Source organism: Triticum urartu, chromosome 7 (genome assembly GCF_003073215.2).
Source record: "Triticum urartu cultivar G1812 chromosome 7, Tu2.1, whole genome shotgun sequence".
NCBI lineage: Eukaryota > Viridiplantae > Streptophyta > Magnoliopsida > Poales > Poaceae > Triticum > Triticum urartu.
Window position 1 is genome coordinate 224502967 of NC_053028.1, and position 72089 is coordinate 224575055.

The 72089-nt window shown below is 46.9% G+C and overlaps 2 protein-coding genes across 2 annotated transcripts; both read right to left on the reverse strand.

The window, feature by feature from the left end:
- Nucleotides 1-8676: 8676 nt before the first annotated feature.
- Nucleotides 8677-11614, reverse strand: LOC125519844 (pre-mRNA-splicing factor CWC25 homolog). Its single transcript, XM_048684620.1, has 4 exons — nt 11228-11614; nt 10715-10862; nt 10211-10372; nt 8677-10083 (listed from the first exon to the last, which is right to left on the reverse strand). The coding sequence occupies exons 1-4, from the start codon at nt 11413-11415 to the stop codon at nt 8851-8853; spliced, it is 1731 nt and encodes a 576-aa protein (XP_048540577.1). The 5' UTR covers nt 11416-11614; the 3' UTR covers nt 8677-8850.
- Nucleotides 11615-13586: 1972 nt separating this feature from the next.
- Nucleotides 13587-18021, reverse strand: LOC125519858 (probable protein phosphatase 2C 66). The gene is made up of 5 exons (XM_048684635.1): nt 17582-18021; nt 15364-15744; nt 15124-15241; nt 14701-14924; nt 13587-14562 (listed from the first exon to the last, which is right to left on the reverse strand). The coding sequence occupies exons 1-5, from the start codon at nt 18017-18019 to the stop codon at nt 13999-14001; spliced, it is 1725 nt and encodes a 574-aa protein (XP_048540592.1). The 5' UTR covers nt 18020-18021; the 3' UTR covers nt 13587-13998.
- Between the last annotated feature and the right edge of the window lie 54068 nt (nt 18022-72089).

Sequence of the window (72089 nt, forward strand, 5' to 3'; positions counted from 1 at the left end):
GGCTATCAATAGATTTAATACACACTCTGCAGAGGTTAGCACACTATACCCACACCACGGAACCCATGGCCTCGCACTCCCATTCGGGTGGACCAACGGCGTTCCGACAAAACCGTCCTACTACCATGACACTCTCCCGGCCACTCCGACCAACTCCCCTTTTGGGCTAAGTCATGGGTGGCCCCGTGCCTACCAAAGACACCAACGGCCACCGTCGTGGCAAAACATAAACGGTCCCAAACGCGGACAAGGATCCATACAACAACGACGAGCACACAAGGCTTATGCCCGCCTACCTGATCAGGGTAGCGCGCGCCCATAACCTTCCCTCGTTGGAGGCACCGGCGAGAGGCATGACAATAGACCCAGTTAGGACCTTCCCGTTAGGTAAGCGTGGTTGCACTGGTCAGCTCGATATGGTGGCACCATGACTCGGCCAACGTTGTTCAAGTTCAATTTAATCCGTTTAACTTGAATGCAAATATGCTGAGCCATGATAAGATAACATGATGCAATTACAATGCATGAGCATGATATCAACACAACTATCATCCTTATCCACAATGAATCATATCCAACTGAGCATGGCATAATGATGAGCATGAATATTACAAGTGCAATGCTACTCATAGCATAACATGATCATTATCATCAGCAATAAGTACCATACAAGAACACATCAATAACATAACCCTGTAAACACTTAACCAGCTAACAGCAAGGAATAAAACATATTAACGGTATTCGATAACTGACGCTAGTCATGCACCGAAGAACATGACCAACCCAACATGTATTACTACCAAGCATGGCCAACATGAAAGTAATACTAGCAGGTAGAACGTGATAACATAGTGCAAGAAACGAAGCATGACGGTAATCAGCGATCCACAAGCATAGCCGAAATAACGACAGCAGTAGCAAAACAAACATACAGTTATTAAAGATACAAGTTGAAAACCAATTCTACTACGTGGCTATCATGCAAATGGTGGTTGTGGCTTGCCTAGGAATGAAGAATGCACCGGGGAGAAGTGCGGAACGATCGTGGAACAAATCGCCGAAAAAGTTCTCTCTCAAAGGGGGCTGATTAAGCGTAAGGGAAAAATGGTCATTTTCAGAATGTTACAACATAATGAAAATGGTTCCAACAGAACGGGCTCAACGAGACGAAGACGTGAGCTTTGGAATCACCTCATTTGGAGTTCGAAGCAAAAAGATATAGCCCGACGAAGTCCAGGGACCAATCTATAAAAATAATCTCTACAAACAGGCCCCTGGCTGGAAAAACAGAAAGCGCAATACTTAAAATACGTTTACTTAGAGAGAAAACGTACTTTCGGCCAAAGAAGGAAGGAAAGGCGCTTCCTAACCTGGAAAACGTATACAGGAGAATACATTTCCACTTATCCCAGTCAGCAGCGGCGGGGCCGGCCTTGTGCGACTGACGGGCGGGACCCATACGGCGGTGGGACCCGCCACTTATCCACGCTGGCAACGGGGTCAACGCCCGTGTCACTGCCAGCGGGGCCCACCGGATCTCTCTCTCCTCATCGCTCCTTCCCTTCTTCCTCCCGACGTCGGCTCCAGAACAGAGGAGGGAGAGGTTGCGCGACGCCGGCGCCGGCCTGGCCAACTCCGGCCGCCTCCGGCGCGGGCGCGGGTACCGACGTGCTCGGCAAGGAGCGTCGCACCCACCTGACGTAGCAGCAGCACCGGGGAGGGGCGGGGTGACGAGACCCTTGCGATGACAGAGAAACAGGTAGGCGGTGGCTGGACTAGGGGACGACGGCCACAGGGGCTCCGTCAACAAGGTGAGGGGGTGGGGAGGAGCGTTGGGGTCCGGGTGGTCCACTAGTGAGGTCAGGAGGGGGGGGGGCTCGGTTGGCATGATTTCGAGAGGAGACCCGAGGTGGCCATGGCGGCCATATGAGACGAGGAGTAGCTCTCGAGCTCGAATGAGAGGCTGGGGAGGGATAGTGGAGTGTGGTGAGGGCGATGGTGAGCTTGAGGGGTCTCGGGGCTGGCTATATATAGCCGGGGCGAGGGCACGGCCTCGGGTGCCGCCGTTCGCTTCTGGCCGAAGCTTTGGCGAGGCTCAGCGATCACGGGGAGGCGCAGGAAGGCGGCGAGGGAGGTGCGGACGAGCTACAAAGGTGCACAAGGACGAGCAGAGCTCGGGGACAAGAGGAGGAAGAAGCCATGGCGTGAACAGAGGCGGTCGGCTACAGATTTCTCGTGGACGCGCGGCGCCGAGCGTTGACGGAGGGGCTTACGGAGGGGGAGATGGCTCCAGGAGGACGGCGACGATGCGGTAAAACTGTTAGACATGCTCATGAGCACGAAGACGATGAGAGGGGGAGGGGCCGGAGCTAGAAGGCGCCCTAGACGCGGCCAACGCCAGTAGAGCGCGCACATTGCATGCCAAAGCTCGTCATCACCGCATGCACTGGTGCACACAGTGCCACACAGCCAGCCAAACGATGTCTGGGGGTTTGTCCTTCATGGGGAGGTTGTAACTGCGGTGGTAGTTCGATAAAAAGCTCTGTGGTTAAATGGTAATCTACCTCTGAAGTTTACTGCAGTAAACTTGAACATGCACTGGTGATTTACAAGGACTTGGTTGGGTCCAAAAAGTTTGCCTGGGGTGATCAGATTAGGAATGACTATAATCCTGGTAAGTTTGAGAAGAATTAGACCAAGGATTAATACACTTGCTATGCAACTGATCCAAATGGTCCAGAAACTAGATCAAGATGGTTCACTCACATGGAGAAGCCACTTGAGCTGAAATTTGGCAAGGCTTAGGGATTTGGACATAGTAAGATGCTGTAAAAATTTCATACCAATTGGATTCACCAAAATGGTACTTAATAGCTATTCTCTTTGTCCAGAAACTTGCAAAAATTCCAGAGGAATATTTGCTCGATGAATTGGTCCCAAATTTGGTGGAGAGAGATTTTATGGTCATGAGAATGCTCTGGCAAATTTTTAAGCAAAATTAAGCAATATAAAATGTACTTTTTCACAATCTGAAAATATTGCCAGAATCAAAGATTTGGTCCTGTGCTCACATAGATGATTGGATAAGGCTGAAAATTGGAGGAGGGCAATGATATGAGCACATTAAGGAGTTTGCAATTTTTCAACTCATTTGCATAACCTAGCTAGCACTTCCTTCACAAAGGCTTCCCTTAGACAGGAACTTTGAAAAATCACTGAGAAAGTTTGGCTACGCAAATAAAGTTGAATTTTTGCACAGGGAAATTATTTGGACAGGAAAAGATGTCCAAAAAGTTTGGGGTCAAATGGGCAAAGATAAATAGCACTTGCTTCACAATGTGCCATTTAGGACAGAATAGGAAATGAATTTATTGAGCATGCTAAGAAACATGGCCAATGAAATATTTTTTCATATTTGAGGAAGATATGACCCAAAAAAATTATGAGAATTATTTGGGAATTTTTGGATGGACAGAAATATAGGTTGCTTCACAACCAAGGGCAGATAGGGTTATTCCTTTAATAGAAAAAGGAATTTTCCTGAGAAAAAGAAATTAGGTTTGGTCATGCAGTTAAGTGGCATGATCTTGGCAAGGTTTTAAGAATGAGGAGCCACTTGGGAGGTGGAAAGAGGAGGATTTCCCAGGTGGCAAGGCCAGAGAACCACTCCAAAAAGAAAAACAGAGCAAAAACCAAATAAATCAAAAGAAAAAGAAAAGGGCCAAAATCCAGGCTGTTACATCTGCGTGTGCAAAACTAGCTTGCACCCGTTGTATGTGAACGTAGAGCTTATCACACCCGATCATCACGTGGTGTCTCGGCACGATGAACTGTAGCAACGGTGCATACTCAGGGAGAACACTTATACCTTGAAATTTAGTGAGAGATCATCTTATAATGCTACCGTCGAACTAAGCAAAATAAGATGCATAAAGGATAAACATCACATGCAATCAATATAAGTGATATGATATGGCCATCATCATCTTGTGCCTTTGATCTCCATATCCAAAGCACCATCATGATCACCATCATCACCGGCTTGACACCTTGATCTCCATCGAAGCATCGTTGTCGTCTCACCAACTATTGCTTCTACGACTATCGCTACCGCTTAGTGATAAAGTAAAGTAATTACATGGCGATTACATTTCATACAATAAAACGACATCCATATGGCTCCTGCCAGTTGCCGATAACTGTGTTACAAAACATGATCATCTCATACAATAAAATTTAGCATCATGTCTTGACCATATCACATCACAACATGCCCTGAAAAAACAAGTTAGACATCCTCTACTTTGTTGTTGCAAGTTTTACGTGGCTGCTACGGGCTGAGCAAGAACCATTCTTACCTACGCATGAAAAACCACAAGCGGTATAGTGATTGCTTTTTGATCTTCGGAAAGAACCATGTTCATTGAATCCGATTCAACTAAAGTTGGAGAAACTGACATCCACCAGCCACCTGTGTGCGAAGCACATCGGTAGAACGAGTCTCGCGTAAGCGTACGCGTAATGTCGGCCTAGGCCGCTTCATCCAACAATACTGCTGAATCAAGAATCAACTAGTGACGGCAAGTAATATGTATATACCCACGCCCACAACTCTTTTGTGTTCTACTCATGCATATAACATCTACGCATAGACCTAGCTCGGATGCCACTGTTGGGGAACGCAGTAATTTCAAAAAAAATCCTACGCACACGCAAGATCTATCATGGTGATGCATAGCAACGAGAAGGGAAGAGTGTTGTCCACGTAACCTCGTAGACCGTAAGTGGAAGCGTTATGACAACGCGGTTGATGTAGTCATATGTCTTTACGATCCGTCTGATCCTAGTACCGAAAGTATGGCACCTCCACGATCTGCACACGTTCAGCTCGGTGACGTCCCACGAACTCTCGATCCATCTGAGTGTCGAGGGAGAGCTTTGTTAGCACGACGGCGTGATGACAGTGATGATGAAGATACCGGCATAGGGCTTCGCCTAAGCACTACGACGATATGACCGAGGTGGGTTATGGTGGAGGGGGGCACCGCACACGGCTAAGGGATCAATGATCAACTTGTGTGTCCTAGGGTGCCCCCCTGCCCCCGTATATAAAGGAGCAAGGGGGGCGGCCGGCCCTTGGGGTGCGCCAAGGAGGGGAGGAGTCCTCCTCCTAGTAGGAGTAGGACTCCCCCTTTCCTAGTCCAACTAGGAGGAGGAAGGGGGAGGAAGGAGAGGGAGGGAAAGAGGGGGTGCCACCCCCCCCCCCTCCTTGTCCAATTCGGACTCCTCAAGGGGGGCGGCCAACCCTAAGGCCCCCTCCTCTCTCTCACAAGGCTCATGTTGGCCCATTAGATCCCTCGGGGGTTTTGATAACCCCCCGGCACTCCTATAATTATCCGGTGACCCCTGGAACTCATCCGGTGTCCGAATATAGTCATCCAATGTATCAATCTTTGTGTCCCGACCATTTCGAGACTCCTCGTCATGTCCGTGATCACATCCAGGACCCCGAACTATCTTCGGTATATCAAAACACATAAACTCATAATACCAAATGTTAAGCATGTGGACCCTACGGGTTCGAGAACTATGTAGACATGACCGAGACACGTCTCCGTCAATAACCAATAGCGGAACCTGGATGTTCATATTGGCTCCCACATATTCTACGATGATCTTTATCGGTCAAACCGTATAACGATATACGTTGTTCCCTTTGTCATCGGTATGTTACTTGCTCGAGATTCGATCGTCGGTATCTCAATACCTAGTTCAATCTTGTTACCGGCAAGTCTCTTTACTCGTTCCGTAATGCATCATCCCACAACTAACTCATTAGTCACATTGCTTGTAAGGCTAATAGTGATGTGCATTACCAAGAGGGCCCAGAGATACCTCTCCGATACTCGGAGTGACAAATCCTAATCTCGGTCTATGCCAACTCAACAAACACCATCGGAGACACCTGTAGAGTATCTTTATAGTCACCCGGTTACGTTGTGACGTTTGATAGCACACTAAGTGTTCCTCCGGTATTCGGGAGTTGCATGATCTCATAGTCATAGGAACATGTATAAGTTATGGAGAAAGCAATAGCAACAAACTAAACGATCATCGTGCTAAGCTAACGAATGGGTCAAGTCAATCACATCATTCTCTAATGATGTGGTCTCGTTAATCAAATGACAACTCATGTCTATGGTTAGGAAACATGACCATCATTGATTCAACGAGCTAGTCAAGTAGAGGCATACTAGTGACATACTGTTTGTCTATGTATTCACACATGTACTAAGTTTTCGGTTAATATACTTCTAGCATGAATAATAAACATTCATCATGATATAAGGAAATATAAATAACAACTTTATTATTGCCTCTAGGGCATATTTCCTTCACGTGCGCCTGGTGCAGATCACCTCACAGGAGCGCGAGCATCTCTCCGGACAGGTTGCCCGATGCCGAGCCCTTCTGCGTGAAGCTGGGATGACTGCACTGTCAGGAAGGCGCTGCACCTTGGCCTTGTCAATCTTCCGGGCGTCCGGCAGGACACGCCTCCTGCCATCGTCGTAGCGGCCGCGAGAGTCGTGGTCATCTTGTCGCCGGTCATCGTGCGAGCCTCCTACCCGCTCATCGTCGCGGCGAGGGGCCCTAGAGCGGCTCCGAAAGAGACCACGCCAGGAGGAAGTCTTGCGGTCGTCGCGCTTGTCGTGGTCGTCGTCCCTGTCACGGTCGTCTTCGCGTCAGTCACGGCCGTCGCGGTCCCCTCGCTGAGCACCCGCCTCACGTGAACGGGCCTCGCCGTCCACGACACCATAGCGCCAGTCGAAGGGGGGTGCGGGCGCGGCCGTCGAGGGACTCTGCCTTCCGAGTCTGGGAGGGAATCTTCGATTCGGTCCAGATGGACCAGGACACGGCGCCGTAGTCCTCGGCGCCCGATGGTGGGGGGCGGGGTGTTGCCTGCCGGCGGCTGATTGCAGGTGAAAGTGACATTCTGCACCTTGGGGATTTTGCTGGGGTCGGACGACCAAGCCCACAGGTTGAGCGTGGCTGCGTCCTCGCACTGCACAGAGGCGATGTCGAAATAGTACAGGAAAGTGTCCGGACCAAGCACCTGCGCGGCGAGGGAGTCATTCCAAGCATTGAGTGGCACATTTTCGATGCAGAGATGGACGTGGTAGTCAGCTTGGATGGCGTCGGCGTGCGCATTGAGGCGCCACCTGGCTATGTGGATGTCGAGGTTGCCGAAGTCGGAGCTGAAGTGGGAGAACCGGCCTAGGCCGGCCGTTGCTAAGTCATAGTGATGCTGAAAGTCGAATCTGACGAGAAAGTCTTCGGGGTAGAAAGGCACCACCTTCAGCAGGGAGCGGTCGACGCCCACATGCAAGGCCACAGCCTCCCTGATGACAGAGGTGCTGACTGTAGTTGTGTCAATGCCTGCTTATGCTATAGGATCCCGGACAAACAATCAATAGTCATCTTTGTTATTACCTTTGCATAGACATGTGCTTAGCTAGTGTTGTATGTTTCTCATATGTTCAGACCCACTTTGATGCCTCTACCAGTTCGCTTCTAGTGATTTTCAAAACTGCAGTATATGAACCAAAATATCTATGAGGACGTGATGCTCTTGGTTCATGATACTAGATCCGAATTTTGTTGATTTGGTCTGCGCTTTTGATTCATTTTCCCATGGAATCAGGATGTTGTTCGGTTCCTGAGAATTTCAGCGGGCTCTTGATGGGTTTCGGATCCTGACCTTGTTTTTCGCTTTCCAGATACAACTTTCCCTCATCACAAATGGTGTACATATTCTAGCCGTATCTCTCTCCTATGTTATGTGTCATTATTTTCATTGTTACTAGCAATGTCCTTGTGCGTTGCAACGGATCTAAAGTAAAATAATACTTGTTCACAGACTTGAAAGAAAACACTTCAGTTTTGTGATATAAATATATCACTAAAAATATATTATGTTTCATTCAAAATATATTCCTCTGACTGTTTTGATGAGGTGAGGGAGTAATGTGGTTGGCTTCAAGATACTAAGGGGTTTCTGTAAATTGGAGCAGAGAAGTCGGCTATTGTTGCAAAAAGGCCACAACTTACCTCGTGGTCGTTAGATGCAGATCTAATGGTCAGAAATGACGGATGACAGACACACCATCACCAACTGAGTTTTTTAGTCTTTTATTATCAAGATGCCCATGTGTTGCACGGAACAACAAAATGCATTTGTATGAGTAGTTTATTTTGTAAGAGAAAAAGATGAACGTGAGAAGGCCGTATCTGCAATGTGGAAAGGAGTGCGGGTAAATTGTCATAGTTTTCTTCCTATCCGTTAGATATAGATCAAACGGCCTATATTGCAAGATGGTAAGCATACCATCATCACCAACTCTGCTTTTTATGAGTAGAGATTCTGAATATTTGGGTCCTTGTGGTCTCAGGACGGAGCCTACATACATTACAAGATGTCTTTTAGTATCTTATCATAATGTACAATCATTTTTGTTCTCTTGAAAATAATGCATGGCCAATTTTAGCATTCTAGATTGAAGAAAATATGAGAGGGAAATGGGGAGGGAGGGAGAGTGAAAGGGTGTGAACGAGGATCCAAACGATTGATGTTGGACCACTGAAGTATGTATGCCCCTCGCAACGCACGGGCAATTAACTAGTTTCAATACAAATTTCTGGATTCAAATAACGAGGACCATGTATTTTGTACACGACATTAAAATTCCTTCAAATATCGTACATCATACAAACATGAGACTGGAAAAGGAAGACCAGAGACAAAGATGCAAACAGAAATATATGAAGCCTGAGCAGCTCCAGGGATTTTCACCGCCTGAACGCATTGGCCTCATGGGCATCACCGCCACCCTGAGAATAATAGGCGCGGCGGCGGATGCTCTCTTCGATGGTGGCGCTGCCGCCCTTTTCAGCACCAAATATACTCTTCTTTTCGTCCTCCAAGAAATTCTTCCCTCTGAACTGGTTTGCAGCCACCGTGGACGCCTCTTTGGCATCATCATCTGCAGCCTTCTTGATCCTCTTCCACCTCTGCTCTTCGTGGACCTCGGCGTCTGCCTGCATTTGCCGTAGACGAGCTTCCCTCTCCTCTTCCGACATATGGTGCACGCCCCCTCGACGGCGGTTAGTTGTGGGCCCATTGTTCCTGCCCTGCTGGCCTTCTTGTCTTCCACGGTCTTCTGAACCTAGTTCCCTGCCCTGCCGGCTCTCCTGTCTTCGTTGATCTCCTGAAGCGACTTCAGCATGGGAGCGGTGTTCAGAAGTGGAATTGCCATTGTTCCGGCCATTTCCAATACTTCTCTGCTTCGAGTCTGAGCTGTCATGCTTTGGATAAGCATGGTGGCGGTCTGAACCCGAATTGTGTCTCCTCCTATCATCAGCATCTGGCCGATCCCGGCGTGGATGCTCATCATGCTTAGACATTTCTGGCCGTCTTCTCCTTGGTTCATCATCTTCTGGCATATCCCGTCGCCTTCTCATTGGTTCATCATCCTCTGGCATATCCCGCCGTCTTCTCCTTGGTTCATCATCTTCTGGTGTATCTCGCCGTCTTCTCCTTGGTTCATCATCTTCCGGCATATCTCGCCGTCTTCTCCTTGGTTCATCATCTTCTGGTGTATCCCGTCGTCTTCTCCTTGGTTCATCATCTTCTGGCGTATCCTGCCGTCTTCTCCTTGGTTCATCATCCTGTGACATCTCCCGCCGTCTTCTCCGTTCAGCATCTTCTGACTTGTCTTGTCGTCTTCTCTTTGGTTGATCATCTTCTGAAATCTCCTGCCTTCTTTTCCTTGGTTCATCATCTTCTGTATCCGAGGATTCTTGTCTACTTTCTTTCTTCTGATGCCTTGACCTTTTCACTTCCCTCTTGTGCTCTGGAGCAGAAGGAACTTTCTTTCTCCCTTCGTCCTTGCCATCACTTACGTCATCCGAATCAGAATTTTCAGCTGAGTGATGCCTCTTACTCTTTGACTTATGATGATGATGTTTTTTGTGCTTTCTCTCCTCTTTCTTTTCTTCCTTCTGCATTTTTTCTGCTTCCATCTACAGAAATAAGATTGTATCAGAGAGTGTAGTTCAGATGAAATCATTGGAAACCATCAATAGGCTGCTATGTGTGGATGAGTTCACAAGCTAGTTCTAATTCAGAGAATCAATTCTGAGAACTTACTGATTTCTTTATCTCGGCCATCTTGATTGGATTATTTTTAATCCTTGCAATAGCATCCTGCTCACGCTGCCTTATTAGGAGTAGAGGATCAGAGTGAAGTTTTCTCCATGTGTCATTTGCAGATTGAGGCTTCTCCTCAAATAGAGCTCCCAGGGAAGTATCCTGAAACATCGAGACAGAACAAAATAAGCGCTGCAACTGCAAAATCAATCAAGCTGTATATAGTGATGCGATGATAGATGATAGGTATCTTGATAAACCCTTAAAAACAAGGTTTGTCTTTTCTATAAACCAAACTACCGTATTTATTATCAGTTCAACTATTAATAAGAGAACCTATAGTATAATTCAATATGAAACCACCAAACAGGTATCTGATCTCTATTCAAAAGTAGAGAAGAAAACATACAGTTTACATAAGTAACATCGATATTTCTTTGACAATTGTATACGCCCAATTACGTGCAAATCTGAAATCCACGAAGAAAGGAACAACTGAGATACCTTGGAAGAGCCAGCAGCCGTTGGAGCAGAAGAGGAGGCGGCAGCGGCCGCCGCTGGGCCAGGTTGCTGCAGTGCTTGGAATCCATCCGAGCTCCCCTTGCCAACACCCAGCCCTGACTCATAGAGGAATTCCAACCTCTCCTGCCTCCTGCAAACAATGAAACCACATATACATAAGCAAGTGACAGCAAAATTCCCCCAAAAAAAGAAAAGTAATTCAGGATTTCCCAGCAGTTTGCGTGACAAATCGAAATGAACAGATCCTACGAAAAACTTAGCCCGTGAAACAGATATCCTCTACCAGTAATCCTACACAAAACCAAACAGGAATTTACTTCAGATCCTGCGAATTTGCGCCTAAATCCCATGTGACTCGACTGCCAAATCAAAGCAGCCTCTTCTAAACCACCAAATCGAATTGAATCTCACGAGCGCGTCAATTAATCTCTCCGCACCCGAAACCCTAGCTAGCTAAAAGAGCGGACAGATTGGGACGGGATGCGGGATGCTTACGGCTTGAATCCGGCCTGCTCCTGGATGGCGCGGAACTCGGCCTTCTCCCGCTCCTCCTTGAGCTGCTTCTTGTACTCCTCGATCTTGTGCTGCTCCTCCTTCTCCTTCTGCTCCGCCACCCACACCTTCTCCACGTTGCGGAGGCTCCCCGTGTGCCACCCCTTCTTGTTCAGAAATTTCATCCCCATGGCGGGCAACCTCCTCCTCCTGCTCCTCCCCCTCCCTCTCCCTTGCCTGAGGGGCTAGACCTGGACCTGGCAGCGGCGCAGCCTGCCTGCCGGCTTCTCCGCCTCCTCGCGACTTGGCCTCCTCCGCGTCGGCTTCGAAACGAAACGAGATGGGGGAGAGAGAGAGAGAGAGAGAGAGAGATCGGGAGGTAGCCAAAGCGCAATCCGCCGCCTCAGCCACCAGCGACTAAACGGTAATCAATTAGCCCCCGTTTTCCGCACGGGAAAGCGTATTTTGTGTGGAAACGAGACCGGGCCCGTTGTGCCCAACGAGATTATATTATTTGGGCCGAGCCGCGGAGCCGGCAAGTCGGGCCTAATATCCCGTGAACATTGTCCACAACTTCTCAATTGATTCTGTGGAAAAAAATTGATTTTGTGGAATATCCTAAACAAATTGATTTTGTGGAATATCCTTAACAATTGATTTTGTGGAAAACTTATACTAGTGTGAATAGCAACTATCTTGATCGATCTTCCTCCGCGGTACTCCAACAGCTTTGAGAGCATCGTACCCAGCTGCCACTAGGGTTTCTTCTGTCTCCCGTCGGCGCCGATGTCGGTCTGCATCGTCTCTTGTGGCCTTAGGGCCGTGGAGGCGTGATAGATCCTGACCTTTGCCGATAATAGGGCTTCATTTTTTGAATGCTTTTATGAGTTTTCTTAGGGTTTGTGTCCTGCTCAAAGAGACGAGGCGGCGGCGGCTCTCTGAAGATGGAATAAGGTTCTTCCTGTCCCGATAGTGCTTCTGCCGCCATTGGAGGGCGTGTGGAGATTTTTCTCCGGCTGATCTCGCTGGATTCGGTCCGCGTTTGTCTTCGGTGGATCCATGAGGATCCAATATTTGTTCGTTTGTGTTCGTATGTCTACAGGTTGATACTTCTGATCTAAACTTCTCTTCAACAATGGTGGTTGATGTTCTGATGCGTTGGTTTTATAGGGCTCTAGCAGCACGATTTCCCGGTTGTCTACTACAACAAGTTTTGCCAGGCCCAGTGAGGGAGGGGCGATGACGACGGCAGTCGTAACCGTCGCTAGGTGGTCTACTGATTTGAATGTACTAATTTTTTAATATTTCTAGTATCCGTTTTACTATATGATTGATGATGAATAGATTAAAAGTTTTATCAGACAAAAAAAAACACTTTGAGAGTGGGTTGCCCCTCTCGATCTATCTTCCTCCGCGGTACTCCAACAACTTTGAGAGTGGGTTGTCCATAGGCTTTCAAAACCTCCAAGTCAGATTATTGTTGTAAATAAAGTTCGATGTCATGACACCAATCAAATCCATGTCTTCCGCAAAAAAGAATCATGTGTAAGACCTGAGTAAAAAAAGCTATAAAAGGTCAAAATGAAAGCTACGAAAAAGCATTGTTTTAAGGCCTTGATTGTATTTTCTTCACAAGAATACCATGTATGTCATTCCTTCACGAAACTTCACTCGTGAGTTGAACGGCCAACCAAGTTTGATACCCAAAAACTTTTAAAATAACAAAGTTATACTAAAGCAGGACAAGTAGTAGTATGAATCTGGGAGAGTAATTATGTTTTTCAATTTTACTATTCATGTGGATGCGCGTGAATTTTTTTACCGAGAGTACGCCTAGGCATACCGTAGCTTTATAGAAGACAGAACTATAAGTACAAGAAGACTATTACTCGCTGCGAACAACGACCACACCCGAGCAAGTCCGGAGACAACCACTAACGACCAAACAAAAACTACAAAAGCAGAAGAGCTTGTCCTAACTGAACACAACACCGCGCCTCGACCAACGCCAGACACCTCCAAAGACCACCAGCTTCTGCAAAACTTCGCTCGCCGACGCACCATTCACCCTGAATGCCTTCGAGGAACACACCGTCTTGGACACACTGGCGACAGCCGTACATTGTGGATGCGTGTGGAACTATGTTCACCTTTGGTATTTCCATAAGAACTATTATGTTTAAACATATGACTTTATAGTAAACATATGACTTTATAGCGACTATGTAGAAATATCAGTGTGTTTACATATCAGCACCAAATCTCTTGGCATCCTATATTTGATAAGAAGCCTAAATTCCTGCCAAATTCAAGGCTTATGCAAAGGCAAGAAAGAGATAATCTTGAGAAGAGCCGGTACAGATTAAAGAAGCTTACACTCTTGAGGCGAAAATTCATATGGCCTACTACACATAGAGAATTGAGTTATTGTTCTAGTACAGCTACAACCGAACATCCCGACATTAGAGAGGAGGTCTTACATGATTTACAGAAAAGCTTCTCACAGAACAAAAACTTTCATATGCACATACAAGTAAAGAAGCCCAGGCATGGAATGCCTCCTGACAAATACCACAAGGAAGAAGAAAAAACAATCTTCTTGAATGTACACACCTGCCAGCCAGCCTGAAACAATCTAGGGCAGGGACCTAAAAATCGGCCGAAGAATTTGCACGCACTCGGCTGAAAAATGCCGGTATCGGCTGTGATGCGCCACTGCGAGCACCCTGCCTGACTTTCATCCGAGCAGATGGTTTTTTTTTCATAATGTTAGCTCAGCGTCGCTTCTTCCAGCTGGTAGATTTCTTGTCACCTGAGAGTTTTCTTGGAAGGTTCAAGAGGGAATTTACCCGTGTCACGCCTTCGAGCGCAGACCATTCCTCCTCCTCGTTTGTCGATATGCAGTCAGCCAGGCTGCGGGCAGACCCGCACCTTTCAGGTTCCTTTGATACAGGAGGTTCGTCCACCGGCATAATCTCATCAACATTTCTTAGCGTGGATGAGTGTTCCAATGTGGGCTCAGGGATATGCTCTTCCCTGGAGATGTGTTCATTCACATCTGCAATGTCTTCATTGATTTTATCACCGGCATCTGAGATTAAAGCATCCTTGGCAGGTTCTGCCTTTTCATTCTTGGCTTCACTCTCTTCAACCAGAGTAGGTGACTTTTCGTGGTCCAAGAACAGGCAGACAGCAGCGCAGTCATCACTCTTGGATGTTGGGAACTTCAATCTCCAAGATCTGACAGCACAATCAACGAGAGCCCTGGAAGCAGTTGCTCGAGATGGAGCTGCAGCCACAATATCAATAGCCTCCTTGTTTGAAAGAACGTCCCAAACCTGCAGCAATTGAGTTTTTTCTGAATATAATAACATATAACAGGACTGAAGCTGGTGAAGGATGTAAAAGCTTTATGCCTGAACATATGAAATTTCTAATTTGAAGGACCATTGTTAGTAAAACGCTAAGAAGCATACCCCATCAGTGGCTAGTATTATAAACTCATCCTTTTCAGTAAGACGGCGATATGATATCTGTGGAACAGATATTAAGCCATAATCTTTAAGGCAGAAGTCTCCAAAAGCTCTTGCCATTGCCAGTCCAGGAGAATCATTATTCGGCAACCATACCCTTGAAACTTCTGGCTCATCTTGAAGAGCAAAAACCCTTCCTCTGCATTGCTGGATCCTCTCAGCTTCCTCTGTAGAAAAAGAAATGAAGAATAATTATTAAAAAAACAAAAACAAAGTGATCAATCTGGATAATTAGCAATAGCCACTATATTAAATGATAGTTTGATCAAGGCATTTACAGGGAGAATGGGAAGAGTATGGTAACCACACGAAAATACTGAAATCGAAAAAAACAATTAAAATATTAAAGGAGAGAAATGAACATACTGGGAAGGTTAGGCTTCAAATCAACAGTGAGTTGTACAGCAGTTAGATTGTTAGCTGCATCCCGTGTCGCCATTACTGCTCTCGAGTCCCCAAGATTTCCAACTACAAGATCCCATCCCTGGAGAATAAGGCATGTCCAGTTCATCCATCAATCAAAATTATACTCCACCACTTGTTTTTAAAAGCTTCAGTCAGCAATTTATCTACGAACACTAAGGCATGTTTAGAAGTATCAATCACCTGTTTGACCAATGTGACTGCCGTGCTACCACTGCAAAAGCAATCAATCGTAGGATGCATCTTGAGCTCCTTGTCCATCAATTTGAAAGCCTTCAAATAAGACTGTTTAAGTGGAAGGAATGTCTCAGGAAGCATATCACTCCCTTCAACATCAGCAGACTCACCCCATTCATCATCAACAGCAGATGCTGTTTCTTCGGAGTTCAAACTTCCGGAAATGCTTCCGTTTAGATGAGGACTAGTGCCCACATTAGCACTAGTTTTCCATTGTGCGAGTAACTTAACAGGAAGAGAATCTCTAACTTTTTTGGCGACAAAATGACCATATGGACCATGACCATCAAACACGCCACAGAAGACACTATCATTTGAATTGAAACTCTGCAGTGAAAGCAAGGGAGTGTTACATAGCTGTCATGTAAATACAATTTACTGCAATATAAGTGTCAGCTTTTCCCTCAGTGTCAAGTGATCTGATCAGCTAGTAGGGACTATTGTTCATTTCTAACAAGTAACTGCAGCCATGACCTTGCTATTCCACAAAAGGTATCAAAGAGATGGGCCGAGCTACAATAAACTGTATTGATGGAATCATTATGCTCATATTTTCACCAGGAAATATTAAGAATATGGTAGAGTGAGTGAGTGACTTCACTGGCATAAAGCATTTTGAGGAGACAAAATGTAGGAAATTTACCTACGGAAGGAATCAGATAATCATACTTCAAATAGTACTTAAGAAACCAGGGTAAAACTCAGTAGCTAGTCAAGGTTAATTCATGGGGCATATTACCATGTGACTAAATTAATTCAGCAGGCTTGTTTCGTAACCACTGGAATGACAATCTGTAATTTCTGAGAATATTACTACATTAAGAAAGTTCTATTACTCACAATGAAATGTGGAAACACGATAAAATTTGGCTGCCAGTATAACTTACATCTCAAAGAAAGGATGGATATGAGAAAAGACTGTCAGGGAGAAGGAATAAAAGGCGGTCGATAGAACTAAAGGCTGATTCAATTCAATTTCAACAGAAACACTACAAATTTGTCAAGCAAGTACCTCCCACTCCAATAAAGGAGGTACCTTTTTGCTTTGAATATTAGCGATCAAAAGCACTATTCTGAGAATCTACAGGCAGTCAGGCATAAACTCTCTTTGCTGTCATCTTAAGTACATGACCCTTCATCCATCTTAGAAATGATTCTTAGATACCTACATGCATAGAAGTGATTCTTGGATACCTACATGCATTTTAGCTAGTCCTAGTTCTCCAGAAACTGATAATAATAATAATAATAATAATAGCCCATATTGCCCTTCTCTTCAGTTGAACTCCAGTTGTTTTTTGAGGAATAATATTTTAATTTCTGAGGAATTGATTAAAAAAAGGAACGTTGAACTCCAGTTGTTATCACAGAGCCTACTGCTTAAGGAACCAATATACTGGTTGGAGCACTAGTACTTAAGCTGGACTGATTAATTGAAGGGGATGGACCCTAGATAGAGCAAGCCAGCTATCAATCCCCACAGCCAATCACTTGACCCCTCAATCACATCCATGTGAAGAAAGGAACAAGAACATAACGTTCTTTACATCGAAGAAGAGAACAAAACAAAGAAAGGTACAAACATCCGCGAAGGATCTTGCTTGCACCATGCACAAAGTCTCGAATCAAGCCAAGGGCAAGAACAGTGGTTCAATACCACAACCAACTCATGTCCCATCTACCAGAGAACACTTTAAAAGAAATTATCAGAAAAACGTTAGGAGCACACACAAAAACATAGCAGACTGCTCGTTTTCATAATAATCGATCCAGAAGAGCAAAAAATGTTTCATCCTCTAGAACCAAATTAAACAATGACCCAACTGCAACCCCACTAGAAATCTAAACTAATCACTGTTCTGAAGTAAAATCCCTCTCATTTTGAATCAAACACTCCGCTGGACAAAGACGCATCTCCCCTTGATTCAAACAACATTGGAATCCAAATCCACCAGTAATCCAGGCACAAACCAAGTGATTAACAGGAAGCGCCTAAGGAAGACTTCCCAGAGTAAACGCCAGCGGTTGACTTAGAAAGGCCGCGGTTTGAACCAAGAATCGGCCGTGGACCGAGCGCCGCCGCCGCCGATCGGGACTCCGAATCCACCGGAACAAACCACCAAGCAAGGAAAAATATAGCGGTTGCTAGGTGCCGGCAGCTTACCTCCCAGACGACCATGGCGTCCTGGTTGGTGCCCTTCCGCCCCTGCTGCGTGTGGAGGCACGCCGCGGCGCTCGCCCCGTTGGCGCACGTCCTTCCGGGGACCCGCGCGAGCTCCTCCTCGGTCATCTCGCCCTCGCCGGGGAGCTTCTTGCCGCCTCCACCCGCGCCGCCGCCGGAGAAGAAGGCGCCGGCGGCGGCCGTGCCCTCCCGCTCGCCATGGGACCTCTTGCGCCACCGCAGCGGCCAGGCCGGCTCGTCGCCGGGCTGGGTGGAGAGGCAGGAGCCCATGGCGGCCAATGGGAGCGGGGCAACACGGCGGAGCACAGAGTTAGGGGCGGCAGTAACTGCTGCGCGGCGCTGTGCTAATGCTATGGTGGTTGTAGGGTTTTGATGCCTGATGTTTCCTCGTCTTGTAGGCTTGAGCTTCCCTTTTTGCATCATTTGGTTTGTATTGTATGGCCTTCTTACTGCTTGGAGATTTGGGCTAAACAAAAGGTTAAAAAATGTTGTTTTTTTATAGTAAGTGGGGTTAGGTTGGGAGTAGTACAAGGATTATGTTTAGCATGTAGGAGCCATGGTGTTCCACCTTTTGGGTGAAGGAATCCTAGGATGGGGAGAATTTTACTCCAAGATAAAATCATCTCCAAGTTATGTTAAAATACTTTGTCTAGGCTTCTATAGTGATGTGTCTTTGTGTCAATGAATATAGATTTATAATGGATATATGTGTCAATGAAAGATTGTTGTGGTAATTTTGTGCATTCCTGTGGGCTTTTTATTAAAGATGATAAAGAAATTTTTATTAGCTTAAATGCGGGATTAAGGGATACAAACGCAATGAGGACACATTCGGCCTCTGTATAGGTAAAATGCACATAGCCAACATCAACACTCATAAAAATCACACCGACGACTAGCAAAGTCTAACAAACCGAAGGTACACCTTGGTGGAGTCAAAAAAAAAGATAATCGACAACATCAACCATATCCACACTCATCTCTTAACATCATTCTATACAATGAGAAGAAATTCTCCAAGAGCAATGTCTTCCATAAGGGAACAACTATCAAATGTCATCGCCATCAGATCCTACCACCGAAGGCCAAACCTTGGGTTTTCACGTCAAAGCTCGATACCAATGCTTGAGAAGCACCATCAAATCAAAGTCATCTTGTGATGTTGTCACCATTTTTCCACGATCTCAACAGTTACATGCACACCGTGGTCTTGACCGTGAGGTGCTACGCAAGTGAAGACCATGCTCGCATGAGCAGGGAGTCGTGCCTCGACTCGAACAAGTCACCACCAACAGCTCCGAACAGCAAAGGACACCGACTCGAGTTATACCATGGAATGTAGTTATATTTTTATATGAAAGGGAATATATTAATACCATCCCGATACCAGTACACCTTAGAAAACATACATTGTTCATGCATTCGAGGAAATACAGTTCTTCATAATTTCCTCATTTTCTAAGTTTGAATTGGGTGTATGTTGGTAAGTGAAAATGAGGAGATTATGAAGAGCAAATCCAAGTACAAGTGCTGCTGGCCATCGATCCTGCCTTTGTCTACTATCTGCATCTGCGCATCCAACAGGGCCGCCCCTCTTCCCAACCCTAGCCACCCCTCCTCCTCACCCCCCCCCTTTTCCCTTCCTCGCCGCCGCCTGAGGCAGCCGTCGGGCAAGCCCAGGGCGCCAAGGATGGTGGCGGCGAGGCCTCGGTTGCCCTGCCTTTGCGTGGGGAACCCCGGATCTGGAGACGGCAGCTCCATTGGCAAGGCACGACCGGCTAGCAGCCATGCAGGCGGTGGATCTAGCGTCCCGGTCGCGCGGGTGGCGAGATCCGGTGGTGTTTGGCGGCCTGCGGCGGTCAGTGCGCGCGATCTGGCGCCTCCCCTCCTCCCCTGTTCGGCGTGCGGGCCAGCCTGGTCGGACCGTGCTTCCTCTTGGTCGTTGGTTCTGTACAGGAGACGCTGCCGGTGGCGGGGATCTAGTTCGGGCGAAATCCTTGACCGGCCATGAGCGGCCGTGCCGAGGCGCCGTTTTCCTCCTTGGAGGCGTCGGTATGGACTGATCTCCTCACTTCCCCTTTCCTTAGGTCTCCCGTGTGAAAGCACTAACTTTGTTGGGCGGCGGCGACGCTCACGGCGTCGTCCCCTTCTTGAAGGCGCCGCTTTGGGAACCTTGGGGTTGGGTATCGCTTGTGGGTGGTGGGCGACGGCGGTGGTGTGGCCCTATCCTAGCATGGATTTACGTCTGTTGCTTGGAGTTGGACTTGTGTAGGTACAGGTCGTCGTCTGGCGTCGCAGTGGCGTCAATTGCGGAGGACGAAGGCTCGCGTAGGTGGAGGTCGTCGTTTGACGTCATGGCGGCGTCGATGGTGGAGGACCTGCCAAGGTTGTCACATCAATCTGTTCTGAAGATGGACCAGTGGAAGATGGCGGCGACGACACATGTGAGTGCGTCAGACCGGTTTGAGCCCCGGACCTGGCAGATGGCTCGGTCAGGGCCTCCGGCTTTAAATGTTAGGCTTAGGTGAGAGGTCTGGATACGTGGCCCAGCTTGCACCCCTTCATCATTTGGATAGGAGTAGCGGCAGATGTTGCCAAGATGACGGATTCAGACACATTGTTATTCTACTTTGTAAGATCCTTGAAAATAATCAATAAAATAGTTGCATGTATCTCCTAGATGCATAGACCGGAAGGTCATCCTCCTTTTCTTAAAAAAAACTGCTGGCCATCGTGGTAAGGAAGAGCAAATCCAAGTACTGCTGCTGGTATCGGCACACCCCACACTATGGATCGGAGCGAGGGCACACCAACAAGCATGTGGGTCTGTCTTCTCGGCACATTGACGGGCACAACGGTACAAAGAGCGTTTGTATTTCTTATTTGCAAGTGCCAAAAGAATCTTAAAATCCGACGTGCTATACATATATAAACATAAACTGTCAATGGGCAGATCCATTCGACAGCGCTCGCTTCCAACACGCCACATGATATACGTGTCCTTTCCGCAGACCAGCGATGTGTGTTCTGTTCTCGGTGGATCAGAAGGAAGACCGTTCGTCAAATTTGAGTTTTGTGTTTCTCTTCTTTGAGACAGCAATAATCCTTGCCATGCCCGCTCCCAACCCCAACCCCGTCCCCGTAGCCCCACCAGCCAAAACGGCGGCGTTCGCTTCGGCGTCGTCGGCCACCGTCCCAGCCCCGCCGCTATCGCTGCTGGCAAGCATCCTCCACCCGCCCCCGCAGCTGTGTTGGGAGTCTCACTCCTCGATGCAGCAGCCCGCGGCGCAGCCGCCCCTTTTCGATGCGGATCGAGATCTGGTCTCTGGGGCGCTGCCGCCTCCCCCGCCTGGGTGCCCTGCTGGCGTTGGCGTGGGCATGGGCGGCTCCTCCGGCTCCGAGCCCGTCCCGGCTTCGCTTGCCGCCCCACCTGCCACCTTCAATGCGGGCCGTGCTGCTGCGACATTTATGGCGACTAATGGTGCGGGATGGCTGGCTTGCTTCCAAGGCTCGGCGTCCAGGGCGTGCGACCGGCATTCAATCCCGCACGGCGTGGCGGCCGCGGGGCTTGAGGCCGAGGCGACGGCCATGCCCTGGGTAGAGGTCACATCCCGTCGGCCACGCCCGCCGGCCAAGCACGCCGCATTCACTGCACGCCCCCCTCCGCCCGAGTGGTTAAGAGGCCACTGCTTCAACTGCCTTTGCTCTCGACATCGCGCCATTGACTGTCGAGACCCTGTGGTCTGCAGACGGTGCTTTCGTTCGGGCCACAAAGCGCGCTTCTGCACCCACACTCCTCGGCCTCATCTGCGTCCAGGTGCTGCCAAGCTGCGCAAGGCGCCTCCCCCGACGTCGTCCTCGCCGCTGCCGGCGACCTCGCCTCGTCCTCCCCAAGCTGCGCTCCCCCCACCGCCGCGTGTGTCGCTGCCGACGGCCCAGCCGCCCCGTCCCCAAGCTGCGATGGGCTCCTCTGCTGGCTCTTGGTCGGGTGACCACTCCACCCGCCCGGAGGTCTTCGCCGTGGTGCACAACACGCCGTCCATGCTGTTGGAAATCGCATTGCTGGAATCCAACGCCGTCGTCGCCTGGTTCGACCGCGACCGCCAGGCGTCCACCACCGAGATGGCGGCCTTCATCGCCGACAAGATTGGAGCTCTCCAGCCGGACGTCGTCGTGGTGCTGCATCACCCCGAGAAGTTTCTCGTGCGTTTCATCCACCGACACCACGCCGAGCTTGCCGTCTCCCGCCGCGAGCTGGCATTCGGCGACACCAAGCTTCAGCTCCGCGCCTGGCGGCTTGAGGCGCACGCCGAGCATGTGTACATGCGGCACCATGTCCGGCTCTGCCTCGAAGGCCTTCCCCTCTACGCTTGGGAGGAGCAAGCCGTCGCCAAGGCCATCGGCTCCGGGTGCTCCATTGACTACATCGAGCCTGCTTCTCAGTTGAAGACCCAAACGAAGGTCCTGGGGCTCTGGGCATGGACGACGTGCCCAAGCAAGGTGCCGAGGGTGAGCTGGATCACTCTTCCCGCCCGCAACGGAGGTGCGCCGGTGTATGGCCGAAAAGGCTTGGAGCACCGCATTCTGGTGCATCTCGACATCCACGAGGACCCCTCCTCTGGCAACATCGTCTCCAAGCCAAACCCTTGGCTGTACAACATCATCGACGGCGAGAAGCACATGAGGGACAGGCATGAGAAAATCTCTCATCCCGTGCGGCATGACCGCAGGGATAGAGATGATGGTGATGGCCGGGACCGTGATGACGATTGCGATGATCGCCGCGGACGAAGCGGGCGGGACGCTCCCAGGAGCGGCCAAAGCTTGGGTGCTCGACTCAGACGTAGCCTCTCTCGTGCTCCTCGTGATGAGCAGTGTGGGTATGGCAGAGATGTCCGAGAGGATCGCCGTGGCGGGTCTGGTCGGGACGGGCGCCGTCAGGCTGCCCTCGCCGATCCGGCCGCTGATGCTGCCCTGCTGCTGGGTTCTGGCTCTGCCAGTGCCCCGGAGGCCATTGCCATGGAGCTGCTGCCAATTGTCCAAGCAACTCCGGCCCCTCAAGATGATGGGCGTGGTCGGAGCCCCTCTAGGCAAAGGCGGCCAGCTGCGACCAGGCGCCTCTCCTAGGAGGCGCGCACTCCGCCCACTTCCCCGCCTCGCTCCCCGACGTCGGTCCTCTGGCCCTCCCCTACTTCCAAGCGGGACTCGGCCCGAGCTGCGAGGATGGCCCTTCAGGAGCGAAGCCCCGCCCTCATCGAGCTGTGCTCGCCGACGGCCATGATGCGCCCGTTGATCTCCATCTCGCCGACGCGGCCTCCGGGGTTTGAACGCTCCCCGACTCCGCCTCTTCCTGGCGTTGGAGAGCTCCAGCGCACGCCTACTCCGCCAAGAGCCCGTTCTAGGCATGCTGATGATACTCTGCCGGCTGGGCTTGCTGCTTTGATCGCCCCTATCCAAGATGCTACTGCCCCTGTCCAGGATGCTGCTGTTGTGCTGCCTTCACAGTTGTTTGTTGTGCGCGAGCCGGCGCTGCTGGAGCGGGCCTACTCGCTGTGCAGCCCGCAGCCTCCACCCGCTGTATCTCCTCCTAGGAACCTGCGTACTCGCCGGAAGACGATGGCTGGGCTGAAGATTTGCAACAGCTCTGGGGGCATCTCGCTTCAGCATGTGCGGCGCCCATCCGTCCGTCCCGAGGCTGTGCCCGCGGCTAAAATGGCCGAACGGCTGGTATGCCGGAGCCTGGGCATCACTAGAGATGGAGAAGATGTTACTGAAGCCACCCTTGCTGCTTTCTCGCTGAAATTTAAAGAGCAACTGACCCCAGAGATAATTGTGGCCATGCGTGATTTCTTCCAGCTGGACAATGGCGCTGTCAACGCAGTAGAAGACGTCCTCATTGGGCATGGAGGAGAGTCGACAATGGAACCTACTGCTGCTGGTACGGGAGAGCAAGAGGCTACAGTTTGAAGAATATTGCTTGTAGTGCCTCTGTAGGGTTGTCTAGTTTTCCAATGTTAGTGCTTTTATATTGCATTTCATGTAAGGGGTCCTTGCCGTGTGTAGCATGGAACTTGCTACTTGTTAGCAGTACTGGCTTTTTGCCTTGCCTTAGTTGCTTCAACCCCAAGTTGTATTCTGCTATCAGATTGTACCCTGAGAATCTCTATGTTTCCCATGCATGAGCAACCTATCAACACTCTGAGCTGGAACGTAAGAGGACTAAATTGCCCAGACCGCAGGGCTACTGTTAAGGCAACAATCGAGGGCACCTCATGTCACCTTGTCTGCCTCCAAGAAACAAAGCTCAGCTCCATCGACATGTTCATTGCGGCTTCCATTGGCGGAAATAGGCTTCGTGGCTTCGCACAGCGGCCGGCTGAGGGGACCCGTGGTGGTATCCTCCTACTTTGGGATCAAGGCCTCCTGGAGGTCTCTGACATTGCCACATCTTCTTATTGTCTGTCGACCATGGTACGCATCCGGGATACTGGAGCTACATTCAAAACCACTTCGGTGTATGGTCCCACCGACTCGGCGCGCAAGGATGCCTTTTTTGCGGAGCTCCTTAGCCACAAGCCGCTGCTGGGAGTCGCCTGGTTGGCCTCAGGCGACTTCAATCAAATTTATCGTGCTAGGGACAAAAATAAGAGAAACATGAACACAAGTAGGATCAACCGCTTCCGTGCGACGCTGAGTCTTGTGAGCTTAAGGAAATCCATCTTCAGAACAGGCGCTTCACCTGGAGTAACGAGCGATCCAATCCAACCATGTGCAAGCTAGACTCCTTCTTCTGCAATGCAGAGTGGGACACCACATACAACACCCACGTTCTCCACGCGCTTTCGTCCTCCTTGTCGGACCACTGTCCACTGCTCCTGGCAGATGACAAAGGACCCAGACGTCCCCGCTCCTTTAAATTTGAAAACATTTGGGTCTGCTTGCCTGGGTTCGCTGAGGTGATCCAAACGGCCTGGAATGAGCACGTACCCCACTCGGAGCCCTATCAAGTCCTTCATCATAAGCTCAGAAAAATCGCCCTCCGCCTTTCGGAATGGAGTAGAAAAATGTTCTCGAAGGCCAACGTCCAACTCCATGCGGCTCTGTTGGTCATCCTTTGGTTGGACATTGCTCAAGAGACGCGTCTCCTCTCCCCCGCCGAGTCCAACCTTCGGGCTAGACTTAAACGACGAGTCATTAGCCTGGCGGTCCTTCAGAGATCTAGGAAGAGCCAGTGTGCGAGGGTGGCCAACCTCAAAGAAGGGGATGCGAACACAAATTTTTTCCATCGACGTGTCAATGCCAGGAGAAGAAAAAACCATATTCACCGCATCAAACAGGCCCACAGTCGGGTGACTGAGCATGGGCAGAAGGAGAAGATCATCCACGACCACTTCTCCGAGGTCATGGGGTGGATTGGTACCAATAGTAACGTAGACTTTAACTGGGATGAGATCGACATCCAGCATCACAACCTCCACGCTCTTGGCGTTGTCATCACTGAGGAGGAGGTTTGGGCTGCTATCAAAGAAATGCCCAAGGACAAAGCTCCCGGCCCAGACGGCTTCACCGGCATTTTCTTCAAGAAATGTTGGGACCTCATCAAGGTGGACTTCATGCGAGTCATCCACTGCTTTGACTCCCTGCGCACGAACAACCTGCAATGGCTAAACTCTGCCAATGTGGTCTTATTGCCCAAGAAGGACGGCGCTGAGGGGATCTCGGACTATAGGCCTATCAGTCTTATCCACGCCGTTGCCAAAATCATCGCCAAGGTGCTGTCCATTCGCCTAGCGCCGCTCATGGATGCTCTGGTTTCCAATGCGCAGAGTGCATTTATCAAGAAGAGAAGCATTCATGATAATTTCATGTATGTTCGCAACTTCGCTCGACGGCTGCACAAGTGCAAGACTCCAGCTCTATTATTCAAGCTGGACATCAAAAAGGCTTTTGACTCAGTCCGATGGGAGTATGTCTTGGATCTCATGCAACGCATGGGGTTCCCTGATAAATTCAGAAATTGGATTGCGGCATTGCTTTCGTCCTCGTCCTCGCGCTTCCTCCTCAACGGCCTGCCTGCCCCCCCCCATCAGGCATGGACGTGGTTTTCGCCAAGGAGACCCCATCTCGCCTCTGCTCTTCGTCCTCGCAATTGACCCGTTGCACAAGATCCTCGACTTGGCTACGCGCAAGGGAATCATTCATAAGATCCGTGGCCGAGGTACAATGGCCAGAACCTCCCTCTATGCGGATGACGCCGCTGTGTTCATGGCGCCAATTAAGAGTGATATTGACAACCTTGCAACCATCTTAAAAGGCTTTGGAGACGTCACGGGCCTTTGCACCAACTTCCACAAAAGCTCTGTCGTTCCCATTCGATGAGCCAACCTTGATCTTGTGAGCATTCTCAGCAGCATCCCGGCGACCAGGGCGTTTTTCCCTATCAAATACTTGGGCCTCCCGCTCTCGGTTTGGAGACTGAAGAAAGTTGACTTCCAATACCTCCAGGACAAGGCAACTGGAAAATTGGTCACCTGGGATGGGCAGAACATCACCACCATTGGGCGCACGACCCTTGTTCGCTCTGTTATCACCTCTCAGGCTGTGTACTCCATCACACCACTCACTGTCCCTCAGGGTTCCCTTGACAACCTCAACAAGATTGAGCGAGCTTTTCTTTGGTCCGGCTCTGACAAGACCACCGGTGCCAAATGTAAAGTCAACTGGGACATGGTCTGCCGCCCCACCAGCTATGGGGGTTTGGGTGTTCTTAACACCGACAAATTTGCTCGTGCTTTGAGGCTCAGATGGCTTTGGTTTGAATGGAAAGAGCCGTCCAAGCTCTGGGTCGGCCTGGGCAACCCTTGCACCGAGGAGGACCGTGATTTTTTCTACACCTCCACTTCCATTATCATGGGCAATGGGGCCAAAACGCCTTTTTGGGACTCCCCCTGGCTGCTTGGCCGCAAGCCGAAGGACATTGCACCTCTCGTCTTTGAGGCCTCGAGGAGAAAGAACTGGAAGGTGTGAGAGGCTATTAGAGAGAATGCTTGGATGCTTACGATCAAACGAGACATTACCATCCCTGGCCAGCATGTGCGGGAATTTTTCACCCTCTGGATGCTCATTCATGACATACACCTTGACATCCACTCCGAGGATGACATCATTTGGAAGCACTCTTCGGATGGCTCATATTCGGCGTCCACTGCATACAAGGCACAATTTCTAGGTTTGATGCTTTCCCCCATGGACTCCATGGTCTGGAAAATGTGGGCGCCCCCAAAGGTCAAATTCTTCTCTTGGCTGGCCTTACAAGATCGGATTTGGACCGCCGACAGGCTAGAGCGACGTGGCTGGGACAACTGCGGTCTTTGCCCGCTCTGTAAGCAGGTGCAGGAGTCGGGCGTCCACCTATTCGCCAAATGCCGCTTCACCTTGAGGCTTTGGCGGATGCTCATTGACAAGTATGGGCTTGCGCATCTGGACCCTTCTGACTGGCACCTTGAGGATTCCCTCCTCTCTTGGTGGGACAAGCGCACCAATTCGAGCATTCCGGATCGTCGAGCCATGGCCTCCCTTACCATGCTCGTATCCTGGACAATTTGGAACGAAAGGAACGCTAGAGTCTTCCGCCACAAAGAGACGCCACCACCAATCCTTCTCAAGCTTATTATAGATGAGGCCAACCTATGGGTTACTGCAGGGGCTAAACAATTAGGGAAAATTGTATCTCGCGAGTAATTGTCATGCCGTACCTCGGCCTTGTGTAACTCTACAAAACTCTATTCTCCTCTACTTTAATAGATGAGGCAAATCTTTTGCCTCCGTTTCGAAAAAAAAATTGAGTTTTGTTGAAGGTTTACATTGGGCCGCTGACCACCGGAGATGGCAAGGCATCGGTGAAACCCGGTTGTCGTTTCAGACGTCTTTTTCAGCCGGCCGGTCAGTCGCTCCTTCCAAACGAAAAGCGAAGTGCTTTTCATGTCTTTTCTTGGGTTTCTAGATCGTGATGATCCTCCCCCGACTGTGTGCGTTGGGGCTCCTCTTTTGGCATGGGCCTTTTTGTCTGCACCGGAAAGAGGAGGGATTAGGCTGCTCTCTGTCCTGATTAGCGCAGGCAAAGGGAACTGGATCAGCCTGAGTGTCCCTGTCGCTGAGCTATGCTTGCTTGCACAGTGATGCAAGATGGCAACCACAGTTGGGTTGATGGTGACACAGCTGTGTGTATCCATGGGTATTTTCCATGCTTTTCTTTATTTTACGTGAAGATATTTTTATTTTTAATTGTATTTGCTCTCCTGATGAGGAGGTTGAAGCGAAGCCAAGTCAATGCAGCAGCAAAGTACGTATGCTGCTACTAATCTTGGTCAGAAAAGCGATGTGTGGAAGGAAGCTGTGGGCGCGTCCAGGTCCAACGTTCAGATAAGCTCCCATTTCAGACTTGGACGGTCAAGCAGAGGGATTAAGTAGTACTAGTACCAATTGGTGGGTTGAGTTGTCAATGCATCACTAGTGATGCGTTTTAATACACTCCATCATCTATAGCATTGTGCAGTATAATAGTGGCAGCTATCAACCGTACAGAAATCAGATATGTTATTGTTGGCCAAGAAAGATACAAGAGGATGCTCTCGTCCTCACGGAGGTTAACTATACTAACTAAACGGCGGATGTGCGGTTAGGAGAAGAGAGCGGAGGAGGAGGTAGTTGGAGCTTGGAGTCAAACACGTATGCAGAGGCAGAAGCTCGTCTGGGAAATGGAGAGCCCAACTCCCTGCGTGATCTGCTAAGAGCATCTCCAACGGGCGCGCAGCGCGTTAATTTTTTTTACAGCATCAAAATAGTCTTTTTCTTTGCGCGTAGCAAGGCGTTGGCTCCAGCAATCGCTGTAAAATATGTCGCACGAACAGCTCCAGCAGGCGCGCTAAATTTCCAGCGCGCGAGCAGCCGACGCTTGCAAATATGATTACATGTTCATTTTGACAATATGATGATGTTTCAAACATTAAACAAATATGCAAAATAGGAGTTGGAGCAACATAGCATAGTTCAATTGCACGACATAGTTCAAAATCACCCAACCAAGTTCATGACAAATAAAAGTTCACACAAACAAATGGCACATCAACAATCATGCCGCATTGTCATCCTCCTCTTCTTCCTCCTCATTCGAAGATGATTCTTCCTCCTATTCATTTTCAAGCGCCGCATCGTCATCGGGAGCTCAGATGGTATTCGCAAGATCTCCAACGGCATCATGCGAAGGCATGTGAGGCACACCGGAAGCCATGCGTCCACCCATGTCACCCGGAGGTGCTCCCATGCCTCTCATGAGAGGCCCAAAACTCATGTCTTCCATACTTCCCATGATAGCTCCGAAGCCACCCATGCCTCCTGTAGGTGCTCCCATGCCTCTCATGGTAGCTCCGAAGCCACCCATGCCTCCAATGGTAGCTCCGAAGTCACTCATGCCTCCCATGATAGCTCCGAAGCCACCCATGCCTCCCATGTCGCCCATGGTAGCTCCGAAGCCTCCCATGATAGCTCCCATGCCTCCCATGGACACGGCTCTTTTTTGGACAAGACTTCATCGCGGGAAAGATTGACGTACTCCTTTTGCCTACCATCGAGGGTAGATATGTCCATGAAGAACAAGTACTTCTTCCATTCCTATAATCTTGCTCGCTCTTCCATGGCCAATTTCTTCTCCTCCAATGCCACCTTCATCTCTTCGACCGCGACCCCCCTCTCCTCGGCTGCCAACCTCCTCTCCTCGGCCGCCGCATCTTGGCTTCTTGCCATCATCCTCACCTCGTTTGCTTCCTTTCGTGCCTTCACTGTAGCTTCCATAGCATTCTTTAAATCATCATCTCCTCCCTTCTTCTTCTTCTTGTTCTCATCATTTGATACCTCCTCCTTCTCATCATCATCCAAATCAATAGTTGCCTTGCTTTTCTTGCTCTCCTCTTGGTCATCACGGGCTTCCATTTCTCTTCATCCTTCAACACATTATAACAATGGGGCAACACAAATGGTCTTCCTTTCTTGACCTTCCCTTTCTTGGTCTTCTTCTCTTCTCCTTGAAATAAGTTTTGTGCAATAGTGAGCTACAAACAAAAGAACAAGTTAGCACTTGAAACACCAAAGAAGAAGCATGAACATGCAAGGAACATAAAGAAATGACACTTACCCTATCTCTATCATCAGTGCCACTTGGGTTTATCGTGTCAACCGCCTTAAGTGTCGCCGCCCACCTTTAACAATCTTTGTTGATTGTCGACCACCGGGGGCGAAGAGATCTAACGGTGCGGTCAATTCCACTCTTGTTGTGTATATCAAAGTGCTCCTTCATCCGGACCCAATATGTATCTCTACTTTGGTCCCCTCCAATGTTGGCATCCATAGACACATGCAACCATGTATTGCATAGCACGATGTCTTCGTTCATGGTGTAGTTGCCCGCTCTTCCTTTCGGTGCATCGACGATACCCTCACCATCCTCGTCCACCTCAAACTCATGATCATCTTCATGCACTTCGTTAGTTTGAGACCAATGAGAATTATTGGAGCCAACACCCATAGTTGACATATATGTGTCATCATTGAAACTACAAAGTATGTAGAAGAAAAACTAAGCTATCCATATGTATACACTTATGTAAAAAAACACCAACAAAAAAGGGGTGGGGAAAAATCACATCTTGCGGGCATTTCATCAAACACCTTGTGCGCATCGGCCGCCGGTGCAACAAATTGCGAGCTCTCCGGCGCTTCGGTCGGTGGAGGCGTGGCCGGACGCCCTGCAAGCTTCTTCTTCGGCAGCCTAGAAGAGCCACCCGCCTTGTTCTTCTTTCCGGACACCTTCCCCGCCGCCGCATTCGGGTGCTTGGAGACGGGGCCCGTGGCTTCACGGCGAGCGGCGGTGCGTCGCCACCCCGCGAGGTCGTTAGTGGCGCCATGAAAAGGCCGCGCGCGAGACCGGTGCTTGGAGGAGGGCCGCTGGCGGCGAAGCAGAAGCTCAACCCCGCGCTAGGGTTTGTGGTGGTGGCGGCAGCAGCGGAGGGGTCGCGGGTGTAGGCAGGGGTTGGGGGGTGTCGGCGCGTCCTTCCATCGGTCGAATTTCGTCGGCGGCGGCGTGGGGCGGGGCCGCCGGAGAGGTTGGCTGCAGTTGGTCGCTTGCACCCGAATGTCCAGCGTGCAGGAGCGGGTGCATGAAATAAGCGGCGCGCGATGCCATTTTCCTCCGCGCGCTGAACCCATTATACCACGTGCGCGATTGTTGCGCAGTTGCTGGAGCGCCCGTTGGAGATGCTCTAATATATATATATATATATATATATATATATATTGGTGTCTGAGAGCATCTACAACCTGACGTCCCATATCCGCGCTTGGTCATTGTCTGGACCTAAAATTACCACCCGACTGGATGCATGAAACGCAGTCCAAATGTCCGGACAGTCTACCTTATCATTGTCTCGACATAAAGTTGCTACCCAACCGGACGCCAGAAACGCAGTCCAAACGTCCGGACAGTCTACCTGATCATTGTCTTGACATAAAGTTGCTACCCAACCGGGCGCGAGAAACGCAGTCCAAACGCCCGGGCCGATCGGCAACCCCATATCCAGCCCATATGTGGGGCGGATATGGGGACACCTGGATCTGTCTGCCATGTCGGATCCGACCCACATTGGCTCACCCAATCCCACATATATTCAACCGTATCCGCGCTCCGGAGAAAACCCTAACCGCACTCCATTCCACTCCCCATCGCCCCCATGCTCCTTTCCGGCGAACTCTGGCATGGATGACAGTGGAACTGACTCCAAGATGTCCGGATCCGACGACTGGGACCTCATCCCTTGTAGTTCCGACGAGGAGATGGTCATCTACGCTGCACTCTGACGCTCCCGAGAGGAGTGCACCTGGACACGGACGGACTCGTTCCGGCGGGAATCCATTGCGTCCACAGAAATGGTGATTGGATCCGCCGGGGTTCGTGGTGGGAGGCGATGTACACCTGCCTTGCTTGACGCGGTGTGGTCCATCTGGCGCCAAACCCAGGGATGGCGACGCAACCATTCGTTGGTGTGTTGTCCTCGTGAGATCGGGCTCCAAGTCGGAGGTAAACACTGGCATGGTGTACGACAAGCACGATGTGGACACGAGGCATGCCTGTCGTGCAAGGCACCAAGCACAGATGGCAGTGGAGGCGGAGTCGCACGTTGCCGACGCAAGGCATGCCCGCCGGGCAAGGCACCAAGCATGGATGGTTGCAGAAGCTCTCGCGGCCGAGGCTACGGAGGCGGAGTCATAGGCCGTCAAGCCCATCTGCCCCGCAGTTCCATCATCGATCTCACGTCTACCGGTGACGGACAAGTCGCGGACTCTGATGAGAAAGAGTAGGGAATGGGACACGGCAGAGTCTTGAGTCCCATGAGCGGGTCTATGAGCCATGTTCTACTCTACCTCGCCGGCGACCGCACCTTCACTCTGAGGGGCTCAGCTGACCGCCGGACATGGATACGGCCAGAACAACAAGGACAATTGCATGTGCAAATTTATCCTAGTTTTAAGTTCATGTAATTTTATGGATTTGATTATTTCATTTCGACGAGGTAACCGGTTGTGGAATTGTTTTTTGTTTTACGTGCTAACCAGTCATTATCCACGGACGCACCAAATCAAGTTAGGTATGCGCGGTTGTAGATGCTCTCAGGAGCCCAGATCTTTGATGCCTCGTGGCATCGCCGATCATTTCAACCTCTCACGTGAGCGTTGTGCACTGGGCACATGGACGTAGTACGTTGGTCCCTCGTTGGCAAACGGCAACACCGACCCACCTCTCCAGACTCCAGGGTGGACGGGGGTTGATGGTAATGAATCATGGATCAAACGGTAGGCAGGGGGTACAAATGAACCAATTTATTCATTTAGTTGCACGCAGGCTCACTCACCTCGCCGCAAGCAGTAATGCTCACCGCTGTTGCCTGGCTACAGCCAAGTTGGAGTAGGAGGTCACCACTGTTGCCTGGCTACAGCCAAGTTGGAGTTGGATGTCCTCCTGTCCAGTGTCTGTCCACTGCTCCCGTGTTGTTGACATATAATAATAATCATCATAACAATCCCTTTCGATTAGCGTGCTGCCGAATTCCATGGGTGAAATTAAAGGCCCTGTCTCCTTTTATCAGAGAAGGGAAGAGAGTAGATGTGGGCACGTCCGGGCCAAGAGCAGGTTGCCTGGCCAGTAGGAGCATGCTGCATTTCGAAGCTACTACTAATAAACAGATGGTGATGCATCACGGATCGGATCGGGCATACGCGTCCGAGAGGAGTTCACTAAACCCAGAGGCCAGGCCAGGCCAGCGAGCGAGCGAACCAAACCCAACCCAACCCGACCCACCTATCACGTTCGCCTACTTAATGAGGCCACCGCCGAGATCGCTCCAGAGCAGCCTACGCCTGACGGTGACGGTGACCCGAATTACTCACCCAACCCCACCCAGTGCCCACCGGCCACTCTTGAGGAGAAGCTCGCCAACTTTCTTTCTGCGTGTGCGTTTTGCAGCCCCGCCAGATCTCGTAGTCTCGACGTTTATGGCGGGCGTTTGGCCGTTTCCGTGGGAGGGAGGGAGGGTGTCATGTCAGTTACGCCCAAAGTCTTCTTTCCGCAAACAACAAAAAGGTTTAGTCGAAAAGTGAATGGCAAATCGACAAATCCGAAGGAGTCGTGTGCTAACAAGGCCCAGGTCTGACGCCTCGTACGTAGGTGCCTATTTGCTGACTTGCGGGTTTCATGGAATTCAGACTGTCCGGGTTTGCTCCGAGAAATGGCGTTGGCGTGTGTATGCGTCACTCACTCCATCGATGAGAAATTGAGAATGAAGGACCGGAACTTCCTTCGTATCTCGTTGGGCTTTTTTTCGTCCGGATTTGAGGGGGTATCTCGTTGGTTGCTAGGCAGTGACGTAGCACCATGATTTTCCACATGTATGTGTGTATTTGATTTCAGAAAATTTTATTTTTGAAAATTTTAAATTAAGAGCTTCATGGAGTTCGAGCTCCATTAGCAATTTCCGAGAGTAAGGGCATCTCCAACATTGACCTGCAAATTCTCTCCAGCATCCGTTCGCGGATAGGGGAGACCCGTCTGCGGACACGAATACGGAAGGCATCCATCCAACGCTGCAGCATATAATTCAAGGCAGGTTTGAACTAACCGGACGAAATTCATGCAAACAAGGTGGATTTTCATATAAACCGGAGCACATTCATTACAATTAAGACATTTACCATATAAACAGGACGGAACTCATTACATTTTGGACAATTTTTAACTAAACCCTACACCAAAGCTAATCTAAATGGTCGCTGGCGCCTGTTCCCCATGTCCGGCCATGAGCCCCGAGCATTGAAGCTCCGGCTGTTGTCTTCGCCTTCGCCAGTTCCGCCTCGGCGCTCTCCAGCTCTCCCTCCGTAACGTCAGCCACCGCAGCCTGAGCGGCTAATCGGCCAATGATGATCAGCCCATCAACCTTGGCTTCAGCGGGAGGGAAGGAGAGGTGGTCTTCTTGGGACCCGAGCAGCGGCGACCTGCCATGCACCACTCTTCCTCCCTGCCGACGACGCCTGTAGACATGCCAGCTTCATTGTCATGGCGCTGGGCGCGCGGGTGTGGCGGAGTTGGCATCCTCGTCGTTGCTCTTGCCGAACACCTCGTCCATCTCCCTGTAGGCGGTCTCTAATTTCACTTGATGGAGGCGGTACTGCCAATGTTCGCGACGGATGTCGCAGGTAGAGTGGTAGGAGTCGACCAACGCCTCCTACTCTGCCACTTCCATGTTTGGTACGATGGCCGTGGCGACGGCAGGTTGCTCCTCGAGGAGGCCGGGGTTGTAGGCCTGGTCGAATTTCACTTATCTGAACCTGGCCTCCTGCTCCTCCCGCATCATGTTTGTGTAGTGCGCACAAGCCTTGCCAATGGTGAGGCTGGCATGCGCCGACGAGGAGGGTGGCGCCGGCTCATCCTCGCCACGTCCTCCATTGGGACGTCGACCGCGGTCGTCTGCCTGCCAATCGGCAGCAATGGAGGTCATCTCCTTCTTCTTCTCGGACGAGGGGTTGTCCAAGAGGGCTTTGGATCCCGAGGAGGCCATGGCGGGCGTGGTTCAGAGAGGAGAAAGGGACCGGAGGAGGATGAATGCTGCTATGGCCGGGGCTAGAGTTTATATAGTGAGGATATGGCAATGGGCCGCAGTGGTGTGGTTTGATGGAGGGCGGTAGACTACGAACGGGTGGCGCTGGAGTAGGTTCCTTGGCATCCGCATATCATTAATATAGGGAAACGGAATGCCAGAGTGTCGTTTGAACATGGAGAACTCGAGTGCACCGGGAAGCGGCGCAGGCGGCGCTCTCTCGGTCGGCGCACCACTTCAATGCCAGCAACAGTGAGAGGTCAAGTTCGCTCTGGCTGAGGATGAATGCGTCATGAACGCTTTGGAGCGGTGCTAACCGCTGCTACTTGTGATAGGCGTTGGGATTTCCCCGAAGAGGAAGAGTGATGTAGTATAGTAATAGATAGTATTCCACTCAATTAAGAACTAAGGTTTATCGAACCAATAGGAGACTTATGCCAACAAATGTCAACAGTACCTGCACACACGCACAACAAATACTTGCACTGATAAGTCTCCAACTTATCTGTCGGCCTAGTGGGAACCAGGGTATCATGGCCTGTCTACCTCCGGCCCAGAAGGTGATGCTTGGGCCGGCCTGCAAGGGATGGCCCTACCTTGGCCGCTTCGGAGGGAGCAGCCTCGCGAGGCCTCTTGCCTCCAGGCCGAGCCCCGCTAAGACTGACAAGTACCAGGTCGCCTCGCGAGGCCCCCCTCACGAGGCCACCTCATGAGGCGAGTCGTACAGTGCCATCCGCGGGACTCCGAGTCCATCACATGGATGACATCCCGCTGTCAGGATAAGGACGGTAGGGCGTGATCAAGACCAGCCATTCTGGTGATAAGGGAGCAGGAGCGTTTGTCTCCCCCAAAGCAAGTCCCAAAGCCTTCCGCTTTGGTGTAAGAAGATCAGGACGAGTCAGCGCACCAGGGCGGAGGTCATCACTGAGCCCACCAGCGCGTGAGGATGGAAACTTTAGCAGGCGAAGACCGCCTTTAGTTAGGATAAGCCTAGGCACTTGTTCCCCTTTGAATTGCCGCCCTGTGGCCACCCTTTCCTGCTCAGATTTTCGGGGGAAGAGGACCAAGGATGATAAAGGGGCAGGGCCACCTCGATGTAAGGGGATCGAGCTATTCTCTCCCACACGCTTCGTGTACCTCGAGCTCCAAGCGCTCCATTACACAACAATCCCACACAAGCAGGAGTAGGGTTTTACACCACACAATGTCCCAAACCTGGGTAACTCGTGTGTCCCCGTCGTGTCCGGTGTGAGTGAGCGTGCTCGTTGTCGTCTCGCCATAGTCCCCGTCGGGTCGTAGGTTGCCAAGCAAAGCCCCCTAGAGTTTGAACCCTAGTTCTTGGAGATTTTCGTGGATGCGGATCCCAGACTCCGACATTTGGTGCATCAGGTAAGGGGACTTCTTGTCTTCACACCTTCGACCTCGACATCGATATGGATGACGTCGATGCCGCTCACCAGGCACGCGTTGCGCGCCGGGCTGCCACCAGGCACGCGTTGCGCGCCGGGCTGCCGCCAGGGTCCATGCTGCGCCCGCCACTCGTGGTGCCCCTGGGCGGCGCCCTCGCGTCACCACCAAGCCCGTGGGAGAGCTGGTGGCCTCCTCCGTCCACTCGTCGGTGAACTAGGAGGTGCGTGTTGGGGAACGTAGCATAAATTCAAAATTTTCCTACGTGTCACCAAGATCTATCTATGGAGTCATCTAGCAACGAGGGAGGAGTGGATCTACATACCCTTGTAGATCGCGCGCGGAAGCGTTCAAGAGAACGGGGTTGATGGAGTCGTACTCGTCGTGATCCAAATCACCGATGATCCTAGCGCCGAACGGACGGCACCTCCGCGTTCAACACACGTACGGAGCAGCGACGTCTCCTCCTTCTTGATCCAGCAAGGGGGGAGGAGAGGTTGATGGAGATCCAGCAGCACGACGGCGTGGTGGTGGAAGTAGCGGGATTCCAACAGGGCTTCGCCAAGCGCTGCGGTTTATCAATGACATCCAATGTCCATGGTCAGGAAACCGTAACCATCCATTGATCAACGAGCTAGTCAACTAGAGGCTTACTAGGGACATGGTGTTGTCTATGTATCCACACATGTATCTGAGTTCCCTATCAATACAATTCTAGCATGGATAATAAACGATTATCATGAACAAGGAAATATAATAATAATCAATTTAATATTGCCTCTAGGGCATATTTCCAACAGTCTCCCACTTGCACTAGAGTCAATAATCCAGTTCACATCGCTATGCGACTAACACTCAAGGTCACATCCCCATGTGACTAACACCCAAAGAGTTTACTAGAGTCAATAATCTAGTTCACATTACCATGTGATTAACACTCGATGAGTTCTGGGTTTGATCATGTTATGCTTGTGAGAGATGTTATAGTCAACGGGTCTGAATCTTTCAGACGTATGTACTTCGCAAATCTCTATGTCATCTTGTAGATGCAACTACTACGCTACATTTGGAGCTATTCCAAATAACTGTTCTACTATACGAATCCAGTTTACTACTCAGAATAATCTGGATTAGTGTCAAAGTTTGCATCGGCGTAACCCTTTATGACGAACTCTTTTACCACCTCCATAATCGAGAAAATTCCTTAGTCCACTAGTTACTAAGGATAACTTTGACCGCTGTCCTGTGATCCATACTTAGATCACTCTTGCACCCCTTGACTGACTCATGGCAAGGCACATTTCAGGTGCGGTACACAGCATAGCATACTGCAGAGCCTATGTCTTAAGCATAGGGGACGACCTTCGTCCTTTCTCTCTATTCTGCCGTGGTCGAGCTTTAAGTCTTAACTTCATACCTTACAACTCAGGCAAGAACTCCTTCTTTGGCTGATCCATCTTGAACACCTTCAAGATCATGTCAAGGTATGTGCTCATTTGAAAGTACCATTAAGCGTTTTTGATCTATCCTTATAGATCTTGATGCTTAATGTTCAAGTAGCTTAATCCAGTTTTCCATTGAAAAACACCTTTCAAATGACCCTATATGCTTTCCAGAAATTCTACGTCATTTCTGATCCACAATATGTCAACAACATATACTCATCAGAAATTCTATAGTGCTCCCACTCACTTCTTTGGAAATACAAGTTTCTCATAAACTCTGTATACACCCAAAACTTTGATCATCTTATCAAAGCATACATTCCAACTCCGAGATGCTTACTCCAGTCCTTAGAAGGATTGCTGGAGCTTTGCATACTTATCAGCATCTTTCAGGATTAACAAAACCTTCCGGTTGTATCACATACAACCTTTCCTCAAAAAACGTCGAGGAAACAATGTTTTGACATCCTATCTGCAAGATTTCATAAATAATGTAGTAATCGCTAATATAATTCCAACAGACTCTTAGCATCACTATGAGTGAGAAAGTCTCATCGTAGTCAACTCCTTGAACTTGTCGGAAAACATTTTAACAACAAGTCGAGATTTCTTAATGGTGACATTTACCATCATTGTCCGTCTTCCTTTTAAAATCCATCTGTACTCAACAGCCTCACGACCATCGAGCTGTTCTGTCAAAGTCTACACTTTGTTTCCATACATGGATCCTCTCTCGGATTTTATGGCCTCGAGCCATTTATCGGAATCCGGGCCCACCATCGCTTCTCCATAGCTCGTAGGTTCATTGTTGTCTAGCAACATGACTTCCAAGACAGGATTACGTACCACTCTGAAGTAGTACGCATCCTTGTCATCCCACGAGGTTTGATAGTGACTTGTTCTGAAGTTTCATGATCACTATCATAAGCTTCCACTTCAATTGGTGTAGGTGCCATAGGAACAACTTCCTGTTCCCTACCACACACTAGTTGAAGAGACGGTTCAATAACCTCATCAAGTCTCCACCATCCTCCCACTCAATTCTTTCGAGAGAAACTTTTCCTCGAGAAAGGACCCGATTCTAGAAACAATCCCTTATTGCTTTCGGATCTGAGACAGGAGGTATACCCAACTGTTTTGGGTGTCCTATGAAGATGCATTTATCCGCTTTGGGTTCAAGCTTATCAGCCTGAAACTTTTTCACATAAGCGTCGCAGCCCCAAACTTTTAAGAAATGACAGCTTAGGTTTCTCTAAACCATAGTTCATATGGTGTCATCTCATCGGAATTACGTGGTGCCCTATTTAAAGTGAATTTGGTTGTCTTTAATGCCTAACCCATAAACTATCATGGTAATTCGATAAGAGACATCATGGTATGCATCATATCCAGTAGGGTGCAGTTATGATGTTCGGACACACCATCACAGTATGGTGTTCCAGGCTGTATTAGTTGTGAAACAATTTCCACAATGTCTTAATTCTGTGCCAAACTCGTAATTCAGATATTCATCTCTATGATCATATCATAGATATTTTATCCTCTTGTCACGACGATCTTTCAACTTCACCCTGAAATTACTTGAACCTTTCAATAATTCAGACTCGTGATTCATCAAGTAAATATACTCAACATCTACTCAAATCATCTGTGAAGTAAGAACATAACGATATCCACTACATGCCTCAGCACTCATTGGATTGCACACATCAAAATGTATTACTTCCAACAAGTTGCTTTCTAGTTCCATTTTACTGAAAACGAGGCTTTCAGTCATCTTGCCCATGTGGTATGATTTGCATGTCTCAAGTGATTCAAAATCAAGTGAGTCCAAACGATCCATCTGTATAGAGTTTCTTCATGCATATCTACCAACAAACATGGTTCGCATGTCTCAATCCTTTCAAAAATGAGTGAGTCCAAAGATCCATCAACATGGAGCTTCTTCATGCGTTTTATACCGATATGACTTAAGTGGCAGTGCCACAAGTAGGTGGTACTATCATTACTATCTTATATCTGTTGGCATGAACATGTGTATCACTATGATCGAGATTCAATGAACCATTCATTTTAGGTGCAAGACCATTGAAGGTATTATTCAAATAAACAGAGTAACCATTATTCTCTTTAAATGAATAACCATATTGCGATAGACATAATCCCATCATGTCTATGCTCAACGCAAACACCAATCTCGATGGTAGAGGGAGCGTACGATATTTGATCAACCTTGGAAATACTTCCAACACATATCATCATCTCACCTTTAGCTAGTCTTCGTTTATTCCGTAGCTTTTATTTTGAGTTACTAACACTTAGCAACCGAACCGGTATCTAATACCCTGGTGCTACTAGGAGTACTAGTAAAGTTCACATTAACACAATGTATATCCAATATACTTCTATCGACTTTGCCAGCCTTCTCATCTACGAAGTATCTAGGGTAATTCTGCTCCAGTGGCTGTTCCCCTTATTACAGAAGCACTTAGTCTCGGGTTTGGGTTCAACTTTGGGTTTCTTCACTAGAGCAGCAGCTGATTTGCCGTTTCATGAAGTATCCCTTCTTGCCCTTGCCCTTCTTGAAACTAGTGGTTTCACCAACCATCAACAATTGATGCTCCTTCTTGATTTCTACTTTTGTGGTGTCAAACATCGCGAATATCTCAAGGATCATCATATATGTCCCCGATACATTATAGTTCATCACGAAGCTCTAGCAGCTTGGTGGTAATGACTTCGGAGAAACATCACTATCTCATCTGGAAGATCAACTCCCACTCGATTCAAATGATTGTTGTACTCAGACAATCTGAGCACAAGCTCAACAATTGAGCTTTTCTCCTTAGTTTGTAGGCTAAGAAAATCGTCGGAGGTCTTATACCTCTTGACATGGGCATGAGCCTGAAATCCCAATTTCAGCCCTCGAAACATCTCATATGTTTCGCGACTTTCAAAACATCTTCGGTGCCTCAACTCTAAGCCGTTTAACTGAACTATCACGTAGTTATCAAAATGTGTATGTCAGATGTTCGCAACATCCATAGACAACGTTCGAGGTTCAGCACACTGAGCGGTGCATTAAGGACATAAGCCTTCTATGAAGCAATGAGGACAAACCTCAGTTTACGGACCTAGTCCGCATAATTACTACTATCAACTTTCAACTAAATTTTCTCTAGGAATATAACTAAACAGTAGAACTAAAGCGCGAGCTACGACATAATTTGCGAAGACCTTTTGACCATGTTCAGGATAATTAAGTTCATCTTATGAACCCCCACTCAGATAGACATCCCTCTAGTCATCTAAGTGATTACATGATCCGAGTCAAATAGGCCGTGTCCGATCATCACGTGAGACGGACTAGTCAACATCGGTGAACATCTTCATGTTGATCGTATCTACCATACGACTCATGCTCGACCTTTCGGTCTCTTGTGTTCCGAGGCCATGTTTGTACATTCTAGGCTCGTCAAGTTAACCTAAGTGTTTCGCATGTGTTCCAAGGCCATGTCTGTACATGCCAGGCTCGTCAACACCCGTGGTATTCGAACGTAAGAATCTATCACACCCGATCATCACGTGGTGCTTCGAAACGACGAACTTTCGCAACGGTGCACAGTTAGGGGGAACACCTTATTGAAATTTTAGTGAGGGATCATCTTATTTACTACCGTCGTTCTAAGCAAATAAGATGTATAAACATGATAAACATCACATGCAATCAAATAGTGACATGATATGGCCAATATCACTTTGCTCCTCTTGATCTCCATCTTCGGGGCTCCATGATCATCATCGTCACCGGCATGACACCATGATCTCCATCATCGTGTCTCCATGAAGTTGCCTCGCCAACTATTACTTCTACTACTACAGCTAACGGTTAGCAATAAATTAAAGTAATTACATGACGTTTATGTTGACACACAGGTCATAAATAAATTAAGACAACTCCTATGGCTCCTGCCGGTTGTCATACTCATCGACATGCAAGTCGTGATTCCTATTACAAGAACATGATCAATCTCATACATCACATATATCATTCATCACATCCTTTTGGCCATATCACATCACATAGCATAGCCTGCAAAAACAAGTTAGACGTCCTCTAATTGTTGTTTGCATGTTTTACGTGGCTGCTATGGGTTTCTAGCAAGAACATTTCTTACCTACGCAAAAACCACAACGTGATATGCCAATTGCTATTTACCCTTCATAAGGACCCTTTTCATCGAATCCGATCCGACTAAAGTGGGAGAGACAGACACCCGCTAGGCACCTTATGCAACTAGTGCATGTTAGTCGGTGGAACCAGTCTCACGTAAGAGTACGTGTAAGGTCGGTTCGGGCCGCTTCATCCCACAATGCCGCCGAATCAAGATTGGACTAGTAACGGTAAGCATATTGAACAAAATCAACGCCCACAACTACTTTGTGTTCTACTCGTGCATAGAAACTACGCATAAACCTAGCTCATGATGCCACTGTTGGGGAACGTAGCATAAATTCAAAATTTTCCTACGTGTCACCAAGATCTATCTATGGAGTCATCTAGCAACGAGGGAGGAGTGGATCTACATACCCTTGTAGATCGCGCGCGGAAGCGTTCAAGAGAACGGGGTTGATGGAGTCGTACTCGTCGTGATCCAAATCACCGATGATCCTAGCGCCGAACGGACGGCACCTCCGCGTTCAACACACGTACGGAGCAGCGACGTCTCCTCCTTCTTGATCCAGCAAGGGGGGAGGAGAGGTTGATGGAGATCCAGCAGCACGACGGCGTGGTGGTGGAAGTAGCGGGATTCCAACAGGGCTTCGCAAGCGCTGCGGGAGGAGGGAGATGTGTCATGGGAGGGAGAGGGAGGCGCCAGGGCTTGGGTGTTGCTGCCCTCCCTTCCCCCACTATATATAGGGCCAAGGGAGAGGGGGGGGGGCGCAGCCTTGGCCCTTCCTCCAAGGAAGGGTGCGGCCAGGGAGGAGTCCCTCCTCCCCAAGGCACCTCGGAGGTGCCTTCCCCCTTTAGGACTCTTCCTTTCCCTCTTCTCTTGGCACATGGGCCTTTTGGGGCTGGTGCCCTTGGCCCATATAGGCCAAGGCGCACCCCCTACAGCCCATGTGGCCCCCCGGGGCAGGTGGCCCCACCCGGTGGACCCCCGGGACCCTTCTGGTGGTCCCCGTACAATACCGGTGACCCCGAAACTTGTCCCGATGACCAAAATAGGACTTCCCATATATAAATCTTTACCTCCGGACCATTCCGGAACTCCTCGTGATGTCCGGGATCTCATCCAGGACTCTGAACAACTTTCGGGTTACCGCATACTAATATCTCTATAACCCTAGCGTCACCGAACCTTAAGTGTGTAGACCCTACGGGTTCGGGAGACATGCAGACATGACCGAGATGACTCTCCGGTCAATAACCAACAGCGGGATCTGGATACCCATGTTGGCTCCCACATGTTTCACGATGATCTCATCGGATGAACCACGATGTCAAGGACTTAATCAATCCCGTATACAATTCCCTTTGTCTATCGGTACAATACTTGCCCGAGATTCGATTGTCAGTATCCCGATACCTTGTTCAATCTCGTTACCGGCAAGTCTCTTTACTCGTTTCGTAACACATCATCCCGTGATCAACTCCTTGATCACATTGTGCACATTATGATGATGTCCTACCGAGTGGGCCCAGAGATACCTCTCCGTTTACATGGAGTGACAAATCCCAGTCTCGATTCGTGCCAACCCAACAGACACTTTCGGAGATACCTGTAGTGTACCTTTATAGCCACCCAGTTACGTTGTGACGTTTGGCACACCCAAAGCACTCCTACGGTATCCGGGAGTTGCACAATCTCATGGTCTAAGGAAATGATACTTGACATTAGAAAAGCTTTAGCATACGAACTACATGATCTTGTGCTAGGCTTAGGATTGGGTCTTTGTCCATCACATCATTCTCCTAATGATGTGATCCCGTTATCAATGACATCCAATGTCCATGGTTAGGAAACCGTAACCATCCATTGATCAACAAGCTAGTCAACTAGAGGCTTACTAGGGACATGGTGTTGTCTATGTATCCACACATGTATCTGAGTTCCCTATCAATACAATTCTAGCATGGATAATAAACGATTATCATGAACAAGGAAATATAATAATAATCAATTTATTATTGCCTCTAGGGCATATTTCCAACAGTGCGTGCCCACTCTGCCACCGCATCCTCGCTCGCGCGTCTTGACCCTCCCGCCGTGTGAGCTATGACGCCTATGACGACTATGACGCCTGGCTCGGACGCATCACCAAGCTCATCGACGCCGCAGAATGGCAGGCGCCCTCCCGCTCCCTGCATGCTCTGTCGTCATGCGTCGAAGGGGCAGGGCGCGACGCGCCTCCTCCGGGCCGTGACGCAGCCGAGCGGCGCCATGCAGTGCGCGCTCCGGAGTCGCCCCGCGGCTCATCCACGGCGAACGACATCGACGACAGCTGGTAGATCGTCTACCGTGCGCCTTCGGACGCGCGTGTGATCCTCGAGAAGTAGCGCAACCACCAGGACCGCGTCCTCCATGACGTTGCCGCACCTGGGCACCAGAGTCACGCGGCCCTGGTTCATCGCCCCCATTTCTAAAACATTTTCACAAAAACACACAATTTTTTTTGTTTGTTTGCTTGTTTTCTTGCTTGAAGTTGCTATCATGTCTGAATTTGAGAAAGCTATCATTGTAAGCGCTAGTGAAGATATCACTAGTGAGACTCTTGAGGAAAAACCTGAATCTTGTATTCTTAATCATGAGACTCTGGAAACTAAAGCTCCCACCAACTTCAAAACTAAAATTTATTATGTGGGTAACGGGAATATTATTGGAAAGAATATTATTCAGGAATTCTTTGATTGCACGGGAGTCATACCATAATTAGGGGATCAATTCTTTATAAAACAAATTGCTATGTGGATGCTATTGCTATGCTCGTGTTTAAATTAGAAAGTTTTTTTTGCATATTCATCCGTCATTACAAAAGATATTATATGAACTTCCAATATTCATGATCCAAAAATTAAGAAATTTTCTACTATTATCCTTATGCGTGAATTTGACTATCTAATCCGAGAAGGTAGAGAAATCTTTGCTTACTATAGGATAAATTTTGAGCACCCTCCAATAGAAAAAATTCTCCATGATAAAGACACTATACGTAGTTTGGAATCTAAAGATTAATTTGCATATAGTGAAAAATCTTAGGAGAAGAGTTCCTTATGCTAAAGTTATTAAAACTTTGTACCACCACACTTGTGATAAATTGGAGTGAATCACTAAATGAATTGATGAAGGATTTAGTAATGAATGGTTTGAGGAGATGGCTAGGTAACCTATTGATGATGAGATACATGTTTTACATGAAGATGTTCATGGTGATGAGTCAGAATTTGAAGTAATGGATGTAAAATTACCAAACAAAGTCCTTTCAATAGTTTACGCTCTCCCGCTAGGAAAGAAGGATATGAGAATAGAGATTTATCAAAGGTTTTGGAATATTTTATTAAAAAGGAATTGGATATGAAGGATGACAACACTTGAAATTATGTATTACGCCTAGCTAGGGGCGTAAAATAATAGCGCTTGTTGGGAAGCAACCCAATAGTTATCTTTATTTTCTTGTTTCTTTTCTATTTTTGTGTGTGCATACAATTATGCTACCGTTATGGTTGCGTTTTGTATTTAAATTAGTGTTTGTGCCAAGTAAAGCCTTTGGGATGATTTGGATGACAGTTGCTTTGTTTTTGTGGAAAAACAGAAACTTTTGCGCCCAGTAGCAGAATTGTTTGAATTCACTAGAAAGTGATAAATTCTGATTTTTTTTACAAATGATTCGTATACAAATTTCCCATGTTGTCCTATTTTCAGATCTTTTGGAGTTACAGAAGTATTGAGTTTGTCTAGATCATTACACACTGTCTTGTTTTTGACAGATTCCATTTTCAGTGCATTGTTTGCTTGTTTTAATGAATCTATGGATTGTATCGGGGGGTATAAGTCATGGTGAAGTCCGAATATAGTAGGTAATATGCAATAATAAAATATGAATGGGTTTACAACAGTACCTAAAGTTTATTATTAGCTTGTTATACTGACGGATCTCATGAGTTTTCTGTTGAGTTTTGTGTGCTGAAGTTTTCATGTTTTAAGTGAGATTGCGATGGATGAAGGAATAAGGAGTGGCAAGACCCTAAGCTTGGGGATGCCCAAGGAACCCCAAGGTAATATTCAAGGACATCCAAGACTCTAAGCTTGGGGATGCCCCAGATGGCTCCCCTCTTTCTTCTACCAACCATCGGTAAATTGCTTGGAGCTATATTTTTATTCATCACATTATATGAGTTTTGCTTGGAGGGTCGTGTATTATACGAGTCTTTGCTTTGTTTGCTTTTTAGTTTGCCACAATCATCTTTTCTGAAAACACCTTTTTGAGAGGGACACACATTATTCGTGATTTGTTAGAATACTCTATATGCTTCACCTATATCTTTTGAGCTAGGCAATTGCTCTAGCGCTTCACTTATATCTTTTAGAGCACGGCGGTGGTTATATTTTAAAGAAATAGTTGCACTCTCATGCTTCAATTATTTCATTTTGAGAGTTTGATAAATATTAATGTAAATATGCATGGGTTATGAAATTGGTCCTAATATGATAGGTATTCAAGAAGGATATAATAAAAACTTTCATGTAGATCACTGAATATGATAAGTTTGATTCCTTGCAATAGTTTTGTGATATAAAAATGGTAATATGTGGGAGGTACTAGTGAATGATTGTGGTTTAGTAAGAATATTGGTGTTAAGGCTTGTGATTCCTGAAGTATGCACGTATAGTCTCTCGTTATGCTAAGAAGTTGGAGCATGATTTATTATTGATTGTCTTCCTTATGAGTGGCGGTCGGGGACGAGCGATGGTCTTTTCCTACCAATCTATCCCCCTAGGGGCATGCATAGTAGTACTTTGCTTAGAGGGCTAATAAACTATCGCAATAAGTATGTGAGTTCTTTATGACTAATGTGAGTCCATGGATTATATGCACTCTCACCTTTCCACAATTTGCAAGCCTTTTCCCGGTAATAGTGCATTGCCCTTTCTCACCTTGAGATGTGGTGCAAATTTCGCTGGTGCATCCAAACCCCATGATAGGAGACGCTCCATCACACATAAGCCTCCTTATATCTTCCTCAAAACAGCCATGGCATTTCATAACCATTCCGAGATATATTGCCATGCAACTTCCACTATTCCGTTATTATGACACACATCATCGTTGTCATATTGCTTTGCATGATCAGATAGCTGACATAGTATTTGTGGCTCAGCCGCCGTTCATCATTTTTTATACATGTTACGCTAGATTATTGCACATCCTGGTACATTGCTAGAGGCATTCATATAAAGCCATATTTTCTTCTAGTATCGAGTTGTAATTTTGAGTTGTAAGTAAATAGAAGTGTGATGATCATCACTATTCATTATTAGAGCATTGTCCCAAGTTAGGAAATAGAAAATATGCCAAAAAAAGACCAAAAAATAAGAGAAAAATAGAGAAGGGGAAATATTACTATCTTTTCCACACTTGTGCTTCAAAGTAGCACCAGGTTTTTCATATAAAGAGTCTCCTATGTAGTCACTTTCATATAACTAGTGAGAATTTTTCATTATAGAACTTGGCTTGTATATTCCGATGATGGGCTTCCTCAAATGCCCGAGATCTTCCAGAGAAAGAAAGTTGGATGCACACCCACTTAGTTTTCATTTTGAGCTTTCATACACTTATAGCTCTTAGTGCATCTGTTGCATGGCAATCCCTATACTCCTTGCATTGACATCAATTTATGGGCATCTCCATAGCCCGTTGATTAGCCTCGTCGATGCGAGACTTTCTCCTTTTTTGTCTTCTCCATATTAATCTCTACCGTTGTATTCTATTACATCCATAGTGCTATATCCATGGCTTGCGCTCATGTATAGCGTGGAGGTTGAAAAATCTAAAGCGTGTTAAAAAGTATTAACCAATTGCTCGGTTGTCATCGGCGTTGTGCATGATAAATACTTTGTGTTAAGAAGATGGAGCATGACAAGGTTATATTATTTTGTAGGGATAACATTCTTTAGCATTTTTTATTTTGAAAGGCATGATTGTTTGTTGGTATGCCTCGGTATTGATGTTTTTATGTCAAATTACAGACTATTGCTTTGAATCATTCGGATCTAAATATTCATACCATAAAAGAAAGATTGCATTGTAGACATGTTAGGTAGCATTCCATATTAAAAAACTATTTTTATCATTTACCTACTCGAGGACGAGCAGGAACTAAGCTTGGGGATGCTTGATACGTCTCCAAAGTATATATAATTTTTAATTCTTCCATGCTATTATATTATCAGTCTTGGATGTTTTATACGCAAGTATATATAATTTTTTATAGTGTCCAGTGTCAGTTATTGTTTTTGGATTTTCAGATAATCAATATCAAACAGAGTCCAAACTGAGAAAAAACTTTGGATTAATTTTTTCTAGACCAGAAGGGACCCTAGAAGGTTCGGGAGAATACCTGAAGGGCCACGAGGGAGCAACAAGCTCGAGAGGCGCGCCCACGGGCTTGTGGGCCCCTCGTGGCTACTCTAGACCTAATTATGCCTTTATAAATTCCCAGATATTCCCAATATGTTAGAGAGACACCCAAAAGTACTTTTTCTGCCACTGCAAGTTTCTGTTCTTCCGCGGTCCCATCTGGAGGCCTTTTTCGGTACACTGTTGTAAGGGAATATTTATCCCTAAGGTGTTTTGGTGTTTGATGACAATGCTTTTGTGGACTAATCGTGTGCCTTGAGTATTTCAGAGGTTTCATTACTAGGCACAAGACGGTTTGTCCCCCTCGAGGACTTTCAAAGACGGCGTTTGTCTACATTTCTTTTCGGTGGTTTTGAGTCATAGGAAAGCCGTACTATTAAGAGGGGGTCCACATTGGTTTGGCTTGGGTGGAATCAACACGTACACATCACTTTTGCACCCTCTGAGCTTTTCCGTTTCGTTGAAGGCTCCCTTGCTCCCTTCTCCCTGAGGTCTGGTCCCAGCGGTAGTACCGCTCGAGAGCTACAAGCGGCAGCACCGCTCCTCAGCGGCAGTACCGCTTGGAGCTCTCAACCGTAGTACCGCTGCGGCTCCGTGCTCCTACCGCCTCGACTAGAGTGTTCTCCTTTCGTGTCGGGTTTTGCGGCACTAGCTGCGGCAGTAGGGGCGGTAATACTCCCCTTAGGCGGTAGTACCGTTCTTACCTCCGCGTTAGTACCGCCCTGGGTCCAGGTCCTCGCTCCCGTCTTACTGCGCGGCAGTACCGTGAGGTGGAACGGTAGTACCGCTGGCCACAGCGGTAGTACCGCCCACCCCTGCGGTAGTACCGCCCTGTGCGGGGCTGAGCGAGTTTAACGGTTGGTTTGTCTTCCCCCTTATAAAAGGAGGTCTTCTTCTCCAAGTTGACCTATCTCTTGCCCCAAGCTCCATCATTGCTCCAAAGCTCATTTTTGCTCGATCTCACTCCCTACCCAATCAAACTTGTTGATTTTCTAGGGATTGGTTGAGAAGGCCCAGATCTACACTTCCACCAAGAGAAATTTGATTCCCCCACTCATCCCTTGCGGATCTTGTTACTCTTGGGTGTTTGAGCACTCTAGACGGCTGAGGTCACCTCGGAGCCATATTCCATTGTGGTGAAGCTCCATGGTTTCGTTGGGAGCCTCCAATTCGGTTGTGGAGAGAGCCCCAACCTTGTTTGTAAAGGTCCGGTCACTGCCTCCAAGGGCACCAATAGTGGAATCACGACATCTCGCATTGTGTGAGGGCGTGAGGAGAATACGGTGGCCCTAGTGGCTTCTTGGGGAGCATTGTGCCTCCACACTGCTCCAACGGAGACGTACTTCCTCTCAAAAGGAAGGAATTTCGGTAACACATCCTCGTCTTCCCCGGCTCCACTCTTGGTTATCTCGTGCCTTTACTTGTGCAAGCTTTTGTGTTGTATCCTTAGCTTGCTTGTGTACTTATTGTTGTTGCATCATATAGGTTGCTCACCTCATTGCATTTCTAGACAACCTACTTTGATGCAAAGTTTAAATTGGTAAAGAAAAGCTAAAAATTGTTAGTTGCCTATTCACCCCCCTCTAGTCAACTATATCGATCCTTTCAATTGGTATCAGAGCCTCATCTCTTTATTAAGGACTTTACCGTCGGAAGAGTATGGTTGACACCGTAGACGGTGTGAGGAGCACTCCGGTGTGAATCCGATCTTGTCTACGGCCGATGGGCGAACCGCGGTCTCTCGTGAGGAATTCAATGTGGCTGTGGACACATTGAAAACCTCCATGACGACCGAGGTTGAAAGCATGTTTAATAAATTCCTAGAAGGGCTTAAACTATCCACCGCACCATTGAGAGTGGGTGATCCCACTAACAAGGTGACGGATTCTAACTCTGACAAGGGGAAGCTACTAGTGATCAAGTTCCTTCTTCTAGTGGTAAAAATGGCACCGACATCTTTGCCCATGTGGAACCTCCACTTGTTTATGGTGGACCAATTCCTTCCACTCATTTGAATCATGCCGGTCCTCCCCCCAAGATTGTGAAAAATGTGGACTTTGATTCTTGGGTCTATCGCTTTAAGCGTCATTTAAATCATGTGAATACTAATCTTTGGAGAATCATTGAAGAAGGTTTCTATCTGCATGACCGAAGCAACTTCACTCCTAGAGAAGCCGCGGATAATAAATTCAACGAGAATGCTCTCTTCATCATCCAAGATGCAATTCCACCCGAAGATCTTCCTCATCTCCGGCCCTTCGCCATGGCCAAAGATGCATGGCATCAAGTTGTTTCCCTATAGAAGGGAAGCGCAAGCATACAACGCTCCAACTATGAAGTGGTGCAAGATGAAGCCGATGAGTTTGCAATGAAAGAAGATGAAGAACCTTGTGAACTTTATTGGAGGGTAACCAAACTCGCGGTCTCACTCAGAGATCATGGGAGCAAGGACACATATGACAATTGGATCAACCGCAAATTCCTCAAGGCAATAATGCCTTACCACAATGCCATGTCCTCCGTCATTCTTCAAAGGCCGGACTTCCACACCTTGTCCTCAAGTGAAGTGTTGGATGAGTTTGTGGCCATGAGCATCTTTGACAAGACCGCCGGCAATGTGGTGCTACGTTCTCAAAGAGCGAAGAAGCCCAACCTTGCATTAAAGGCCAAGGTTAGTGTGGAAAAAGAGGACGAAGAAGAAGAAGAGGAGAGCAACCCCGAAGATACAAAGTATGCCTATCATGAACACATGGCTCTTGCTTCAAGGCAATTTTGGAGCAAGAAAAACTCAAGGCCCAACTTCAACAAGAACAACTCAAGTGGCACGAAGGGCAAGCAACGTGTGAGGACTTGCTATAATTGCGGCAATGTGAGCCATTTTGTTGCAGAGTGCCCGTATGAGAAGAGGGAAGACAATGGTGGCAAGCTCATCCGAAAAGACAAAGCCAAGTCTTTCCCAAACAAGAGCAACTTCACCAAGAAGACTCCTCCCAAGGCGTTGGTGGTACAAGAAGAGTACAATGAGGATGATGATGATGATGAGGATGGTGAGTTGGTTGCCATGGCCTCCGTTGCCATTGCGACAACTCCACGAGTGTCACTCTTCGACTCACCCAGTGAGAGCATCACCGCCAAGTGCCTCATGGCTAAAGCCACCAACAAGGTAACCCCCAACATCAAAACTACCATCATTAATAATCCTTCTTTGACGGATTTCATTGATGAACATGATGGATCTAATGTGAAGGAGAATGAGTTTGAGTCCTTTATGAGTAAACTCAAGGGTAAATCCAAGAAGCACTTTGTTGCTCTCTTGGAACAACTTGGTGAAGCTAATGACATGATTGAGGATCACTAAGATACCATCTCTAAGATGGAGGGGCATAGTCGTGACTATGCCGATGAGATTTCGGATCTTTCCAATGCTCTTGAGAAAGAGTGTGGTCTTCATTTGGCTCTTGAGGAGTCACACAACGATGATCACGCTAAGTTGAAGAAAGATCTTGATCATGCTATTGTTGTTTCTCATGTGCTAAACTCCAAGAAGGCCAAGCTTGGGGTTGATCTTGCTAGACTCAAAGAGGAGTTTGACCTACTTGACAAGGCTCACAAGGTCTTGAAGGGTACTCATGCTAGCCTCAAAGAGTCTCATGATCAACTTCAAGTAAATCTAACCAAGGAGAAAGCCACATTTCCTCATATGATGCTAATTGATAATGCAAATGCTACTAACCCATGTTGTGAGCATGTGCATCTTGTTGAGGAGAATGCTAAGTTGAAGGAGCGACTTGAGAAAGGCCTTGTTTCTTGCATACAAGGCGAGAAAAACCTCAACGATCTTTTGAGCAATCAAAAGGGAGTTGTGGCCAAGGAAGGGATTGGGTACGCACCCAAGTCCAAGAACAAGAAGAAGAATGACAAGGCCAAACGACCTCCCCCTCTCAAGCAAACCTTTGTGAAGGAGGGAGAGGGTGCTACTAAGGAGAAGAATAAGAAGAACACCGTGAAGGGTGGTGATGCCAAGAAGGGCAACACTTCCCTTCCTAACAAAGTCGGCGACTTTAACCCTTCTTATGTGTTGTGCCATGCTAGTGATGGACATATTTATGCCAAATTTGTTGGCTCTCCTTATGAGTACATTGAATGGTCTATTTTGGTTCCTAAGACCCTTGTTACTAACATCAAAGGACCCATTACAAAATGGGTGAAGGAAATATGCCCTAGAGGCAATAATAAAGTTATTATTTATTTCCTTATATCATGATAAATGTTTATTATTCATGCTAGAATTGTATTAACCGGAAACATAATACATGTGTGAATACATAGACAAACAGAGTGTCACTAGTATGCCTCTACTTGACTAGCTCATTGATCAAAGATGATTATGTTTCCTAACCATAGACATGATTTGTCATTTGATTAACGGGATCACATCATTAGGAGAATGATGTGATTGACATGATCCATCCCGTTAGCTTAGCACTTGATCGTTTAGTTTGTTGCTATTGATTTCTTCATGACTTATACATGTTCCTATGACTATGAGATTATGCAACTCCCGTTTACCGGAGGAACACTTTGTGTGCTACCAAATGTCACAACGTAACTGGGTGATTATAAAGGTGCTCTACAGGTGTCTTTGAAGGTACTTGTTGGCTTGGCGTATTTCGAGATTAGGATTTGTCACTCCGATTGTCGGAGAGGTATCTCTGGCCCACTCGGTAATACACATCACTTAAGCCTTGCAAGCATTGCAACTAATGAGTTAGTTGCGGGAACGAGTAAAGAGACCTGCCGGTAACGAGATTGAACTAGGTATTGAGATACCGACGATCGAATCTCGGGCAAGTAACATACCGATGACAAAGGGAATAACATATGTTGTTATGCGGTTTAACCGATAAAGATCTTCGTAGAATATGTGGGAGCAAATATGAGCATCCAGGTTCCGCTATTGGTCATTGGCCGGAGACATGTCTCGGTCATGTCTACATAGTTCTCGAACCCATAGGGTCCGCACGCTTAAAGTTTCGGTGACAATTGTATTATGAGTTTATGTGATTTGATGTACCTAAGGTAGTTTGGAGTTCCAGATGAGATCGGGGACATGACGAGGAGTCTCGAAATGGTCGAGACGTAAATATCGATATATTGGACGACTATATTCGGACATCGGAAAGGTTCCGAGTGATTCGGGTATTTTCGGAGTACCGGGGAGTTACGAGAATTCACCGGGAGAAGTATTGGGCCTTATTGGGACATAAGGGAATAGAGGAGAGAGGCCAAAAGGAAGGAGGCACGCGCCCTCCCTCTGGTACGAATTGGACAAGGGGTGCAGCCCCCTTTTTCCTTCTCCCTCTCCCCCTCTTTCCTTCTCTCCTACTCCAGAAAGCAAAGGGGAATCCTACTAGGACTTGGCAGTCCTAGTAGGACTCCCCACACTTGGCGTGCCCCCTCTAGGGCCGACCTCTCCCTCCCTCCTTTATATACGGGGGCAGGGGGCACCTCTAGACACACAAGTTGATCTGTTGATCTCTCCCAGCCGTGTGCGGTGCCCCCCTTCACCATAATCCACCTTGATCATATCGTAACGGTGCTTAGGCGAAGCCCTGCGTCGGTAGCATCATCATCACCGTCATCACGCCGTCGTGCTGACGGAACTCTCCCTCGATGCTCTGCTGGATCGGGGTTCGTGGGACATTATCGAGCTGAACGTGTGCTGAACTCGGAGGTGTCGTACGTTCGGTACTTGGATCGGTCGGATCGTGAAGACGTACGACTACATCAACCATGTTGTGCTAACGCTTCGGCTTTCGGTCTACGAGGGTACGTGGACAACACTCTGCCCTCTCATTGCTATGCATCACCATGATCTTGCGTGCGCGTAGGAATTATTTTAAATTACTACGTTCCCCAACAGTGGCATCCGAGCCAGGTTTTATGCGTAGATGTTATATGCACGAGTAGAACGCAAGTGAGTTATGGGCGATACAAGTCATACTGCTTACCAGCATGTCATACTTTGGTTTGGCGGTATTGTTGGATGAAGCGGCCCGGACCGACATTACGCGTACGCTTACGCGAGACTGGTTCTACCGACGTGCTTTGCACACAGGTGGCTGGCGGGTGTCAGTTTCTCCAACTTTAGTTGAACCGAGTGTGGCTACGCCCGGTCCTTAAGAAGGTTAAAACAACACTAACTTGACGAACTATCGTTGTGGTTTTGATGCGTAGGTAAGAACGGTTCTTGCTCAGCCCGTAGCAGCCATGTAAAACTTGCAACAACAAAATAGAGGACGTCTAACTTGTTTTTGCAGGGCATGTTGTGATGTGATATGGTCAAGACGTGATGAGATATAAATTGTTGTATGATATGATCATATTTTGTTGAAGTTATCGGCAACTGGCAGAAGCCTTATGGTTGTCTCTTTATTGCATAAGATGCAAGTGCCATGTAATTGCTTTACTTTGTCGCTGTGCGATAGCAATAGTTGCAAAAGCAATAGCTGGTGAGACAACCATGTGACGACACATTGATAAAAGATCAAGATGATGGAGATCATGGTGTCATGCCGGTAACAATGGACATCATGACAGTACTTTGCAGATGGAGATCAAAAGCACAAGATGATGATGGCCATATCATGTCACATACTTGGATTGCATTTGATGTTTATCTTTTATACATCTTTTTTTGCTTTGATTGACGGTAGCATTATAATATGATCTCTCACTAAATTTCAAGATAAAAGTGTTCTCCCTGTGTATGCACCGTTGCCAAAGTTCATCGTGCCCAGACACCACGTGATGATCGGGTGTGATAAGCTCTACGTCCATCTACAACGGGTGCAAGCCAGTTTTGCACACGCAGAATACTCAGGTTAAACTTGACGAGCCTAGCATATGCAGATATGGCCTCGGAACACTGAGACCGAAATGTCGAGCGTGAATCATATAGTAGATATGATCAACACAGTGATGTTCACCATTGAAAGCTACTCCATTTCATGTGATGATCGGTTATGGTTTAGTTGATATGGATCACGTGATCACTTAGAGGATTAGAGATATGTCTATCTAAGTGTGAGTTCTTAAGTAATATGATTAATTGAACTTTAATTTATCATGAACTTAGTCCTGATAGTATTCTCATATCTATGTTGTAGATCAATAGCTCGCGTTATTGCTTCCCTATGTTTTATATGTGTTCCTAGAGAAAACTAAGTTGAAAGATGATAATAGCTATGATGCGGACTGGGTCCGTGATCTGAGGTTTATCCTCATTGCTGCACAGAAGAATTATGTCCTTGATGCACCGCTAGGTGACTGACCTATTGCAGGAGCAGATGTAGACGTTATGAACGTTTGGCTAGCTCAATATGATGACTACGTGATAGTTTAGTGCACCATGCTTAACAGCTTAGAATTGGGATTTCAAAGATGTTTTGAACGTCATGGACCATATGAGATGTTCCAGGAATTGAAATTTATATTTCAAGCAAATACCCGAGTTGAGAGATATGAAGTCTCCAACAAGTTCTATAGCTAAAAGATGGAGGAGAATAGCTCAAGAAGTGAGCATGTGCTCAGATTGTCTGGGTACTACAATCGCTTGAATCAAGTGGGATTTAATCTTCCAGATAAAATAGTGATTGACAGAATTCTCTAGTCACCATCACCAAGTTAGTAGAACTTCGTGATGAACTATAGTATGCAAGGGATGACGTAAATGATTCCTGAGCTTTTCATGATGATGAAATCGATGAAGGTAGAAATCAAGAAAGAGCATCAAGTGTTGATGATTAACAAGACCACTAGTTTCAAGAAAAGGGCAAAGAGAAAGAAAGGGAACTTCAAGAAGTACGGCAAGCAAGTTGCTGATCAAGTGAAGAAGCCCAAGTCTGGACCTAAGCCTGAGACTAAGTGCTTCTACTGCAAAGGGACTGGTCACTGGAAGCGGAACTGCCCCAAGTATTTGGCGGATAAGAAGGATGGCAAAGTGAACAATGCTATAATTGATATACATGTTATTGATGTGTACTTTACTAGTGTTTATAGCAACCCCTCGGTATTTGATACTGGTTTAGTTGCTAAGAGTAGTAACTCGAAACGGGAGTTGCAGAATGACTAGAGACTAGTTAAGGGTGAAGTGACGATGTGTGTTGGAAGTGGTTCCAAGATTGATATGATCATCATCGCACACTCCCTATACTTTCGGGATTAGTGTTAAACCTAAATAAATGTTATTTGGTGTTTGCGTTGAGCATGAATATGATTTGATCATGTTTATTGCAATACGGTTATTCATTTAAGTTAGAGAATAATTGTTGTTCTGTTTACATGAATAAAACCTTCTATGGTCATACACCCAATGAAAATGGTTCATTGGATCTCGATCATAGTGATACACATATTCATAATATTGAAGCCAAAAGATGCAAAGTTAATAATGATAGTGCAACTTATTTGTGGCACTACCGTTGGTCATATTGGTGTAAAGCGCATGAAGAAACTCCATGCTGATGGGCTTTTGGAATCACTTGATTATGAATCATTTTGATGCTTGCGAACCATGCCTCATGGGCAACATGACTAAGACTCCGTTCTCCGGAACAATGGAGCGAGCCACTGACTTATTGGAAATAATACATACCGATGTATGCGGTCCAATGAGTGTTGAGACTCATGGCGGGTATCATTGTTTTCTGACCTTCACAGATGATTTGAGCAGATATGTGTATATCTACTTGATAAAACATAAGTTTGAAACATTTGAAAAGTTCATATAATTTCAGAGTGAAGTGGAAAATCATCGTAACAAGAAAATAAAGTTTCTACGATCTGATCATGGAGGAGAATATTTGAGTTATGAGTTTGGTCTTCATTTGAAACAATGCGAAATAGTTTCGCAACTCACGCCACCTGGAACACCACATCGTAATGGTGTGTCCGAATGTCATAACCGTACTTTATTTGATATAGTGCAATCTATGATGTCTCTTACCGATTTACCACTATCTTTTGGGGTTATGCATTAGAGACAGCTGCATTCACATTAAATAGGGCACCATCTAAATCCGTTGAGACGACACCGTATGAACTGTGGTTTAGCAAGAAACCTAAGATGTCGTTTCTTAAAGTTTGGGGTTGCAATATGTGAAAAAGTTTCATCTTGATAAGCTCAAACCCAAGTAGGAGAAGTGCATCTTCATAGGATACCCAAAAGTAACTGTTGGGTACACCTTCTATCACAGATCCAAAGGCAAGATATTTGTTGCTGGGAATGGATCCTTTCTAGAGAAGGAGTTTCTCTCGAAAGAAGTGAGTGGGAGGAAAGTAGAACTTGATGAGGTAACTGTACCTTCTCCCTTATTGGAAAGTAGTTCATCATAAAATCTGTTTCTGTGACTCCTACACCAATTAGTGAGGAAGTTAATGATGATGATCATGAAACTTCAGATCAAGTTACTACCGAACCTCGTAGGTCAACCAGAGTACGTTCCGCACCAGAGTGGTACGGTAATCTTGTTCTGGAGGTCATGTTACTTGACCATGACGAACATGTGAACTATGAAGGAAGCGATGATGAGCCCAGATTCCGCGAAATGGTTTTAGGCCATGAAATCTGAGATAGGATCCATGTATGAGAACAAAGTGTGGACTTTGGTTGACTTGCCCGATGATCGGCAAGCCATAGAAAATAAATGGATCTTCAAGTGGAAGACGAACACTGATAGTAGTGTTACTATCTACAAAGCTAGACTTGTCGAAAATGGTTTTGACAAAGTTCAAGGTGTTGACTACGATGAGATTTTCTCACTTGTAGCGATGCTTAAGTCTGTCCGAATCATGTTAGCAAATTGCCACATTTTATGAAATCTGGCAAATGGATGTCAAAACTACATTCCTTAATGGATTTTTAAAAGAAGAGTTGTATATGATGCAACCAGAAGGTTTTGTCGATCCTAAAGGTGCTAACAAAATGTGCAAGCTCCAGCGATCCATCTATGAACTGGTGCAAGCATCTCAGAGTTGGAATATACGCTTTGATGAGTTGATCAAAGCATATAGTTTTATACAGACTTGTGGTGAAGCCTGTGTTTACAAGAAAGTGAGTGGGAGCACTACATCATTTCTGATAAATATATGTGAATGACATATTGTTGATTGGAAATAATGTAGAATTTTCTGGAAAGAATAAAGGAGTTTTTTTAAAGGATTTTTTCAAATAAAGACCTCGGTGAAGCTACTTACATATTGAGCATCAAGATCTATAGAGATAGATCAAGACGCTTGATAAGTTTTTTCAATGAGTACATACCTTGACAAGATTTTGAAGTAGTTCAAAATGGAACAATCAAAGAAAGAGTTCTTACCTGTGTTACAAGGTGTGAAATTGAGTAAGACTCAAAGCCCGACCACGGCAGAAGATAGAAAGAGAATGAAAGTCATTCCCTATGCCCCAGCCATAGTTTCTATAAAGTATGCCATGTTGTGTACCTTATATATTGTATACCCTACACTGAGTTTAGCAAGGGAGTACAATAGTGATCTAGGAGTAGATCACTGGACAACGGTCAAAAAATTATCCTTAGTGGAATAAGGAGATTATGGAGGTGACAAAAGGTTCGTCGTAAAGGGTTACATCGATGCAAATTTTGACACTGATCCAGATGACTCTAAGTCTCAATCTGGATACATTTTGAAAGTGGGAGAAATTATCTAGAGTAGCTCCATGCAGAGCATTGTTGACATAGAAATTTGCAAAATACATACGGATCTGAATGTGGCAGACCCGTAGACTAAACTTCTCTCACAAGCAAAACATGATCACACCTTAGTACTCTTTGGGTGTTAATCACATAGCGATGTGAACTAGATTATTGACTCTAGTAGAACCTTTTGGTGTTGGTCACATGACGATGTGAACTATGGGTGTTAATCACATGGTGATGTGAACTATTGGAATCACATGGCGACATGAACTAGATTCTTGACTCTAGTACAAGTGGGAGACTGAAGGAAATATGCCCTAGAGGCAATAATAAAGTTATTATTTATTTCCTTATATCATGATAAATGTTTATTATTCATGCTAGAATTGTATTAACCGGAAACATAATACATGTGTGAATACATAGACAAACAGAGTGTCACTAGTATGCCTCTACTTGTCTAGCTTGTTGATCAAAGATGGTTATGTTTCCAAACCATAGACATGAGTTGTCATTTGATTAACGGGATCACATCATTAGGAGAATGATGTGATTAACTTGACCCATTCAGTTAGCTTAGCACTTGATCGTTTAGTTTGTTGCTATTGCTTTCTTCATGACTTATACATGTTCCTATGACTATGATATTATGCAACTCCCGTTTATCGGAGGAACACTTTGTGTGCTACCAAACGTCACAACGTAACTGGGTGATTATAAAGGTACTCTACAGGTGTCTCCGAAGGTACTTGTTGGGTTGGCGTATTTCGAGATTAGGATTTGTCACTCCGATTGTTGGAGAGGTATCTCTGGGCCCACTCGATAATACACATCACTTAAGCCTTGCAAGCATTGCAACTAATGAGTTAGTTGCGGGTTGATGTATTATGGAATGAGTAAAGAGACCTGCCGGTAACGAGATTGAACTAGGTATTGAGATACCGACGATCGAATCTCGGGCAAGTAACATACCGATGACAAAGGGAATAACGTATGTTGTTATGCGGTTTGACCGATAAAGATCTTCGTAGAATATGTGGGAGCCAATATGAGCATCCATGTTCCGCTATTGGTTATTTGCCGGAGATATGTCTCGATCATGTCTACATAGTTCTTGAACCCGTAGGGTCCGCACGCTTAAAGTTTCGGTGACGATTGTATTATGAGTTTATGTGATTTGATGTACAGAAGGTAGTTCGGAGTCCCTGATGAGATCGGGGACATGACGAGGAGTCTCGAAATGGTCGAGACATAAAGATCGATATATTGGACGACTATATTCGGACATCGGAAAGGTTCCGAGTGATTCGGGTATTTTCGGAGTACCGGGGAGTTACGGGAATTCACCGGGAGAAGTATTGGGCCTTATTGGGCCATAAGGGAATAGAGGAGAGAGGCCAAAAGGAAGGAGGCACGCGCCCTCCCCCTGGTACGAATTGGACAAGGGGTGCAGCCCCCTTTTTCCTTCTCCCTCTCCCCCTCTTTCCTTCTCTCCTACTCCGGAAAGGAAAGGGGAATCCTACTAGGACTTGGGAGTCCTAGTAGGACTCCCCACACTTGGCGTGCCCCCTCTAGGGCCGGCCTCTCCCTCCCTCCTTTATATACGGGGGCAGGGGGGCACCTCTAGACACACAAGTTGATCTGTTGATCTCTCCAAGCCGTGTGCGGTGCCCCCCTCCACCATAATCCACCTCGATCATATCGTAGCGGTGCTTAGGCGAAGCCCTGTGTCGGTAGCATCATCATCACCGTCATCACGCCGTCATGCTGACGGAACTCTCCCTCGAAGCTCTGCTGGATCGGGGTTCGTGGGACGTCATTGAGCTGAACGTGTGCTGAACTCGGAGGTGTCGTACATTCGGTACTTGGATCGGTCGGATCGTGAAGACGTACGACTACATCAACCGCGTTGTGCTAACGCTTCCGCTTTCGGTCTATGAGGGTACGTGGACAACACTCTCCCCTCTCGTTGCTATGCATCGCCATGATCTTGCGTGTGCGTAGGAATTTTTTTGAAATTACTACGTTCCCCAACAATGGGTACCTAAATCCAAGCATTGATCTCTTATAGGTGTTTGCTTCCGGTGGGGGATCATGGTTGCTCGATAGTGGAGCCACTAATCATATGAATGGAAGCAAGGACTTGGTGGTGGATGTTCACAAGATTCCATCTATGCCCACCAATGTCGAGTGGGGTGATGCCTCATCCTCCACGGTATTGGGGCTCGGCAAGGTTGTCATTTCTCATGATCTCACGATCGAGAAGGTCATGCTTGTTGAGTCCCTGGCATACAATTTACTTTCCGTTCGTCAACTTGCACTCATGGGCTTTGCCACTTTCTTTGATGTTGATACCGTGGCCCTCTTGTGGAGCAAGACTCTTAAAGTAGCTTTGCTGGGCATGTCGAGAATGGTCTCTATGTGATTAACTTTTCGGAGTGACCCACTAAGACCGCGACATGCGTAATGGATAAATTTGACGTGGGATGGCTTTGGCATCGCCGTTTAGCCCATGTCAATATGATATATTTGCAAAGTCTTCTTAAGGGGGACCATGTCCATGGACTAACAAATGTTAGTTTTGCTAAAGATCGTGCCTGCAGTGCTTGTATCGAAGGAAAGCTTCATGAAAAGGCTCACCCTCCCACGACTATCATCTACTCGAAGAGGCCTTTGGAGCTCCTTCACTTGGATCTCTTTGGGCCTCCATCCTTTGATAGTCTTGGGGGTAGAAAGTATTGCTTGGTGATTGTGGATGATTATTCAAGATACACTTGGGTATACTTCTTCAAGAGGAAGAGCGAGACCCAACAAACCGTCATTGACTTTGCAAATGAAGCCCAACGACAACACAATGCAAAGATCTTGACAATAAGAAGCGACAATGGCACCGAGTTCAAGAACTACACCTTGGATGAGTTCCTTAGTGATGAGGGATCAAGCATCAATATTCTGCACCATACACCCCCAACAAAATGGTGTAGCGGAGAGGAAGAACCGGACGTTGATGGATGCGGCAAAGACCATGATGGCGGAGTTCAAGTCTCCATACAACTTTTGGGCCGAAGCCATCAACACCGCTAGTCATGCATCCAATCGGCTCTACCTCTGCAAGGGCTTGAACTCCTTATGAGATACTCACCGGTAACAAGCCCAACCTCAAGTACTTCCAGGTGTTCGGGTTTAAGTGTTTCATTCTCAAGAAAGGTGTTCGTTTGTCTAAATTTGAGGCTAGAGCATATGAGGGCATATTTGTTGGTTATGCTACCAACTCTCATGCTTACCGTGTCCTCAATAAGTCCACGGGACTCATTGAGGAGACGTGTAACGTGGATTTTGATGAGAATAACGGCTCCCAAGTGGAGCAAAGTGGCACTTGTGATGTAGGTGATGAAATTCCTCCCCAAGCCATAAGAAGAATGGGAGTTGGCTTTATCCTACCCATTGAGGAACCCCTTGTGGCCGAAGGAGAAGGACAATGCTCCACTCAGGTGGAGCCATCACCAACCCAAGGCCCACACGCTTCCAAAGAACAAGCAAGACGCTCATGGAATTATCATTCGCAACAAGGCCCGGTTGGTAGCACAAGGCTACTCCCAAGTCGAGGGTATCGACTACGGTGAAACCTTTGCTCCCGTTGCTCGCCTTGAATCCATTCGCATGTTGATTGCTTATGCTTCTCATCATAACTTTAAGTTGCAACAAATGGATGTGAAGAGTGCATTTCTTAATGGTCCCATTAATGAGTTGGTGTATGTCAAGCAACCCCCCGGGTTCGAGGATCCCTATTTTCCCGATCATGTGTACCAACTCGATAAGGCACTCTATAGCCTTAAGCAAGCCCCACGTGCATGGTATGACCACCTTACCGAGTTGTTGCAAGATCACGGTTTTGAAATTGGGAAAATTGACCCCACTCTTTTTACCAAGAAGATCAAAGGGGAGTTGTTTGTGTGCCAACTATATGTTGATGATATTATCTTTGGTTCCCCTAACAAAGCTTTCGATGAGGAATATGCCGCACTCATGACCTCCAAGTTTCAGATGTCCATGATGGGAGAATTGAAGTTCTTTCTCGGGTTCGAAGTCAAGCAACGGAGAGAAGGAACCTTCATCAACCAATCCAAATACACTCAAGACATGCTTAAGAGATTCAAGCTCAATGATGTCAAGCCGGCTTCCACTCCAATGCCCGTCAAATGCCAACTTGACTTAGATCCCAACGGTTAAGCGGTGGATCAAAAGGTATATCGCTCCATGATTGGCTCCTTGCTTTACCTTTGTGCATCTAGACCGGATATCATGTTGAGTGTGGGAATTTGTGCATGGGTTCAAGCCGCACCTAAGGAAAGCCACTTTGTGGCGGTTGATACGTCTCCGTCGTATCTACTTTTCCAAACACTTTTGCCCTTGTTTTGGACTCTAACTTGCATGATTTGAATGGAACTAACCCGGACTGACGCTGTTTTCAGCAGAATTACCATGGTGTTATTTTTGTGCAGAAATAAAAGTTCTTGGAATGACCTGAAAATCAACGAATAATTATTTTGGAATATATAATGAATATTCGAAGGAAGATCCACGTCAGGGGGTGCCCCACCTATCCACGAGGGTGGGGGGCCCGCCTGCCCCCTGGGCGCGCCCCCTGCCTCATGGGCCCCTGACGCTCCACCGACCTCAACCTGGACTCCATATATTCACTTTTGGGAAAAACCAGAGGGGAAGTATTCATCGCGTTTTACGATATAGAGCAGCCGCCAAGCCCTAAACTCTCTCGGGAGGGCTGATCTGGAGTCCGTTCGGGGCTCCAGAGAGGGGAATCCGTCGCCATCGTCATCATCAACCATCCTCCATCACCAATTTCATGATGATCACCGTCGTGTGTGAGTAATTCCATCGTAGGCTTGCTGGACGGTGTTGGGTTGGCTGAGATTTATCATGTAATCGAGTTAGTTTTGTTAGGGTTTGATCCCTAGTATCCACTATGTTCTGAGATTGATGTTACTATGACTTTGCTATGCTTAATGCTTGTCACTAGGGCCCGAGTGCCATGATTTCAGATCTGAACCTATTATGTTTTCATCAATATATGAGAGTTCTTGATCCTATCTTGCAAGTCTATAGTTACCTATTATGTGTTACGATCCGTTAACCCCGAAGTGACAATAATCGGGATACTTACCGGTGATGATCGTAGTTTGAGGAGTTCATGTATTCACTATGTGTTAATGCTTTGTTCCGGTACTCTATTAAAAGGAGGCCTTAATATCCCTTAGTTTCCGCTAGGACTCCACTGCCACGGGAGGGTAGGACAAAAGATGTCATGCAAGTTCTTTTCCATAAGCACGTATGACTATATTCGGAATACATGCCTACATTACATTGATGAACTGGAGCTAGTTCCGTGTCACCCTAGGTTATGACTGTTACATGATGAACCGTATCCGGCATAATTCTCCATCACCGATCCATTGCCCACGAGCTTTCCATATATTGTTCTTCGCTTATTTACTTTTCTGTTTCTATTGTTATCATCACTACAAAATACCAAAAACATTACTTTTGCTACCGTTAACTTTTACCACCGTTACCACTACTATCATATTACTTTGCTACTTAACACTTTGCTGCAGATATTAAGTTTCAGGTGTGGTTGAATTGACAACTCAGCTGCTAATACTTGAGAATATTCTTTGGCTCCTCTTGAGTCGAATCAATAAATTTGGGTTGAATACTCTACCCTCGAATACTGTTGCGATCCCCTATACTTGTGGGTTATCAAGACTATTTTCTGGCGCCGTTGCCGGGGAGCATAGTGTAAGTGCATCTAGTGCCACCCCTAGTTGGTTTTGGAGTATTTATGACAAACCTGGTTGAGGGACTAATGTGTTTGTGAGAATTGCAGGATAACACAGGTAGAAGTCCCTCATTGATTCGGTTTTCCTACCGGAGATGACCCCTAAAAATGTATGAATACATTGAAGACAAAGGTGGTATGTGAAGACATTCACATTGAACTATGACAAGAGAAGACATCGCGTGAAGACTATGGAGCGCGAAGACTTAGTTGTTTCGTCGTTTCCTTTTCTTCTTTGTTGAGTCATAGGAACCACCGTACTGTTAAGTGGGGTCCAAGTGAACCAGTCAGAAAGACTGAAGTGATGCTTAACCAAAATCCTGTGTATTCGAGCGAAGACAATGAGAGCAAATCTTATCCAGAGTTGGATAAGTCAGCTTTGCTTGTAGCCCAAGTAAAGTTGCCGTGTGTGCTTGACATCTGCCCGTTGGAACACGTGTCAGTTCCTTAGTGACCCAGGGTCATTTCGGACAAATTAAGTCGGGTTGCCTAGTGGCTATAAATAGCCCACCCCTACACCATAAATTGGTTGGCTGCTCAGAGTTAGTGCATGGCTTTTGTCGTTTGAGAGCAACCCACCTCGAAGCCTTTGAGAGAGAAATCCTTGCGAGGACAAAGCCCTAAACACCCAGAGCCAAAGAGTGTTAGGCATCACTGAAGTCTTCCTGTCTGTGTGATCTGAAGACTTATTACACTTGAGGACTGTGAGTCCTCCAGCCGGTTAGGCGTCGCGTTCTGAGCATCCAAGAGTCATGGTGGATCGCCGGTGAACGAAGTCTGTGAAGGTTTGGAAGTCTACCTTGAAGACTTACCAGAGTGATTGGGCGAGGACTGGGTGTCCTTAGCTCACGGGGAATAAGGTGAAGACGCGGTCTTCTGAGTTAAATCTCAGCCTCCCTAACCAGACATACAGTTGTCACAGCAACTGGAACTGGTCCAACAAATCATTGTGTTCAACGAGCCACTGGTTCTATCCTCCCCATCTCTTTATTTGCAGTTAATCCTTGTGAAGTCATTGCATGTTTGCATTATCCTTTTGTCTTCACTGTGTGCCTGCTTGTTCTGATTGGCTTCATACTATCTTCCATCCTGATCCATACTGCCTAGCTGCTATTAGTCTTTGTGCTTTCACTTCATTGTATACTTGACTATGGCTTGCCTAGTGTAGTCTACCTTCCGCTGCATGGTAATAGGTTTATTTCTATCGTTTGTCTTCGAAACTTCCATGTTTTGAAGACTTCCATAAAAATCGCCTATTCACCCCCTCTAGTCAATCACTAGCTCTTTCAATTGGTATCAGAGCAAGGTACTCCCTTGTTCTGTGTGATTCGGTTTAACCACTTGGAGTTTTAGCTATGTCGACTGCAAGGATAATCAAAGTCTCCACTGCGTGCCCCGTCTTCGATTGAACTGAATATCCCTACTGGAAGAATAAGATGCGCATGCACCTTGAAGCCATTGATGTCGACCTCTGGTATGTCGTCAAGAATGGCGTCCCCAAGGCTGGTGAAGGTGTCACTGCTGCTGATGTCAAGAAGTTTGTTCAACTGGATTCCACTGCCAAGAATATCATCTGTGGTCATCTGACCAAAGGGCAGTATGGCCGTGTGAGTGCTCTGGAAACATCCAAGCTAGTCTGGGACTGGCTCTCCAAGGTCAACGAAGGCGTCTCAACCCAGAGAGATCAAAGGATCAGTGTCCTTCGCAACCTCTTCAACCGCTTCAAGAGAAACGACAATGAGAATGTCCAGCTCACGTTTGATTGACTCACTGACATCACAAATGAGCTTCAAGCTCTCGGTGCTACTGAGATCACCAAGCATGAAATTGTGAAGACACTCCTGAGATCACTCGACAGCTCGCTTGACACCCTAGCCCTGATGATTCAAGAACGCCCTGATTTCAAGAGACTCGATCCGTCTGACATACTTGAAAGGCTCAACACACATGAGTTTCAGCTGTCTGAGAAAAGAGACATCTACGTTCCCAACTATGGGCGAACTTGTGCCTTGAAGGCAAAAACTGTTTCCTCATCTGAAGAAGAATCTAACTGCAGTTCTGATGATCCTCAAGACATTGGAAGGGAGCTTGCTATGCTTGTGAAGAAGTTCTAGAAATTCACCAAGAAGAAAGGCTTCAGAAAGTCCTCACGATCCAGCTCAAGGAATGATGAAGCTTCTGCACATGACTACAAGAAGAGAAGATGCCACAAGTGCAAGAAACCTGGTCACTACATCTCTGAGTGTCCATAGTGGGACAATGAGAACAACAAGAAGAAGAAGAGCAAGGAATATGATTCTAACGACAAGAAGAAGAAGAAATACTCAAAGTCTTCTTCCAAGTCTTCCTCAAAGTCTTCATCACACAAGAAGAGCTCATCTGGCAAGGCTTGTGCGTTTGTTGGCAAGGAAATGGATTCAGAGGAGGAGTCTGCTTCCGAGGAGGCGGAGGTGGAGTCTGAGGAGGAGTCCGATTCTGGCGTTGCAAGTCTGGCTACAACCTACGTTGCCAAGTCCATCTTCAACACTGAAGACAATGACTTCATCACCGACGCTGATGCTAATGACAAGGTCAACTCCGCTCCCACCTACTGCTTCATGGCACGTGGTGCCAAGGTAAACTCACGCACTACTCACTATCAAACATCCAGTGAAGATGACTCTGATTGTGGTTCCAAACCCAGCTACAAAACACTTGCTAAAATTGCAACTGAACAACAGAAAGCTATGGAACATATTCAAAAACTGTTAGACAAAAGCGATGACCTGTTAGACGCTGAAATGACTCGATCTCAGTCCTTAATTGAAGACATAAAAAATCTTCATGTTAAGTATGAGGAACTTGAAAGTTGTCAAGAAACGCTCTCAACAACTCATGAAAAGCTTTCCTTCTATTATCTTCAAAGGAAGCAAGATCTTGAGAGATTGAGAGCGGCTCATGAAGATCTTCAAAAGGAAAACGAGTCACTTCGCGTGAAACAGATCAGTCCCGCTCAGGAAGGATTTGAACCACCATGTCTTAAATGCATTGAGCGTGATAACACTACTTCTGTTGCTGGATGTTCTACTGCTGCCACTGTTGCAATATCTTCAACTGTTGATGTGGTAACTAACCCCTCTGCTGAGGATGCCACTGCTATTGCTGATGAAAATGCTAGGTTGAAGACATTCCTTGAAACAGGGATGTACAAAAGTCTCAAAGGGCATCAGACACTATGTGATGTCCTCAAAAGGTAGATCCTGAATCGAAACCCTAGGAAAGAGGGTGTTGGGTTCGAAGGGAAAATGAATGCTGATGGCTCTTACTGAAAACCTGAGCAATACCCCAAAACCACATGGGTTGCTGCAAAGGAACCTTCTGTGGATCCATCCACCCTATCTGGCTTCACTTGTGCTAATCCCATTGTCATTGATGAATCCTTTGATGCAAACTATAAACTTTTTAAGAATCAGAATGGTGAAGTGTTTGCCAGGTATATTGGAACTAACTGTAGGAATGGGCCACCTATGAAGAAAGTCTGGGTGCCGAAAAAGTGTCTGGAGAATCTTCCTGTGAATGTCGTCATGACACCACAAGTGAAGAAGACAAACCCCAGACCACATGCTTCATATGGTCCAAAGGTTTCATACAGACAGAGGACTCACCTGAGTCGCACTAATGCAAATGTTTTGCAGGGAAACCGTACTCAGGCGTATGAATACGAGTGTGTTTCATCAGACCGCTATGTTCATAAGACCTAGAACTACTCTCCTTATTCTTATGAGTACTATTGTCCACCTGCAAGACTATTTGCTAGGGCTCCAAAGCCAAAGTTCTCAAATGTTGCACTTAGACTCATTGCTTCGAAGCCACCCTTGAAGATGTGGGTGGCTAAGAAAGCTTAACTCTCTTTTGCAGGGAAAGGTCTCTAGCTGAAAATCAATTGCGTCTGAAGCTATTGCTGGGGACCTTAAACATCTTGTAGGGCGCAAGATCAAATGCCCAAATGGTTTTATTATGTATTTTGTTCCTGACTCGCTTGCTAATTGCCCTATCAGTCCTAACCTCGACCTAAGCTTTAATAATCCTCTTGCTCGTCAAATGTTTATGCTTCACAATGCTCTTCGTGAAGCCTATTCCCCTAACTGCACTATAGGGTATGACACCAGCTGCTTCAGAATGGATTATTGATAGTGGATGTACTAATCACATGACTAGCAAGCGAAGTCTTCTCATGGACTCAACCTTACGTCCATCTGACAAAAGTCACATCACATTTGCTGATACTGGTAAAAGCAAGGTATTGGGTCTAGGTAGAGTTGCAATCTCAAAGGATCAGCACATGGATAAAGTGATGATTGTTGAATCCCTTGGTTTCAACTTAATGTCCGTCTCAATGCTTTGCGATTTGAACATGATTGTGATATTTGGAAAATATCGTTGCCTAGTTCTAATGGAATCTGACAAGTCTCTAGTCTTTAAAGGGTATCGGAAGGATGATTTGTACATGGTAGATTTCTCAGCAGGACCACAGCTTGCCGTATGTCTTCTTGCAAAAGCCTCAGAATGTTGGCTCTGACATCGGAGGCTAGGGCATGCTGGCATGAGGAACTTGCACACTCTTGCAAAGAAGAAGCACGTCATAGGCATCGAGGGCGTCAAGTTCAAGAAGGATCACTTATGCGGTGCCTGCGAAGCTGGAAAGATGACGAGGGCCAAGCATCCCTTGAAGACAATCATGACAACGACTCAACCCTTTGAACTGCTACACATGGACCTCTTCGGCCCTACTCACTACTCAACCCTTACTACTACTGCTTGTCTCTATGGCTTCGTCATTGTTGATGATTATTCAAGATATACATGGGTGCATATAATCCTCTACAAGACAGAAGTGCAGGATGTCTTCAGACGTTTCGCCAATCGAGCCATGAATAACTATGGCGTCAAGATCAAGCACATCCAAAGTGACAATGACTCTGAATTCAAGAACACCGGCCTCGACACTTATCTTGATACATTGGGCATCACTCGTGAGTTCTCAGCTTCGTACATGCCTCAGCAGAATGGCATCGTGGAACGCAAGAACAGAACACTCATTGAGATGGCTCGGACGATGCTTGATGAATACAAGACTCCAAGGAAGTTCTGTCCTGAAGCTATTGATACTGCATGCCATGTCATCAACCGTGTTTATCTTCACAAGCTTCTGAAGAAAACATCCTCGAACTTCTCACTGGTAAGAAGCCTAACATCAGTTACTTCAGAGTATTTGGTGCCAGGTGCTGGATCAAGGATCCACATCACACTTCTAAATTTGCACCGAAAGCACATGAAGGTTTTATGCTTGGTTACGCAAAGGATTTGCACTCCTACAGAGTCTTCAACCTCTTTCACTATAAAGTGGTTGAAACTATGGATGTGCGGTTCGATGAGACTAACGGCTCGCAAAGAGAGCACCTGCCAAATGTGCTAGATGAAATTCCACCCAGTGAATCCATCAAGCTTATGGGAACTGGGGAAATCATACCATCTGAAGTACAGCCTGAAGAGGAACTTATCATCTCTGCACCTGATCAACCTGAAGACAATGCTCAGCTTGAAGACAATCCCTCAAACGATGACAATGATCAGCAAGAGCAAAATCTTCATCCAATTCATCCTCGTGTTGCAAATGAAGTATAGATTGAGAAGATAATTGATAGCATCAATGCACCTGGTCCACTCACTCGATCAAGGGCAACACAGCTAGCAAATTTCTGTGGACACTTTGCATTCGTCTCAATATCTGAACCCAAGAAAGTTGATGAAGCCTTCATGGAACCTGAATGGATTCAAGCTATGGAAGAAGAGCTTCAACAGTTCGAGCTGAATAATGTATGGGAACTGGTCAAGCGTCCTGATCCTCGTAAACACAATATCATAGGCACTAAATGGACATATTGCAACAAGTAAGATGAGCATGGTCAAGTTGTCAGAAATAAGGCTCGTCGCGTTGCTCAAGGATACACTCAAGTTGAAGGAATTGACTTCGATGAAACATTTGCTCTTGTGGCTAGGCTTGAAGCCATACGCATACTGCTAGCCTATGCAAATCGTCATAACATCCTTCTGTATCAAATAGATGTGAAGAGTCCTTTTCTCAATGTCAAGATTGAAGAAGAAGTGTATGTTGCACAACCGCCTGGCTTTGAAGATCCAAAACATCCTGACATGGTTTACAAGCTCAACAAGGCACTGTATGGCCTCAAACAAGCCCCTTGTGCTTGGTATGACACACTCAAAGACTTCCTGAAGAGCAAAGGCTTCAAACCTGGTTCCCTGGATCCCAGTCTCTTCACGAAGACATATGATGGTGGACTGTTTGTGTGCCAAATATATGTGGATGACATTATCTTCGGCTGCACTAATCAGAAATATAGTGATGAGTTTGCATACATGATGCAAGAGCAATATCAGATGTCCATGATGGGTGAGCTGAAGTTCTTCCTTGGTATTCAAATACGGCAACAACGCAACGACATCTTCATATCTCAAGAGAAATACCTCAAAGATTTCCTAAAGAAGTTTGGAATGCAAGACTGCAAGGGTTATACGACGCCAATGCCTACCAAGAGTCATCTGGATTCTGACGCCAATGGTAAAGAGTTCGATCAAAAGGTATACCGCTCCATGATTGGTTCTTTGCTTTATTTATGTGCATCTAGGCCAGATATCATGCTTAGTGTTTGCATGTGTGCCTGATTCCAAGCGGCACCAAAGGAATCGCATCACTTAGCTGTGAAGCGAATTCTTCGATATTTGGCTTACACCCCAACACTAGGATTATGGTATCCAAAGGGCTCAGAGTTTGATCTAGTTGGATTCTCGGATGTTGATTATGCGGGTGACAAGGTGGATCGCAAGTCTACATCAGGCACATGTCACTTTCTGGGACAATCACTTGTGTGTTGGTCTTCAAAGAAGCAGAACTGTGTATCTCTCTCCACTGCTGAATCTGAATACATTGCTGCTGGATCTTGCTGCGCTCAGCTTCTATGGATGAAGCAAACACTCATAGACTATGGCATTCATATGAAGCAAGTGCCACTCTACTGCGACAATGAAAGCGCCATCAAGATCGCCAACAACCCAGTTCAGCACTCGAAGACAAAGCACATTCAGATCTGTCATCACTTTCTCAGAGATCAAGTCATGAAGGAAGATATTGATATCATTCACGTCAGCACTGAAGAGCAACTGGCA

Excerpts from the sequence above, each read along its gene's own strand:
- LOC125519844 (XM_048684620.1), bottom strand. The coding sequence starts at position 11,415 with ATGGGGATGAAATTTCTGAACAAGAAGGGGTGGCACACGGGGAGCCTC. Across the intron at positions 10,373-10,714 it reads CGGCTGCTGGCTCTTCCAAG|GATACTTCCCTGGGAGCTCT; the intron begins GTATCTCAGTTG and ends TCGATGTTTCAG. Across the intron at positions 10,084-10,210 it reads TGGCCGAGATAAAGAAATCA|ATGGAAGCAGAAAAAATGCA; the intron begins GTAAGTTCTCAG and ends TTATTTCTGTAG.
- LOC125519858 (XM_048684635.1), bottom strand. The coding sequence starts at position 18,019 with ATGCAAAAAGGGAAGCTCAAGCCTACAAGACGAGGAAACATCAGGCAT. Across the intron at positions 15,745-17,581 it reads ACGCCATGGTCGTCTGGGAG|AGTTTCAATTCAAATGATAG; the intron begins GTAAGCTGCCGG and ends CTTTCACTGCAG. Across the intron at positions 14,563-14,700 it reads TAATACTAGCCACTGATGGG|GTTTGGGACGTTCTTTCAAA; the intron begins GTATGCTTCTTA and ends CAATTGCTGCAG.